At 46.9% G+C, this 60,643-nt stretch overlaps 7 protein-coding genes, 1 long non-coding RNA gene and 1 pseudogene across 8 annotated transcripts; 4 read left to right on the forward strand and 5 right to left on the reverse strand.

Annotated features, from left to right (window-relative positions):
* The first annotated feature begins 5,660 nt into the window (after positions 1 to 5,660).
* Positions 5,661 to 13,981, forward strand: SV2A (synaptic vesicle glycoprotein 2A). The gene is made up of 12 exons (XM_052637356.1): positions 5,661 to 6,282; positions 7,792 to 7,972; positions 8,766 to 8,917; positions 9,030 to 9,163; positions 9,706 to 9,795; positions 10,019 to 10,129; positions 10,296 to 10,384; positions 11,040 to 11,204; positions 11,419 to 11,552; positions 12,403 to 12,609; positions 13,212 to 13,371; positions 13,798 to 13,981. Exons 1-12 carry the CDS (start codon positions 5,661 to 5,663, stop codon positions 13,979 to 13,981), a joined length of 2,229 nt encoding a protein of 742 aa, XP_052493316.1.
* A 4,311-nt stretch (positions 13,982 to 18,292) lies between these two features.
* Positions 18,293 to 19,604, reverse strand: BOLA1 (bolA family member 1). Its single transcript, XM_052637509.1, has 2 exons — positions 19,345 to 19,604; positions 18,293 to 19,011 (listed from the first exon to the last, which is right to left on the reverse strand). The coding sequence occupies exon 2, from the start codon at positions 19,006 to 19,008 to the stop codon at positions 18,601 to 18,603; it is 408 nt and encodes a 135-aa protein (XP_052493469.1). The 5' UTR covers positions 19,009 to 19,011; positions 19,345 to 19,604; the 3' UTR covers positions 18,293 to 18,600.
* A 1-nt stretch (position 19,605) lies between these two features.
* On the reverse strand, positions 19,606 to 22,746 carry LOC128045054 (uncharacterized). The gene is made up of 3 exons (XR_008199133.1): positions 22,622 to 22,746; positions 21,362 to 21,451; positions 19,606 to 20,012 (listed from the first exon to the last, which is right to left on the reverse strand). It is a non-coding gene; the product is annotated as an uncharacterized LOC128045054 (long non-coding RNA).
* Positions 22,747 to 28,486: 5,740 nt separating this feature from the next.
* Positions 28,487 to 28,957, forward strand: LOC128045052 (histone H2A type 2-B). The gene has a single exon (XM_052637510.1). The coding sequence runs from the start codon at positions 28,487 to 28,489 to the stop codon at positions 28,877 to 28,879; it is 393 nt and encodes a 130-aa protein (XP_052493470.1). The 3' UTR covers positions 28,880 to 28,957.
* On the reverse strand, positions 28,918 to 29,498 carry LOC128045053 (histone H2A type 2-C). Its single transcript, XM_052637512.1, has one exon. The coding sequence runs from the start codon at positions 29,432 to 29,434 to the stop codon at positions 29,045 to 29,047; it is 390 nt and encodes a 129-aa protein (XP_052493472.1). The 5' UTR covers positions 29,435 to 29,498; the 3' UTR covers positions 28,918 to 29,044.
* Positions 29,499 to 29,740: 242 nt separating this feature from the next.
* On the forward strand, positions 29,741 to 32,059 carry LOC128044336 (histone H2B type 2-E). Its single transcript, XM_052636491.1, has one exon. The coding sequence runs from the start codon at positions 29,761 to 29,763 to the stop codon at positions 30,139 to 30,141; it is 381 nt and encodes a 126-aa protein (XP_052492451.1). The 5' UTR covers positions 29,741 to 29,760; the 3' UTR covers positions 30,142 to 32,059.
* Positions 32,060 to 49,730: 17,671 nt separating this feature from the next.
* Positions 49,731 to 50,150, reverse strand: LOC128045092 (histone H3). Its single transcript, XM_052637557.1, has one exon. The coding sequence runs from the start codon at positions 50,139 to 50,141 to the stop codon at positions 49,731 to 49,733; it is 411 nt and encodes a 136-aa protein (XP_052493517.1). The 5' UTR covers positions 50,142 to 50,150.
* Positions 50,151 to 51,105: 955 nt separating this feature from the next.
* LOC128045090 (histone H2A type 2-A) lies at positions 51,106 to 51,650 on the reverse strand. Its single transcript, XM_052637556.1, has one exon. The coding sequence runs from the start codon at positions 51,607 to 51,609 to the stop codon at positions 51,217 to 51,219; it is 393 nt and encodes a 130-aa protein (XP_052493516.1). The 5' UTR covers positions 51,610 to 51,650; the 3' UTR covers positions 51,106 to 51,216.
* Positions 51,651 to 51,854: 204 nt separating this feature from the next.
* On the forward strand, positions 51,855 to 52,671 carry LOC128045091 (histone H2B type 2-E-like; annotated as a pseudogene).
* Positions 52,672 to 60,643: the final 7,972 nt, after the last annotated feature.

The raw sequence follows: 60,643 nt of genomic DNA on the forward strand, positions 1-60,643 counted from the left end.
TTATGGCTTTCTGTTTTAGTAAATTGTAAACCTTGTTGGCACAAAACAATATTCCAAGATGTAGCTCTGTGAAACTCCAGAGACCCATATCTTTGTCAGTGATAAATTCAGTACCACAAATGCAACCTGTGAGGTTGGGGACACCCAGCTGCCAGCCCTCTCCATGTAACGTATCCCAACATTTTGAAACCTCTGTGCTTAACAGAACAGAATCACACATTATTAAATATGAGATCAATGCAGCATCTACTCTAAGCCCCTCATTTTCCAGATGAGAAAACTGGGGTTCAGAAAGACAGAGAACTTGACCAAGGGCCCACAGCTTATTGAAAGTGAGAACCCTGGTCAGTGCTCTGTCCAAATAACCCCAGTCCTTACCTCGAATAGGTAGACTTACATTCAGTATGAGCATCTCCAAAGTACCTTGCTTCCCTCATCTCTGAAGCAAATATGTTCACCAAGTGGTATGTCTTGGATCTCTAAGCCCAGGTTACTGATACTGAGGCAAAGGAAAGATAAAGGAAAGAAGTGAAACCAGTTCACTTTGTTCTTGCCCTGGAAGCAGAAGTGTGTGTGTGTGTGTGTGTGTGTGTGTGTGTGTGTGGTAAGAGAAAGTGGGGAAGAGTACTGCGGGAGATTGTTGTTGTTGTTGTTGTTGTTGTTTTTTGTAACAAATACCTAGGGCTTCCCTGGTGGCTCAGTGGTAAAGAATCCATCTGCCAATGAAGGACAGGAGATGAGTGTTGATCCCTGGGGTCAGGAAGATCTTCTGGAAAAGGAAATGGCAACCCACTCCAGTCTTGCCTGGGAAATCCCATGGACAGAGGAGCCTGGCTAGTTAGTCTATGGGGTAGAAAAACAGTAGGATATGACTTAGGGACTAAACAACAGCAAGAAGGAAATAATTGGCAGGGGAGGTGCCCAATTGGTCATGCCCGTCAAACCCCTGCAGCTTCTCCAACCTCTGCTGTCACCAGCAGAACGGAGGACAAGGAGGTCTGATTGGAAATAAATAGTCTGGACTATGTCTGGAAAGAGATAACAAGGATCCAGGAGTTTCCTTCTCTGGCAGTTTAGGATAAAAACCACATTTTGTTATTCTTGCTTCCTGTGAAACAGCCAGGTAAACTTGGAGTGTGAGCAGTCCAGATTTGGGAGTTTGGCTGGGAACAGTGAGGAAGGGAAAGGGAGGCGATTTGAAGGCAGAGCGAGTCCCTAACATTTGTGGGTCTTGCCATTCTGGGACTGAGGCTCTGAGGAAGGGGCTGCCTCGTTCACTCTCTCCCTTTCTGTCTTCCCACTTGCCTTCTTGACATCAGTATTACTTTCCTTAGATCCTTTAGTCTTTAACTAGGAGGGGCTGGTGTCATCTCCAGCTGCCCCTGTGACAGCCCCTCCAGCTCCCTCACCGCCTCTCCCCAGCCCCGAGTCCCTCCCCATCCTCTTTTTTCTTCCACCCCCCACCCCCCAACAATGGTCTCTCCCGATGCTCACTGGTGCGGGGGGGCGGGGGAGGGCGGGGGGAGGGCGGAGGCGGGGCCGGAGCCCGTGGGGGCGCAGGTCTGCATTGCTGCTTCCCTTGGTACCCAGAGCAGACGCCGCTGCCGCCTGCCCCACCGCCGGGACCCCCGCCCTCACCCGGACTCCCTTATCTGGGGGACTCAGCCCAGGTGAGACCCCTCTCTCAGTTTCTCAGCTCCACCCCGCCCCGGGGCAGAAGCATCCTCGCCTTGTCTTGCAGCCATTTTATCCTCCGATGCTTTGCTTGTGGGGAGGGTGACCGTCCCTCATCAGGGGTGACGGGATTGCTGGTGGTTTGAATGGACATTTATGGCGGTTGCTGTGTTGATCAGAGAAGGAAATATATATATTTATACATATATAAATGTGTGGAGGAGGGGTGTTTTTCTCTACCTTAACCAAGCTCTTACTACTCTCCTCAGATGTTAACGGGGGTGGGGGCTTGTAAGGTGGAATACGGTTCCCTCAAACTCCAATTCCCAACTCATCTTGCACCCCCCCTCCACCTCCCCCCCTCGCCGCGCGTGATAGATGACCTTGGCTGGGGCGGGAGAATATATGCTGCCTCAGTCTGTGCACCTGGACTTGGGTTGCGGGTCGGGGGGAGCGGTTGGGTTTGTGGGGTGTGTGTGGGGGGAGGGGGTTGGTGGAGGAAGGGCAGATGAAGGAGGGAAGAAAGGGAATGGTGAACGGAAATGTTGGGTAGATAGAAGTGGTGAACAACCAGGCTTGGGGGTATGATTGGGGGTGGGGCTGGAGGCAGGGGTCGGGGGAAGGGGTGTTGAGTGCTGATGGGCACTAGTCCAGCAGCAGAATCAAGGGTGAGGGGAGGCGCTCGGAGAATGGGTTCAGTCAGTTCTAGGGGCTCCGCTCTTATACCAGAGTAGGGCAGGACAGGGAGGATCGCCGCGGATGCTGGCAGGGGCGGTCTCTATGCCTGCGCTCGTGAAGATCTCCCCTTGCATTCTGGTCCCTGCCTCTCCGAATTCCTCCTTGGACATTCTCAGCTGACACCTTGATCTTTTCCCCATCAGAACTGTGGAGACTCCATCTTCCAGACCGTAGGGTAGTATGTAGGCAGGAGTGGTGCAGCCTTGGCTGTCCTGGGGTTGGGATCGAGGCTCAGTTACCCAGCAGTGGTGGGGAGGGGTGCTCCAGCACCTCTCTCCCCCGCAACCATGAATGTTTTGATAAGTGATTGCTTCTTAACGACCTTGTCACCTGGGCTAGGGTGGGTTGGGAAATCCAGGTGGCTTCCAAAGTCAGGGGCTTTGATGGAGGTGAGGGGTTCTGGACCTTCCCACCCCAGAACCAATCTTGGGCTGACTGAGTTATCCTGAGAGGAAGCCTTTGCTCAGAGTCTCCTGCCTCCCCTCATCCTCTGCAGAAAATCTCTTGGGCATGTTTTCCCATCAGGTGAAGCCAACCGACCTTAAAGAGCCCTGTAACCCTGAATCTTGTCTCCTTTAACCTCTACGTCTCTGAGTCTGTCTCCCTCCCACAAGCTTAGCCACCCTGTGCTGCTTTGGGGGCTAAAAATAGCACCACTTTCTCACCAGCTTGAAGAATTTGTCTTCTTTCTCTCCCTCCTGAGCTCCTGGGCTTGTTGGCCCTGGGGGAGCTGGCCGCTGAGCCATCACGTCCTGCTGTGGCTCCGGGGCCCTCTGTGCCCTTCCGGTTCCTCTCAGGGGTGGAGAGTGTAAACAAACACCGAGAGTGGCTCCTGCTGGGCCCATCTGCCTGTGCCAGGGTTTGGGGGGAGAGCCTAACTGGGAAGGAAAGGTGAGGCAAGCAAATTGCATGCGAAAAGGGGATTCCACTGTTCCCTCTCTCCAATGGGGGATGGTTTGGGCCTTGAACCACAAGGAAAGAAGGTGACATAGGGGTCACTGGTTCTGGTCATCGTGGTCCACTGCTCACATCTGACCTGAGGGGGTAGGGCTCTGCTTTGCTAGTGCTTCTTTCTAAACTACATAGCATTACTTACCCCTTCTGCCTGGGCCAGTGTGTGTGTGTGTGTGTGTGTGTGTGTGTGTGTGTGTAAGTGTATGTGTGACATTTAATGAAGGCCCTGGATGGGTTGGAACAGAATGAAGCAGGATATTTTTAGGGGAATGATCTCTGATCAGAATCTAGTCCTGGTTCCTCTGCTTCTATGAAGGAAGAGGGGCTTCTCCCATGCTTGCCTCTGGAGGATGTCTTTTGTGGGGGAGGGGAGGTCCAAGCCCCCTTCATTCTATATGAGCTCCTACGCAATGCGGTATTTATGGACTCCCTTTTCCTTGACTCTTGGAGGAGGAGCAGAAAGGATTAAGGGGGATTAGAAAGGGAGGCCATGGAGGAAGGAGGTACAACCATAGACCTTAGATGCCCATGTTGGAAATGTATGTGTTTGATTTTCCACCCCTACCCCCACCGGTGAAAGGGGGCCCATTTATGACATCCTGAAGGAAGGTGGCAAGCCAGTCGTCACCTCTTTTTTAGATTTTGGTCTGCCCCTTTTTCCCCATGACCTCAGATTCCAGGTCTCCCTTTTTGTGAGTCTTCCATTGTTTGTATGGAGCAGACAATATGGGTCCAGCTGCTGGCATTTGTTTGAACACAGAGGGGTTTTGGGATTCTGTATTGGGAGGTTACAACAGCATCCAAATATGACCCACCCCCCCCCCCCCCCCCGGTTTGCCCTTGCTGCTTCTTTCACAGTTTTCAATCTAGTAGGAAGGAAAGAAACTAATAGAAGGTCTGCTGTGAGATTAAATTATCACATCCACTTGGAGAAATAGAGATTATTATCCCCAGTTTAAATATAAGGACTCTGAGGTTTAGAGATGTTCAGGAACCTGCTCAAGATCAGTTAGTAAATGGCAGAGCTGGAATTTCAACTTATGTCATCTGATTGTCATGCGCTGTGCACTGAACCAGCTCTCTCCTTGCCAGTATCCCTTTCTGCCATTCACCCTAAAGAGCATCCACAGGTGGCTTTCGTTCTAACGTCTTGTGAGGGAGTGGAGGTCATCTTACCACATTACTATCACCACAAAGAGTAATAACTAATATTTATTCATCAGTTGTTATGTGCCAGGCACTATGGTAAAGAGCTTATACTCATTATGTCATTTAATCCTTACTTCCCCCTCTTTAATGAGAGGGAACTAAGGCTTTGAGGATCAGAGACATGCTCATGCTCACTTACTAAGCTGTTGAAGCAGGAAGTCAAATCTAAGTCTGTCTGATTCTGGAAGCTGAGCTTTCACCCACTGAGCTATGTTGGGAGAAGACTCTTGTGAAGCCTACAAACATGGAACCTGAGGAAGGACCGTAAAGCCCCATCTTCAGATGCCATCAGTGGTCTGAAGGCAACAAGTTGAAGGATTCAGTTGTCCTTCTATACGTTCCCCCCAAGCTCTGCTCCCAGTAAGAAACCCAGACCAGACTAGAGAAGGGAGTTTTGGTTTCTCTGTTTCCTGTTTTATCCTTGGCAGGTGGGTGGTAAAGCAAAGGGTCTGTTCTTGAAGTGGGGCCAGGGACAGGAGATGGGCTCTGGGTAGGTGATCGTGACTTTGGAGCAAATCCCATGGGTCTAGTCTCCAGGGTCAAAGTAAGGGACGTATACTGAATGGCCCATAGCAGGCCCAGAAAGTCATCCTTTTTTCCTGAGTCGGGTTTGAGGCCAGCAGGCCATCTCTGTAACACAAGGCCCAGGTGGGGCTCTGGGTCGGCAGGAGCGCTTTATTGGCCTTCTTCAGTGTCTTAGGCCTCACAACCTCCTTTTTTCTCCCTCTTATCTTTTTCTAGATCTCCAGAGGCTCCTGGAAGAGAAGTAGCAGCCTTTTCTGAGTTATCCTGGCTCCCCAGCTTAGCCTCCCCAACCTGGCTCCCCCTCCCCTTCCGGTCCCCCCTCTCCCCTTCTTCCTTCCCAATGCACCCAACTGAACTGGGTGTGGGCCAAAGTTCTTCCCTCCCTTCCCCTCCTAGACACTCACTGGCCAGATCCTATATTCTATTCTGTGCCCAGAATTACTCAAACACACTTCATCTAATTAACTCCAGGAAGCGGTCTTTCTGACTCCAAGAGCCCTTGTGCAAAATCAGAATAAGGAAGGGGGGAAGATTCGGTGAAGTAGTCCCCAAGCCCCATCATGGAAGAGGGCTTCAGAGACCGGGCAGCTTTCATCCGTGGGGCCAAAGACATTGCCAAGGAAGTCAAGAAGCATGCAGCCAAGAAGGTGGTGAAGGGCCTGGACAGAGTCCAGGACGAATATTCCCGGAGATCCTACTCCCGCTTTGAGGAGGAGGACGATGATGACGACTTCCCCGCCCCTGCTGATGGCTATTACCGCGGGGAAGGGGCCCAGGATGAGGAGGAAGGCGGCGCATCTAGCGATGCTACCGAGGGCCACGACGAGGATGATGAGATCTACGAGGGGGAATATCAGGGCATCCCCCGGGCAGAGTCTGGGGGCAAAGGCGAGCGGATGGCAGATGGGGCGCCCCTGGCTGGAGTGAGGGGGGGCTTGGGTGATGGGGAGGGTCCCCCGGGGGTGCGGGGAGAAGCACAGCGGCGGAAAGAACGGGAAGAACTAGCCCAGCAGTATGAAGCCATCCTACGGGAGTGCGGCCACGGCCGCTTCCAGTGGACACTCTATTTCGTACTTGGTCTGGCACTGATGGCCGATGGCGTTGAGGTCTTCGTGGTGGGCTTCGTGCTGCCCAGTGCTGAGAAAGACATGTGCCTGTCTGACTCCAACAAAGGCATGCTGGGTAAGATATGTTTCGCTCCAGCCCCATCCCGCCCCAAATTCTGGAAAACAGTTCTCTGTGCCTGAGAACTGCTCCTGACCTTACCACTGCATTCCTGAGGATCCTGGTCCCAAGATATCCCCAGGAGAGCTCAGAGCTCCTCTGTCATGCTCTCCACCTCCATTCCCCCAGCCCTGACACCCTCCTCTAGAGGCTGGGTCAGGGTGAGAGGTTGCCTGTGCAAGAGAAAAGGCACATGGGCTGGGGCTTGGGCTTGTAGTTGTGGGGTGGTCTGCTTAGTTCTGTAGGAGACTGCTGTGGTGGGATGGACCCCCCATTTAATGTTTCTTCAAAGCCTTTCCTCTTGTTACCCTGATTATTTCCCCTTTTGGGGGGAACAAGAAGGCAGTATCCAAACTCCTTGATTTAAATGCGGAGAGTCAGTTTGGGGTGGTGAGGGGCTGGGAAGAATCCAGCCAGAGAAGCTGGTCACACTTGCTCTCAGTTAGCATTGGGAATGTTCAGGGGCCAGCGAGTGGTCTTTAATGGCCCTTCCTGATGGAGATCCCAAGGGAGGAAATCCCCTAGAAGGGGATCCCTCAGAAGGGATCAGGTCTTGCTCTGTCACCAAGTTGCCACGAGATCCTGGGCAGTTTCCTTCTCCCTTGGGCTGGACTTGGGCCTGGGTAAAATGCAGAGTTTGGAGTAGATAACTTTAAAGACCAATTCCAACTCTGATTTTATGAAGGAAGAAGGGAACAGGGGAGTTTTGGGACCAAAACTGGGGAAGTATTGGAACTGGAAGGAATAAAAAATGGATTTATATGTGGGCTTCCATGGTGGCTCTAAAGAATCTGCCTGTAATGCAGGAAACGGGTTTGATCCCTGGGTTGGGAAGTTACCCTGGAGAAGGAAATGGCAACCCACTCTGGTATTCTTTCCTGGAAAATTCCAGGGACAGAAGAGCCTGTGGGCTACAGTCCATGGGGTCACAAAGAGTTGGACACAACTGAGCGATTTTCACTTTCACTTTTGTGTGTGTGTGATTTCCTGGGAGGATTGAAGGAATGGAGCCTCTTTCCCAGGGAACATGAGAGACACCTCCTGCCGCTTGGAGGGCATCAAGTTAGAGAGGCTAGAGGGGATCCTGGGAAGGTCTGGGAATGTAGGCAGATCCATTTCTCATTCCAGGCAAGCTAGAGATGGGGGTATTGTGTATGTGTGTGTGTGTGTGTGTGTGTGTGTGTGAGAGACAGCAAGAGAGTGAGAGCGAGCAGGAAGGAATGAGAGGGAAAGAAAGGAGAAGTCTAGGGCTGGCTCATGTCTCCATCTCTGCCTTTGACCCTCCATCTTGGCTCATGTAATGCATCCTCTCTCACTTGATCTCATCTCTGGGTAGACTTAGCTCCTACAAGTCCTTCAGATCTTCTGTCCATGCTGCTGCAGTTTCAGCTCATTTAAATGTCTGGCGAGTGGGAGAACCTTAGTGTGTCTGCTCATACCCCCTCTGCCTCTGTTCTCCTCCTTCAGGCCTCATTGTCTACCTGGGCATGATGGTGGGAGCCTTCCTCTGGGGAGGGCTGGCTGATCGGCTGGGTCGAAGACAGTGTCTGCTCATCTCACTCTCAGTCAACAGTGTCTTCGCCTTTTTCTCATCTTTCGTCCAGGGTTATGGCACTTTCCTTTTCTGCCGTCTCCTTTCTGGGGTCGGGTGAGTGTTTCCCTTGTGAGCCCCTGGGAGGCAGGGCTGCACCTTGGTTGCTGTTATACTTCTAGGGCCCTGCATAGTGCCAGGCACACCAGCTATACCTCAAATATGTGTGAGCTGAATGAATGAAATCCTCTCCCTTCAGGCCAGTTTCTCCCTGTCCAGGACCTGTCTACTGTCTGTCCAGACTGCCATTCCATATCTGGTTCACTCCCGAGTCCTCCACCCTACCTTTTAGTCCCATTCTGAGCCTGGTTCCCTCAAGAGACCCAGTGGGGCTCAACTTCACTCCTGGTTGGTTATCTGTGGTTATCCCTTTCTCAGAGCATAAATATTTCCTGCATTCAACAACAAACCTTGTTCATACCCACACCTGCCAGAACTCTGCAGCCCTGAGCCACCCAACTACTACACTTCCTCTGCCACCTGCATGTCCCCTCCGCATTGCCTGCCAGCTCTCTTCTGGCCTGCTTCCTCAGATTCCTCTTGCTCTTCTCCCTTTGGGGATTTCTCCTCTTTTCTGTGAGTATCGGCTCTCCCTTCCAACTCTGTAGTCATCTTCAAGATTCAACGTTTGTTCCTTCCCATCCCCTGAGACCTGCCTGCCTGTCTCCTAGGGTCCCAAGGATGGGTGCCTGATGGCTGGTGGTGAGGGAGCTTATAGGGCATGGTGATGAGAAGAAGTTTCTCTTTAAAAGGTTCAGAAGATGAAAGGGACTTGGGAATCCAGAGCGCTAGGGTATGGGATCAGGAATATAGCCATTTTCCAACGCTGAATTCTTGCACTGCCCCCCAGGATCGGAGGGTCCATCCCCATCGTCTTCTCCTATTTCTCGGAGTTTCTGGCACAGGAGAAACGTGGGGAGCATCTGAGCTGGCTCTGCATGTTTTGGATGATCGGTGGAGTGTACGCAGCTGCTATGGCCTGGGCCATCATCCCTCACTACGGTGAGCAGCCCCCAGAACACGTACCCGAGACTCTCTCCTCTCCTGTGCTCCCTATGGTAGGACCCTACAGTCTCTGGCCTCTCTGCTGACGCTGTGACTCTGTCCTTGCCAGGGTGGAGCTTTCAGATGGGGTCTGCTTACCAGTTCCACAGCTGGAGGGTCTTTGTCCTCGTCTGCGCTTTCCCTTCTGTGTTTGCCATTGGGGCTCTGACCACACAGCCTGAAAGCCCCCGTTTCTTCCTGGAGGTGAATGGGGCTGGGGCTGGGCTCGGGGGAGGGCAGCAGGGGCTCCTGCAGTCCAACCCCCACCATGGGCTGGGTCTGGGCCACGTGGCAGCCTTCCTTTCCCAGGGTCCAAGGTCTGGGGGGCCTTGATCTTACTTCCTTTGTCTTAGAATGTATTTCCAGAGGAGTTCCGTGGGTGTTAAAACCAGAGGACCTGCTTCACCATGGGTGGCTTAGGGTTTTGCAGACAGGGGTCCTGACCCTGGCCCTCCTACAGCCCACCCTCCCCCTACTTTATCCTGACCCAGCAGGGTGAGGATGCTCCTGCTCTGACTACATACTCGCCCATCACCTTCATTTCCCTCCTTTTCAGTTTCTCTCTCCATTGTGCCGAGGGATCCTGACTCTTGCCCAAGCCTGGTTACCTCTTTCTGTGCTCCCCCTTGGGCTCTTTGGGAGTGGTTGGTGGTTGTGCCTCTAGGTCAGGTTGAGAGAGGGGGGATCTGTAGCCCCGGGTCAGGGAGGGGCTGACCCAGATGTGGGGATTGTTTCCGTGGCTCTAGAATGGGAAGCATGATGAGGCCTGGATGGTACTGAAGCAGGTCCATGACACCAACATGCGAGCCAAGGGGCATCCTGAGCGAGTCTTCTCGGTAAGCCACAGTCCTCCCCTCAGTCCTCCGAGTGCCCACACCTGGCCCCTCCCTGGACTTCTCACCCCCACCTTCCTAGGCCGCACTGAGATCTCAGTGGGATCTCTCAGGGTATCACGTCTCCCTCCCATTTCCCACTCTGCTACCACAGGAGAAACTGGGGTACTTGGAAGGGCTGGAAAGTACAGACTAAGTGACTGCTCACTCCTTATTTTGACCCCAGGTAACCCACATTAAGACAATTCATCAGGAGGATGAGTTGATTGAGATCCAGTCCGACACGGGGGCTTGGTACCAGCGCTGGGGGGTCCGGGCCTTGAGCCTGGGAGGGCAGGTAATGGGGGCGGGGATGGTGGAGAGGTGGAGAGGAGGGCAGGGCTGGAGCTTGGGCGTGGGGGTGATTGTGAACTGGAGGGAGCTGGTAGGGCAGAAAACCTGGGATCTGGAGGTGCTAGAACTATTGGCTGGCAGCCGCTGTATGACTGTCCTATTCTGCCTAGGTCTGGGGGAATTTCCTCTCTTGTTTTGGTCCAGAATACCGCCGCATCACTCTGATGATGATGGGTGTGTGGTTCACCATGTCATTCAGGTGAGGAGCTGGGTGGGCTTGGTCGGAAGTGCTGGATGTGATGGTCTGTGGGTTGGGAGAGAGGTGGAGAAAATGGAAATGAAGGGGATGAATAATGAGGGAAGGTGCTGTTTGGATCCCCTCTGATAGTCCACCCGGCTCCTCTACCTCATTCCTTAATCCAACAAACTTATATTATAGGCAGAACAGTATTAAGCTTCTATTCTGTGCCAGGTACTCTGCTGGGATGGAATGGATGTGGTCTCAGTCCTCATGGAGTTTACATCTTGGTCTAGGAGCTAGACAAACTAGCTGTAATGAGGAGTGCCATGGTGGGGGATGTGCACTGGGAACAGGCTTCCCAGCCCAGATTGCTGGTAGGCTGGAGAGGGGATGTAAGTCCTAAAGGATGAATAGGAGTTAGGCTGAGGGTGGGATGGGGAGACTGTTTTAAATAGGAGGTAGAGCAAATGCCTGGGAGGTAAGAAGTAATAGGCAGGAGGGTTAGAAGAACCTGAAGTCCCTCAGAACCACAGCAGTTGGTGAAAGATGAGATGAGATGAGGCTGGGGAGGTGAGCACGGTCCTAACATGGGCTGACTCCTCTGTTTCTTTCTCCTTCTGGACTGTGTGGTTCTAATCCATGAGCCCTGATTCCATTGCCCTTGACGCTTCAGCTACTATGGCCTGACTGTCTGGTTTCCCGACATGATCCGCCATCTCCAAGCGGTGGACTATGCAGCCCGCACCAAAGTGTTTCCTGGGGAACGTGTGGAGCATGTAACTTTTAACTTCACCTTGGAGAATCAGATCCACCGAGGGGGACAGTACTTCAATGACAAGTATGTGGGGATCTTTGAGCTTCACCCCTTCCATCCCTCCTACCCTTTGCCTTTTTTGTGAGTCTGGGGGTTCAGAGACTAGGTGTTTGGGGGCAAAGACCCGTGGTTCTTCTCAATCCTGCAGCTTCCTGTCTTACTTCACTGTTACTTCATGAGTGTTGGAGGAGGGTATAAGAATGAGGGGAAGGTGGCTTTCATCATCCTGGCTTTACAGGTTCATTGGGCTACGTCTGAAGTCAGTGTCCTTTGAGGACTCCCTGTTTGAGGAGTGTTATTTTGAGGATGTCACATCCAGCAACACATTTTTCCGCAACTGCACGTTCATCAACACCGTGTTCTATAACACTGGTAAGGTGGGATGGCTAGAGGCTGACAGACCAAAGGATTGGGTGGACCCTGAGCTGGAGAATGGGAACCTTCTTCATTCTCTAACTCAGGGTTCTCAAGCTGAGCTCTTCAGAGCCTTGGAGGTGATAGGGGGGTCTGTTAGTTACTACCAGCAATTACAACAATCTAATGGTAATTGATCATTTTTCTGTAGTTAAGTAGAACGTCTGACAAAAATATCGTTTGTTTGCTTTTGGCTAGAATTGAAGCAACTCAATATTGTGATATTAATGCACTTTTGAAGAGGGCAAAATCATTCAAAAGAGCAGCCTTGGGGAAAAAAACAATAAAAGGGATATTTGGTGGAGAAAAGGGAGTCAGGGCCTTAATCCTTTTCTTTAACAGGGATTCTCAAACTAAATGCACATGAAATGCTGGTTTTGTGAGCTAGACTGAGGTTTCCCACCTCTGAATGGAGTGCTGAGTTTTCCTATCTTGCAGGGAAAAAAAAAATGGATAGGATACTTTTTAATATTTGCTCAGTAATTTGTCCTAAACTTCTGGCTCTGCTACTGCTTATAGTTAGCTAGAGCAGACAAAAAGAATGAATAAGAAAGTAGTAGACATCATTAGGAGAAAACATAGAAACAGCCAAGTGCATTGTTTCATTTGGTAAACTATGGTCACTTTATGACATAAAAGGATCCTAGCTCCTACCGTGATGTTATCTGATGTTTTACCATAGTGTCCTGACTGATTCTGAGAGCCCCGCCTGCTAAACCCCTCAAAGGCAGAGCCCTGAGCATAAGCAATAGCAGCCTCCCTCTCACATGTGCCATGATTGTCTGCCTGTCTTGGCCTTCGCCCCCAGACCTGTTTGAGTACAAGTTTGTGAACAGCCGTCTGGTGAATAGCACATTCCTGCACAACAAGGAGGGCTGCCCCCTGGACGTGACGGGGACGGGTGAAGGCGCCTACATGGTGTATTTTGTCAGCTTCTTGGGGACACTGGCTGTTCTTCCTGGGAACATTGTGTCTGCTCTGCTCATGGACAAGATTGGCAGGCTCCGAATGCTTGGTAAGAGGGAGAGGCTGGGTGGTGGTGTGTCAGAACTGACTAGGAGGCCGGGGGGAGGGCATGGCCGTCACTGGGCTTCTAACCTTAGTCTGTGGAAAGCTTAGCCAGAGAAGGGTCTGTCTCTTATGTCTTCTGGTTGGAGGGAGTGGGGGGAGGTGGGGGCTGCATGACCAGGTGGGGTCTGGTGAGGAAGCTCCTCTGGGGATAGGAGGTGGGCAGAATAGCAAGTCTAGGATATAGGCTTTGGGGTCATGGGTTTTGAATCTCAGCTCCACTGCCTTCTTAGGTAAGTTACTCACCTCTGTGAAGCCAGCTGTCTCATCTGCAACATGGCAGTGATGACAGTACCTCTTAGGAGGCTGACTTATTAGCAATGTGTGTAAACCATCCAACTGTCTGGTGCATAGCTTGCACCAAGGAATGGTTGGTACTGATACTGTTAATAAAAAGACTATGTAAGTGAGGTTGGAGATGAGGGAGAAGACTTCCTTTTGGGTACCCTGGCAAAGAAAGTGTCTCATCCTGGTAGAAGGGACAGAGTGGGCTGTGGGTGGCTTTCATCATGGCCACGCTCACACTGCTTTCTTCCTCCCTGGCTCCAGCTGGCTCCAGCGTGATGTCCTGTGTCTCCTGCTTCTTCCTGTCTTTTGGGAACAGTGAGTCTGCCATGATCGCTCTGCTCTGCCTTTTTGGGGGGGTCAGCATCGCATCCTGGAACGCGCTGGACGTGCTGACTGTTGAACTCTACCCCTCGGACAAGAGGTAACAGGCGTGTGGTAGGGGCAGGGCAGCAGGTTTAGGGCTCAGAGGGCAGGACAGAAATGGGGTGAAGAAGGGGGCTGATGGGGAAAGGCATCTTCAGGGGTAAAAGGGTACATATTCCCCTTGAGTTTCTCTTCTAAAAGCTGGTAGCATTTTTTTTTTAAGCTAGTAGCTTTTATATTCACTCCTTGAAGTCTTAACTATTAACCTAATTTTTTGGTGTCCCTTCCCCCTTGCCGCCCAATTTATCTGTATTCCCTGGTGTGCACCCCTCCTCTCTAACTGCTCCATTCTTTCTCTCCCTCTTGGACACTGCCGGCCCTCTCCACCTGCCCCTCTTCCCCCACAAATCCTCCCATGACCCTTCCTTTGTCTCCCTCTCCGGCCCCTCCATCCTGTTTGCTGCGCTGGGGGACTCCTGAACAGGACCACAGCCTTCGGCTTCCTGAATGCCCTGTGTAAGCTGGCAGCTGTGCTGGGGATCAGCATCTTCACGTCATTTGTGGGAATCACCAAGGCTGCCCCCATCCTCTTTGCCTCTGCTGCCCTTGCCCTCGGGAGTTCTCTGGCCCTGAAGCTGCCCGAGACTCGGGGGCAGGTGCTGCAGTGAGGGAATCTCTGGGGCTTTGCGGGTGGCAGGCACACTGTGAGACCAACAATTTCCTCTTCCCGTTCCCTGCCCTGCTATCCTGGCTGCCAGAGCCCTCGTTCCCCGCCTCCTGTTTAGTGTCTTAGCCATGTATGCGTGAGTGTGTGTGTGTATGTATGTGTGTGCATGTGTGAGACCCCGTGGGCAGGGACTACAGGGAAGGCTCCTCCATCCCAGATTTGGGGTGCAGCTCTATTTCCCACCTCCTACCACCCCTGACTTTGCACAAGAGAAGGCTTGGCCCCACCCTTCTCCCCCAGTGTTAGTGAGAGGCCCTTGCTCTTCCCAGCTCCTGGGGCTTTAGAACAGGCTTCCTGCCTTCCCCCTTATTCCCTCTGCCTGGGCTCTGGCAAAACCACAAGCAGGTGGTTATGCCAAGGGCTAGGGCTTGATGTAGACCATGGACCAAAAGAACTTAGAGTTGGAAGGGCCTAGAGTGCCCTCTCATGCCTCTTGTTGGATGCTGGGGAAGTAGCAATAAACCTCAGCCCCCTGGCCTCCAGTTCCCCCTCAATTTGGGCTACAAGAAGCCTGAATTTTTTGAAATTAGCTTTCTGATTCTTATTTATTTATATATTAAGTTCTGAGGCAGCTCAGCAGGACTGTGTATGTGTGAATGCTTGTGTACACTTATGTATGTGTGTGTGTGTATGCTATGGGGTGGGGGTGTCATTATACTGTCCTAAAATACAAGCCAAGGGTAATTTCAGTGGACACACACACAAGTACCTGACCCCCACAGTACCTCCCCTAATCTTGTTTCTGAGCCTGGCCTGGGTGGCAGGAGCCTCGGCAGGCTGGGAGAAGAGTCTCACAGTCTAGGGACAGCCAAGGGCACCTGACAAGGTTCATCTCCTCCCCGTCTCTCAAGAAGCACAGGCCTCCTCTGGAGTGAGAGGCTCTCCCCACTACACAGCACAGATAGGAAGAGCACAGCTGCCCTCCCACCTTGACTGTCCCCACAGGCAGAGCAGCAGGGGAGGGGAAGAAACCAGTATGTGGTCAAACCAGCAGATCCAAAGCACAAGGCGCTGGGGCGGGGCAGGCACCGGCCTTTCCCAGCAACTCCTGCAAAGTGGGAAGAGTTTCAGCAGTAAGCCAGGGACCCCCTAATGCAGGGACCAGAAGCCTCAGTTTCCCCATCTCACCCTCTCCACAGGATAGCCCATGTAGGTTAAGCTGCCCCTGCCCCCCGCCCCCGCCCCATGTGGTTGCTTTCTTGGGTGCCCCCGTCCTCCACCCCCAACACTGTAGCTGTGATGTGTTGTAGTTTTTAGCTGTTTGTAAATGTTAAAAAGTTAAAAGGAAAAAGTGAAAACAAAAAAAGAAAATCCAAATTCAGCCTCCTCCTGCTGCGTCTGGTGCCCCTACCCTATGGTCACTCCCATTTTGTAAAAGTGAACCAGGTGGTGACTGTTTAACTCTCTGATGTCTGTGCTCAAAGAACTGCCTTCTCCAGTGCCCAGTGTATGAGTGTGCGCCCTCTCTCTTCACCCTTCACTTGCTGGACGCAGCCCTCTCCCCTGCACCTCCCTGGAGGGACCCATCCATCTCCCCTTACTCTCCTGGGGAACCCTAAATCCAACTCTGTTGATGTAAAAAAATTAAATGAAAAATACTGATGAAAAATAAAAAGGAAACAAATCCTTAAAACCTAAAATGGCTATGTCTGCTTCTTCGCCTCTACCTACATCCAACTTTGTTCTGCCTCCTGAGGCAGAAGATGGTGAGCTGGAAAAACAACTCCTTTCTCCAAACTGAAGGCCAGAGTGACATGATGCATTTACTTCCTGAGTTGGCCTCTATGCTGACCTTCCCACTTTTATAGATAGAGGGCCCTCATAGTCTCCTAGTTTTGAAAACTTGGGGTAATGTCCTACAACTTAATAGCAAAAAATGGGCTAAAGACTTGAGTAGCCATTTTTCCAAACACATAAGATGACCAATAGGTACTGTTCAGTCGTGTCTGATTTCTTTGCAACCCCGCGCAGTGCAGCATGCCAGGCGTCCTTCATTATCGCCCAGTTTGCTCAAACTCATGTCCATTGAGTTGATGCCATCCAACCCTCTCATTCTCTGTTGCCCTCTTCTCCTGCCCTCCATCTTTCCCAGCAACAGGGTCTTTTCCAGTGAGTCAGCTTTTCACATCAGGTGGCCAGTAATATATATGTATATAAAAAATGCTCAATGTCACTAATCATCAGGGAAGTGCAATCAAAACCTTAATGAAATACCACCTCATACCTGTCAGGATAGATATTTTATATATATATATATAATATATATATTTTATAAATATATAAAAAATATATAAAATATATAGTGAGTTAAGTTGCTCAGTTGTGTCTGACTCTTTGCGACCACATGGACTGTAGCCTACCAGGCTTCTCCGTCCATGGAATTTTCCAGGCAAAAGTACTGGAGTGGGTTGCCACTTCCTTCTCCAGGGGATCTTCCCGACCCAGGGATCAAACCCAGGTCTCCGGGATTGCAGGCAGATGCTTTACCCTCTGAGCCACCAGGGAAGCCCCCAAATAATATATATATATATTATATAAAGTATTGATGAAGATGGGGAGATATTGGAACCCCTGCACACTGTTGGTGGGAATACAAAATGGTACAACCACTCTGGAAAATATGGAAGTTTCTCAAAATTAAAAATAGAACTACCATATGATCCAGCAATCCCACTTCTGGGTATTTACCCAAAAGAACTGAAATCAGGATCCTGGAGAAGTGTTAGCATTCTCATGTTCATTGCAGCATTATCACAATAGCTAAGATGTGGAAACAACCTGAACGTTCATTGACAAATGCCTGGATAAGGAAAAATTAATATATACATACAATGGAATACTCGCCAGCCTTAAAGGAAATTCCGCTGCGATAAATCATGAGGACGTTATGCTAAGTGAAATAAGCCAGCCACAGAAAGATAAATATGCTCGATTCTACTTACAGAATTATCTATAATAGCTGAATAGAATCAGTGGGATGTTGGCTGCTAGGGGCAGGGAAGGGTGGCGGGGAGAGGGAAGTAGGGAATTATCAATCAACAGGCCTTAAGTTTCAGCTAAGCAAGATGATTAAACTCTAGAGATCTGCTGTATGACATTGTACTTGTAGTCAGTGATAATGTATCATACACTTAAACACGTTAAGAAGGTAGATCTCATATGAAGTTTTTGCCATAATAAAATAATATTTACAAAAAGAAATTAAAAAAATCTAAAAACTCCACAAATGAAAACAAATAAAAACTTGGGAGTGACATTTCTTGAGAACAGAACCAACTTCACTCGAAATGCTTTTGTGTGTGTTTTTTTAAAATATAGATTCCAGATTCCATTCTTGATTTGTGGATTCAGAATCCTCTTTTTGGAAAAGAGGTGACCTAGAATCCATATTTTAAACAAGCTCCCTTGGGAATTCTTATCTGTGAAGAAATCTAAAAACCCTGCCTGAGGGTTACCATTGATTCCCTTCTCACTGTAGTCCATTTCAGTTCTAATCAAATCTTGACTTAAAAATGATAGCTCTCAGATCAACTCCTTCCTTTCCATTTCAACAGCTTACCTCTCGGCCAAAGTTCTGCCTTCACCACTGGTTACTCTCCATGCCTCCAATTCCCTATGACAACCCACTAACATCACTGCCCCAAAATGTTCTTTGCCATCCTTTTCTCAAAACTCTTCAATGATGACTCCCTACTGCCCAACCAGATGCAGTCTAAATTCTTTAGCTGGAAATGGTGGATAAATGTTAACCAAGCCTTTTCTTTACTAAGTTCAATCTCCACACAGAGATCATCAGAAAATTGCTTATCTAGACATTACTTTTTCCCCTCAGAATTATGACAACGTTTGGAAGGCTCATAAGAAAAAGGGCTATGTAAAGTTTTCTCCATCTTCTATATTCATTTCCTAGGTTCTAATCTTTTCACTGCTTTAGCGTTTGTTTTTTTAAAGATTTTTTTTCCTCATGAGAAATGCAAATCCTTTTGGAAATGGACAGGTTGTTAGCAAGCCAAACATCCCCCAAGTTTGAAGTTCAAATGCAACCGTAATTGCTGTTTTGTCCAATAACTCTGCCCAGTCCAGTTTCTTTGCCCTTGCTTGGGCTCTTTCCCCTGTTGGCAGCAACTTTCCTCTCTTATCTGGCTTAACGAAGCACTTTCTGACTATGCTTAGGCTTCAAGTATCTTTCTTTTCCGAAGAACATTTGTAGCACTGACAGCAGGCCATTAACACCACTGCAATTCACCTCATATGATAATTTATCTTTTAATGTACAGGATTACCAGTAACTTATATCAAGTCTGGCGATTCCTTAGTCACAATTTAAAATGAAACAACTGGGCAGCTTTTCCTGAATAGTAGGGATTGTCCCCTCTCCTTAGGTTAACCTTAATGTGAAATGAATTACTCTCTCCTGAGAATACGCATATGCCGGTTAAATGGGCATATTACATTACTCGTTTCTAACAAATACGACTGTATTAAATGCAAGAAAGCCCCAGTAGTTTATTCTCACGAAACCCGCTTGAATCCTGGTCCTCCCTCTCTCCAGGTCCAGGGTTAGTTTCGACTTTTCTTGCTCCCACCTAGGCAGGGGGGGCTTGTGTCCAGTTGAGGGTTCTCCTTCCATTGGGCAGGGGTCCGCGCCTGTATGGCCAGGGCGTGGACTGGCCCAGCCAGCTCTTCTGACAGCGCCGCATGGACCAGCCTATGCCTTTGTAGGGGGCTCAGTCCCTCAAAGCGAGAGCTCACCACCGCCACGCGGAAATGGGTCTCACTGCCCGGTGGGACCGCGTGGCCGCCGCTCTCATTACGCAGCTCCAGCACGTCGGGGTTCAGGGCCTGCTCCAACTTCGTGCGAATGGCAGCCTCGACGGGGCCGATGACCCCTGATCCCGCGCTGCCCCGGGACATACAGATGCGGCTGGCCATGGAGAACAGGCGTACGACCAGCTGCCCACTCAGCATCGGCTACGGCAGAGACAAAGACGGGAGCAGTGAGGGTCAGGGCCTCGCTCTTGGTACCAGCGTCTCAACCACCCCAGCCCCCGCCTCAGGCCAACGTCCACCCTGGGAGCGCGTCTAGACACCAGACAGTGTGATGCGAGGCACCGCCCCTTTCCTCTGTGTGACGTCGGGGGATTGTGGCCTTCGCCGAGAGCAGCAGAGAGAGCCCGCGCTTCTAAGGGGATTCGCAAAGAATGAGCTGGAGGTTCCAAGAGTAGGGTATGTGCAACTCCGAGCTTTTGGTTGAGCCACGGTCCCTGTGCCCCCTCCCTGAACCCCACACTGTACCCTTTCTACCTCGCACTCAGGCTTGGCTAACCGCAGTTCCCCCTCTGGGACGGAACTCCTGACAAGCCGGGTGAATGCAGATCTCGCGTCCAGAGGCACTCTGGGAAATGGAGTCCTCGCTACGCGATAGACCAGGCAGGTGAGGGCTCACGGGAACTGTAGTCTCTGTTTGTCTCGAGGTCGTGCGTGCGTGCGTGCATGCTCAGTCACTTGAGTGGTGTCTTTTCGACTCTCTTCGTCCCTAAGGACTGCAGCCCGCCAAGTTCCTCTGTCCATGGGATTCTCCAGGCTAAATTATTGGAGCGGGTTGCTCTGCCCTTCTCCAGGGGATCTTCCCCTCCCAGGGATGGAACCCAGGTCTCCTGCAGCAGTAGCAGTGTTTGTCGCTCAGTCGTGTCCCACTCTTGGCGACCCCATGAACTGTAGCTCGCCAGGTTCCTCTATCCATGGGATTCTCCAAGCAAGAATACTGTAGTGGATTGCCATTCCCTTCCCCAGAGGATCTTCCTGACCCAGGAATCGAATCCAGGTCTCCTACATTGCAGGCAGATTATTTACCATCTGAGCTATAGGGAAGATCCAGGTATGCTGAGTCTTACGCATCGCAGCGCAGGCAGATTCTTTTACCGCTGAGTAGCCGGGGAAGCCCCTCTTGGGGGTCGTAGGAAGTTCTGAACCTGAGGAGTTGCGAAGAAAACGAGAATTCCTGAACAATGGGGATTGATCCATTTTATTGCCAATAGATCTTGTAGATCTAGCCCAACACTTTTATATACAAGAAAATGGAAGTCCCTTTCCTTTATCGAATACATAATTATTGTGCGCTAGACCAGTCCTGGAGACTGGGGAGGTAAGACAGGCCCTGTCCTCAGGCAGCTTACAGAACACTGGAGAAGATGGACAAGTGATCAGACCATTGCAATACTGCATGCTAAGATCTGTGATGGCACTAAGCAGGATACTAAGGAGGCATGTCATCGAGCTTGAGGAGAACAGAGAAAACAGGGGAGCAGCTTAGAAGGGACACTAAAACCCCTTTCTCAGTCCCTCATAAGTGTGGTAGCTGCACGTGCAAAGGCCAGGAGGAGACACTTTGGGGGAGTGGTTCCTTGAGTGTAGTTAGTTATGATTGGAGATCCCAGGGCAGAGATGATGGGGATGGGAAGTGAGTGAGCCAGTGCCCTAGGCTGTGGGGAGAAGAGGCATCATGCTGGGCTTTGTGGGTCTTTAGGCAGTTTTGTTTTTATCCTAGGAGAGGTAGGAAGCTAGGGAAGGTTTTCAGCAGGGATATAACAGGCCGAGATTTTACCAAAGATATATAACTCATCAATTCAATCAGTATTTTACTGTGTTTCCTAATATTTTATAGATTTCTCCATATATGTATTCTCCCCAACTTCAGTATTGAAAATTTTAAAACGTGCATAAAAATTGAATAATACAAAACAACATCCTCTACCTTTCACTGTTTTTTACATTTGTTATATATATATATATATATAGGGGCTTTCCCGGTGGCCCAGTGGTAAAGAATCCACCTGCTAATGAAGGAAATGCAAGAGACTCGGGGGTCGATCCCTGGCTGGGGAAGCTACCCTGAAGTAGGAAGTGGCAACCCACTCCAGTATTCTTACCAGGATAATCCCGTGGACAGAGGAGCCTGGTGGTCTACAGTCCATAGGGTAACAAAGAGTTGGACATGGCTGAGTGACTGAACACGTACTTTATGTATACCTGTATACTTTAAAAATGTATTTGTATACTTTTTCAGAAAATAAATTGCAGATAGCATGACATTTCATCCCTAGGTACTGTAATACATATCTCCTCCTAATAAGAGGGATATTCTCTTATAGAACAATACCCTTATAACACTAAAAAAATTTTTTTAACATAATGTCAATTACAAGGTTGCAATTGCAATTGAACACCCCATTTATCCTTCATCTATTTTAACTAACATTTTTCCATATTTGCTTTTTAATCTCTTTGAATATGTGTATACATAATAAAAATAAAAACTTACCATTTTTGTTGAATCATTTGACAGTTGAAAAATGTTTATACTTCACTGCTGTATACTTCAGCATATATCTTCTAAGACAAGGACATTTTCCTATATAACCACAATACCATTACCACACCTAAGACATTTAACATTTGTTCAATACTGTTATCTAATAGTTGATACAGTTGATATTCAAATTTCCCCAGTTGTCTCATTAGTGCCTTTATTTTTTGAAAGTCAATCAAGGATCATGCATTGCATTTAGCCATCTTTAAATCTTCAAATACTGGAGTGGCAACCCACTCCAGTATTCTTGCCTGGAGAATCCCATGGACAGAGGAGCCTGGTGGGCCACAGTCCATGGGGTCGCAAAGAGTCGGACATGACTGAGCGACTTCACCTCATCTTTAAATCTGTATTTTGCAAAGTTCCTTGGCTTCAGTGTGAGAACTGTAAAGGAGGTAATGGCACAAGCAGGAAGACCAGTTTGGAGGTTAGTGGAGCAGTCTAGGTGAGAATGTTGATGTCTTGGATCATGGTGGTAGTGGATGTGGAGATGGAAAGAAATTGTGGGTACAAGGTATACATTAGGAGGGTAAAACCCATAGCGTGTGGTGATGGGCTAATTATGGGAGGGAAAGTATGAAGGATAATTATCAGCTTTGTGCATCAGGGTGGATGGCATTTGTTCCCTAAGATACAGAATTTTGGAAGAAGGGTTGGAAGGGTGGGGAAGGGGGAGACTAGGTGTCCAATTCTTTTTGGATTTGAGTTCATAGTGTCTTTAGGATATCTAAGAAGAGATGTCATATTGGATATATGGTTCTGTGTGTGTATGCATTTTATTTTTAACTTTTTCTTAAGTGCTTTCAGAGCTACAGAAATTACAAATAACTACAAATAGTACAAATAATTCTGTATACTGCTCACCCTGATACCCACATTATCCAAATATTAACATTTTATCATGATTGCTTTATTTCTTATGTATCTACACATATCTAATTTTTTCTGAACCATCTGAGAGTAAGCTTCAGAGATAGAGCCCATTTACCTCTAACTACTTGCAATGGTTAATTTTAAGTGTCAACTTGACTGGGCCACAGGGGGCCCAGATATTTGGGCAAATGTTATTCTGGATGGTTTTGGATGAGATTTAAATTGGTAGACTGAGTAAACCCGATTGCCCTCCCTGTTGTGGCTGGGTCTCATCCAATCAGGGAAAGACCTGAACAGAACAAAAAGGCTAACCCTCTCTGAAAAAGAGTTCTTTCCTACCTGATGGCCTTTGAACTGGAACATTGGCTTTTTACCTATCTTCAGACTTGAACTGAAACACTGGCACTTCCTGGGTCTCCAGCCTGTTCGCTTTTGACTGGCACTGTAGAACTGCTTCTCTTGGTTCTCAGACCTTCAGGCTTGAACTGTAACTACACAATCAGCTCTCCTGGGTTTCCAGCTTGCTGACTCACCCTGCAGATCTAGGGACTTGTCAGCCTCGATTATCATGTGAGCCAACTGCTTATAATAAATCTCTCTCTCTCTTTTACTTGTTTGCTATTACTCTCTGCATATATATCTTTTTTGTTCTGTTTCTCTGAGGAGCTCTAATATATATTTGCTAATACATTCTTAGTAAAATTTTTTTTTCTCACATAGCTACAGTATAATTGTCAAATTTGGGAAATTAACATTGACACAGTACTACAGATTTTACTGAAAATTTGTCATTGTCTCATATGTCCTTTATATAGAATTAAAAAAAAAAAAAAACTGGGCCAGGATCCAGTCTAGGATCACATGCTGTATTCAGTTGTTATGTCTCTATGGCCTCCATTTAATCTGGACTAGTTCCTTAGTCTTTGTCTTTCATGACTTTGGCATTTTTGAGGAGTACAGACCATCTGCGCTTTTCAGGTGGTGCTAGTGGTAAAGAACCCACCTGCCAATGCAGGAAATGCAGGGTTTGATTCCTGGGCTGGGAAAAATCCCCTGGAGGAGGGCATGGCAACCCACTCCAGTATTCTTGCCTGGAGAATTCCATGGACAGAGGAGCCTGGTGGCTACAGTCCATAGCATCGCAGAGTCTGACACAACTGAAGTGACTTAGCACCCACACACAGACCATTTATTTTGTTGAATATCCCTCAACTTAGGTTTCTCTAATGTTTCTTTCTGATTCAGATTTAGGATATACACTTTTGGCAGGGAAACTGCAGAAGTGATATTGAATCCTTCTCACTGAACTATATAGGAGGCATATAATTCGCTTTGTCCTATTGTTAATGATAATTCTGATCAGTTGATTAACGTGGTATCTCTCAGAAAAAAAATGTAAAATTTTTATTTTCCATTGGTAATTGTAGGAGATGTTTGAGTCTATGTAATATTCTGTTTCTTGTTAAGATTTTGTTTATTAATTTTGGCATCTGAGATGCAAGAGTTGTTGAAGATGAAATGAGATCATGCGTGGTGGGGGGAAGGTGGGAAAGTGGGAAGGAGGGGAGTGAAATCACCTGGGAAAAGGTATAAAGAGAAAATAATAAGATTTTCTTTAGAAGATCACTTTGGCTAGTGTGTGAATATATTAGGGGAATGAAAAGAATGCAAGCGAAGAATAGAAGAGCCTTTAGCAGTAGTCTGGTGAAAGATATAATCTGAGTGAAGACAAGAAATGAGCTAGAGAGAGAAGTAAAACAATTAGAATGATGTTAAAGAGATGGAATCTTTAGCACTTGTTTTTGATGAGTGCCTTGTAATTTGCTAATCCAGTGACAGCGGGGGGGAATGGTGGGAGGATGCTTTGTTGGTGACAGGTACTATTCTAAATGAACTCTTAATTCTTGCAACAAGTCCATGAAGTAGCTACTGTTATTACTCTCGGTTTACCATTTTGAGGAAGCAGACACCCTTACAGGTTAGATAATAAATTAATTAATTTGTCTACGGTCATAGATCTAGTAAGCAAACTCAGGAGTCAGGCTGCAGAATTTGAGCTCTTGACCATTAAGTTATTCTGCCTCCTAAGCCAGCATTTTGGACTCTCAGGTTCCAGCTGTGTACTAGGCTCCTTATATTTAATTCTCATTTATTCTAACAACTCTGTTATGGTAGGGTATATTATTTTTCTTCAATTGATGAACTTCTATTTTATCTTCTATCACTCTGGCTACCACAGTCTACTGTTGATAGCTAGCATCTGGAGAGTGGTTTGTTGACCGAAGGCCAACTATAATTGTTTCACGAATAAGTAAACCAAGGCTCAGAGGAATTTAAGCACTTGCTGCTGAAGGTCACACAGCCACTTACAAAAACATGATTAGAACCAAGGTCTGCCTCACTCAAAGTCTGTGCTCTTTACCCCTCCAAGCACACTACTTCACTAACTAAATGATGGGCTTCATGAAGCAAGCCTTGCTTCCTCCCTGTTATAGAGGGAGGGAGAGTTGGAGAGTTAGAGAGCTACAGAGCATGTAAGAGGAGTGGAATTAGATTTAACACTTTAGATTTCATCTAGCTATAAATCCTTATTAGATAAGTCCAGATAGGCCAATACCCTACAAATTACATCAGCCTCAATTACTATCTATTGCTCCCTGGCGTTCCTTTCCCAGCATTCTTACTAGAGCCATTAAAATATGTAACAGAGTAGGCCATTTGTAAAAGCCAAACACCTTCACAAATAGACTGGATCTTATCCCCTTGAACAGCTCTGGGATTTTTAACCAAAAGCAACTGAATTCCTAACCAGGCAATCTAGTTAATCAAACATTTAGTGCATTTGAGCTCCAATATATCATTCCAACCTTACTCCTTTCCACTTTTCCCCAACTCCACCCTCAGCCCCCTCCATACTGAGCTGCACGTCATTCATGACATGAACCAGGCTGTACCACAGCTCCTTGCATTGCACATAAAGTTGCTTTTGGCTAGAATGCTTTCAGTCTCCTCTTGACCCACAAAGTCCTCCTCATGGTTCCGTGAGATATCACCTCCTCTTTCATGAAGCCTCCCTACTCCCACATATATAGCCTCAGTGTACCCACATCTCTTTGTTCATGTCCTGCTGATAGACTTGAAGCACTCTGTCCTGTGCTTTGACCTCGGTCTCACTTCCTTTCTGTGACCACATCAAGGGTGAGACCATGTCTTCGTCACCTTTAAATCAGGAGTCCTTTATTCCTTCCACCTGGCTCTTCAGTTCAGTTCAGTCGCTCAGTCGTATCCGACTCTTTGCAACCCCACAAATTGCAGCACGTCGGGCCTCCCTGTCCATCACCAACTCCTGGAGTTCACTCGAGTGAGTGAGTGAGTGAAGTTGCTCAGTCATGTCCGACTGTTTGCAACCCCATGGACTGTAGCCTATCAGGCTCCTCCGTCCATGGGATTTACCAGGCATGAGTGCTGGAGTGGATTGCCATTTCCTTCTCCAGGGGATCCTCCCGACCCAGGAATCGAACTGGCAGATGCTTTACTGTCTGAGCCACCAAACTCATGTCCATCTAGTCGGTGATGCCATCCAGCCATCTCATCCTCTGTCGTCCCCTTCTCCTCCTGCCCCCAATCCCTCCCAGCAGCAGAGTCTTTTCCAATGAGTCAACTCTTCGCATGAGGTGGCCAAAGTACTGGACTTTCAGCTTTAGCATCATTCCTTCCAAAGAAATCCCAGGACCAATCTCCTTTAGAATGGACTGGTTGGATCTCCTTGCAGTCCAAGGGACTCTCAAGAGTCTTCTCCAACACCACAGTTCAAAAGCATCAATTCTTTGGCGCTCAGCTTTCTTCACAGTCCAACTCTCACATCCATACATGACCACAGGAAAAACCATAGCCTTGACTAGACGGACCTTTGTTGGCAAAGTAATGTCTCTGCTTTTCAATATGCTGTCTAGGTTGGTCATAACTTTCCTTCCAAGGAGTAAGCATCTTTTAATTTCATGGCTGCAGTCACCATCTGCAGTGATTTTGGAGCCCCCAAAATTAAAGTCTGACACTGTTTCCACTGTTTCCCCATCTGCTAATAAAATTTTTTTTTCATAAACAAATAAAACTATACTCTTAGAGAATTAGCATCTTCTTTTCTATAACTATTTCTCCAGCTCTCCCTCCCTCTGTAACAGAGGGAAGAAGCAAGGCTGGGCACAATGACTTCATAAAGCCCGTAATCTCCTTAGTGAAGCAATGGGCTTGGAGGGATGAAGAGCACAGACTTTGAGCGAGGCTGACCTTGGTTCTAATCATGTCTTTGTAAGTGGCTGTGTGACCTTCAGCAAGTGCTTAAATTCCTCTGAGCCTTGGTTTCCTTATTTGTGAAACAATTTCAGTTGGCCTTCGGTATCCACGGGTTCTGAATCTGAGGATTCAACCAACTGTGGGTGGAAGATATTTGAAAAAAAAAAAAAAATCCAGAAAGTTTCAAAAAGCAAAACTAGAATTTGCCCTGCCTTGGCAACTATGTACATAGTTTTACATTTTATTTACAACTATTTACATAACATTTACATTGTATTAGGTATTAAAAGTAATCTGCTGCCCCTGCTAAATCGACCCCATAGACAGCAGCCCACCAGGCGCCCTCGTCCCTGGGATTCTCCAGGCAAGAATACTAGAGTGGGTTGCCATTTCCTTCTCCAATGCATGAAAGTGAAAAGTGAAAGTGAAGTCGCTCAGTCGTGTCCGACTCTTCGCGACCCCATGGACTGTAGCATGCCAGGCCTCCCTGTCCATCACCAGCTCCCGGAGTTTACTCAAACTCATGTCCATTGAGTCGGTGATACCATCCAACCATCTCATCCTCTGCAGTCCCTTTCTCCTCCCGCCTTCAACCTTTCCCAGCATCAGGGTCTTTTCCAATGAGTCAGTTCTTCGCATCAGGTGGCCAAAGTATTAGAGTTTCAGCTTCAACATCAGTCCCTCCAATGAATATTCAGGAATATTCATGAATATATGCTGTAAGATGCAGGAAACTGGAGATGTTAGCTCAGGTACCGGGCAGACTGTTGGAGCAATTCAGGGAAAGAACAAAGAGAAGGGAGCTGGTGGGGGGTGGGGAGGTGGTGGTTGAGGGGGAGTGGGGGTGGTGGTGGTGGTGGCAGGTGACTGGATGAGTTTGCTTTTGGATAGGTCGAGTTATAGGGACAGACAGGTTGAAGTATCCAGTTAACAGGTATACAGGCCTGAGCTTCTGCAGCAAATACTAGATGAAAGCACTGAATTGGGTACGACTTCGGGAAGAGTGAAGAATGAAGTGTGCGTAAAGGGCGAATAGGGAGGCAGAGCCGAGCTTAACACTGGGATTTAAACACGGACAGGCGGAAAAGCAGCAGAATGAGGAAAGACGGAGGGCGACATTTTGAATGCCAAGGGAAAGACGCCTTCAAGTTGAAGGCGGTTTGGGACGCCTCCTAGAGGTCAAGAGGAGGATGACATACTATTCTGGGCTTCCCTGGTGGCTCAGACCGTAAGGAATCCACCTGCCTGCAATGCTGGAGACCCGGATTCGATCTCTGGGTCGGGAAGATCCTCTGAGAAGGAAATGCCCTCGATTAAACCGGAGTCTAAGGAACAGACGGGTGGGGATGGGGCGAAGCCACACCGCAGGCAACAACTAAATTGAAAGAAAAGAAGAGGCCTCAGTAGTTTTGTATTTTTTAAGGTAGTCTGGCTTTGACGAGCCAGAAAAGGAGGAACTTAGTAATTTAAGGTTCCAAGGCCCTTGAGTGGGAGTAACTGCATCTGCTAAAGGCTCTCTGCAGCCCTTTAAAATCCTTTTTGGGAAACCGGAAAAAACCCTACCACCCGTAACCTAGAAAAAAATTGCCACTCAGTAAATAAAGCAAAACAGAAGAGCGTTTTGTTTGAAAGCCTTCACTTTAAAAATCCTGGCATGCAAATAAAGGGCTTTAATATGGCTCACCACGATTGGTAGGTACTTATAGAAGCCGTCATTTCCTCGTAGCGCAAGATGCAAACGAAGAGTCTGCTTTTCGCTTTCCTATTGGCTGTTCGATCGGACTCCGCTTTTAGCCAATCAAACCACTTCCCTTCACCCCTCCCGGTAGCTCTTATAAATTACATCAAATTGGTTACCCTTGCCATATCCTTCTCCTTGAAAAAGAAGCTGTAACTGCAGTTTTAGCAGTAATGTCAGGCCGCGGAAAGCAGGGAGGCAAAGCTCGGGCCAAGGCCAAGTCGCGCTCATCCCGCGCTGGCCTTCAGTTCCCCGTAGGGCGAGTGCACCGCCTGCTGCGCAAAGGGAACTACGCCGAAAGGGTGGGGGCCGGCGCACCGGTGTACTTGGCGGCAGTGCTGGAGTACCTGACCGCGGAAATCCTGGAGCTGGCGGGCAACGCCGCCCGAGACAACAAGAAGACGCGCATCATCCCTCGCCATTTGCAACTGGCCGTGAGAAACGATGAAGAGCTCAACAAGTTACTCGGGGGTGTCACTATTGCCCAGGGCGGTGTCTTACCCAATATCCAGGCAGTCTTATTGCCCAAAAAAACGGAGAGTCACAAGCCTGGCAAGAATAAGTAATTAAGAGGCTTGATACCATCCCCACTCACCCCAAAGGCTCTTTTAAGAGCCACCACCAAAGTGTCAAAATAAAGGGCTGATCACAAAATAGCGCATTAGCTCTTTTTTTGAAAACTTGGGTGGCTCTAAAAAGAGCCTTTGTTCTTTGGTTTACTTTGTAAGGCTTTATTTGCTTTTGGCTTTATGGCTTTCGGTTTTCTTTGGTAATAGAACGGCTTGGATGTTGGGCAAAACGCCGCCTTGCGCGATGGTAACCTTGCCTAACAGCTTGTTCAGCTCTTCGTCATTGCGGATGGCCAGCTGCAGGTGACGAGGAATGATTCGCGTCTTTTTGTTGTCTCGCGCCGCGTTGCCGGCAAGCTCCAGGATCTCGGCCGTCAGATACTCCAGAACCGCCGCCATGTAGACGGGCGCGCCGGCCCCCACCCGCTCAGCGTAGTTGCCTTTGCGCAGCAGGCGATGCACTCGCCCTACCGGGAACTGCAAGCCTGCACGGGACGAACGCGACTTGGCCTTTGCGCGGGCCTTGCCTCCCTGCTTTCCGCGACCAGACATGACTGAAGGTAAGAGTAGCACACTTAAAGATCAAAGCTCCTCGGCAAATGTTTAAGAAAAATCAGCAATTGGAAAGCCTTTATAAGTTTTCCGAGGGGTGGAGTCAGGAACGAGCTTTTCATTGGTCCTAAATTGGCTCCTGAAACAGCCAATAAGGTTAAGAGTCGGTGTTATTCTGTAGCTATTACTGATAACGTAAGGTCTCTCCACGGACCAATGGGAATGTAAGACTTTTGGAGCCTTAATTTGCATACGGTGGTTATAAATGGATCAGGCCCGCCCATTCTCATACCTCTTTTTTTTTTGCCAAACGGCGTTGTTTCACAATGCCTGAGCCGGCAAAATCCGCTCCTGCGCCCAAGAAGGGCTCCAAGAAAGCCGTTACCAAAGCCCAAAAGAAAGACGGCAAGAAGCGCAAGCGCAGCCGTAAGGAGAGCTATTCCATCTACGTGTACAAGGTGCTGAAGCAGGTGCACCCAGACACCGGTATTTCGTCCAAGGCCATGGGCATCATGAACTCATTTGTCAACGACATCTTCGAGCGCATCGCGGGCGAAGCGTCGCGCTTGGCGCATTACAACAAGCGCTCAACCATCACGTCTCGGGAGATCCAGACGGCCGTGCGCCTGCTGCTGCCTGGCGAGCTGGCCAAGCATGCCGTGTCCGAGGGCACCAAGGCGGTCACCAAGTACACCAGCTCCAAGTGAGTCCCTGCTGGGACGCGGCCCTCGCCCGAGTCGCAAAGCCGCTTGATTTTCCAAAGGCTCTTTTCAGAGCCACCCACCTAATCACCAGAAAAGAGCCTTGTTCACTTGTTTTTCCTCAGTTCCTCACAAAGTAAGTTACTCTAGTTGGCTAAAAGTAATGGAAGATGACACACGTAGCTTTTTAAGCCCTTATGACTTGAGATTTCTGGCGCGTGACTGGCTTTGCTTTTGAATCTAGGGCGCGTCTTAACCCTCACTGCTGCTTAGCTTTCGTATGAGTCAGTTCTAAATTAGGATACTGAGACTGCTCCTAGACTTGTGTCCTGGTGGCTCTGTTGGGTACGTGTCACCGGTGTTCCAAAATGAAGTGAGTGATTTCAGCTATCCACATTTAAGAAGGGACCCCAGGACACGACCAAGCCCGGGTCTTTCGAACACTGCATCACAGCCCTGAAGAATTGCGAGTTTGGCAGCTGCGTGGGTGCTGGATCACGAGTTAGGCCCTTGCGATGTGGCTTCCTGTGGACACCAGCGGTTCGGGATACTTCGTACTGAGCCCGCGCTGCCCCTGGTCTCAGCCTTTCCCTGATTGGACATGAATATTCAAACTCTCCCGCCGCTCCGGAATTCATAGGTTCTGGTTTGCGCCGCTCACTTTGGCGCTGTGAAATTCCTGTTATTTCTTGGTTTGTGGATCATTTTTGCTTTTAATTCTCTTTTCTCGGAATATTTCGGCGTCAAGTCACTGGAAGGCACTAGTCATTTTAGTCTGGTCTCAAACGTCACCTCTCAGACACCTTCGGGAAGTTGTGTCTCTCCTTCCTGCCTCTGGTCCCTCACTATTTTATTTTCTTCCTAGCAGCTGTCAGAAATTGTTTTGCTATTAATAGTTTTTTTTTTTTTTCTTGTTTACCATTTTCCTCAAGACTTTAACAGAAACTTCATTGGTTTGGTTTTCCTCTATATCGTCCCCGCCAACCAGTGCTTGGCACACAGTGGACACTTAAGTACTTACTGAATTAGTATTTGTTGAATTAATTTTTCTGTCCCTCTTCTTTTAAAAATAGCCTTCATGGATGGATGGATGGGTGCGGTTCATTTCCATTAGATGTATGTGAAGACATGAAAATGGAAATGTTTTGGAGCTCCTGTCCCATGTTGGCTATGGTCACCTCAGGGCAACAGCTGGGAGGAGGGCTGTATTTGTGTGTGTGTGTGTGCTAAGGAGGAGGTGGCAGTTTTAAGTCCTTCCTTTATGCTTTTCAGTTTGGTCTAATCTTTTGGATTTTCATTAAATTCAGAACGTTGCTCACTGGAAGATCCTTTTCCTTTCTTCATTTATGACACCCTCCTTCCATCCTGATCTTTTGTTCCCCATTGAGATGAACTTTTCATTTACATTCACAGTTTCATTTGCTTTTCAGGAGACCCTATAAAATAGACAAGGTTGGGGCTTCCCTGGTGGCTCTGGTAAAGAACCCGCCTGCCAGTGCAGAAAACACAGGTTCGATCCCTGATCCAGGAAAATCCCAGAGAGAGAAAAAAAAGTAGAGAATGTTAATATTTCTTTAAAAATGAGGTTGAGAGTAAGTGGTCCACTGGGCATGCAGCTAACATTGTCCACCTCTGTACCCTCAAATGCAAGGACGATTGCATTTCAGTTTTATTTCATTGTAATTATGGAATGTTGTGTTTTTCTGTCCAAGCCTTGATTCTGCTGATAATGGTACTGATGTTTCTGAACCGTTATTCAACTCTGCTTTTGGATAAGGGGTCCTGGAGTTGATTGCAGGGGTTTCATGAATCCAAATGGACTCCAGACATTATCAGAGACTGAATAAATCTTAATGTTTCTTACATATATGTTTTCAAATGTGTGTATATGCTATTGTTATTAATAAATTTACCAGTTAATTTAAAAGCTTGACTGCATTCTTTTATCTGTAATGTATTTTCTAACTAAATGAAGTAGATAAAATCACTACTGGGTCTCAGCAAATGTATAGAGATGTTTGAGTGCCTCTGACCTGGAAGGTGAATATTTATAAACCATTAACCAAATCTGCTTCTACTCCAGAAGGGTAGTGGGGCTGAAATAGTCTGTTAGGAGGACACTATTAATGCTTAGTAATTGAAAAGTGCATGAGCACAAAATGAAACCAAACAAGAAGCACTATAAATAAAATAGAAAAAATAAAGTTATTAACAAAGTTTAGAAAATACCTGTAGAGTACTTAGTATGTGTCTGTCGGATGTTGTTCTAGATCCTTCACACGTATTGACTCATTTAATCCTCACAAGAACTTTATGAAATAGTTGCCATTATTGTCTCCCACTTTACAGGTGAGGAAACTGAGGCATAGAAAGGCTTCTCCTCAGAAACTCTCAAAGAATAAACTCTTAGTTCAATGTTTAAGGGACTTGAGAAAGTGAGATCCCTACACCAAAAACCTGTATTTGGGGGGAAATACTTATACTTTAAAATTAAAATAAAGAGAAATATCACCTACTTTAATTTCAGGATGCACCGTGGGTATATGTCTGTGGTGGAGGTGGTGGCTGAAAGGCTTGAGGTGGTGGTAGTGGTGGCTGAAAGTGTGTGTGTGGAGCAATCTCATTTTGCAGAGGCCATGGCTCAACTCTGTTTAGTTTGGCCCCATAGTCATAGGACTCACCAGCTGAAATACTTTTACTAAGATAAGAGAGCTTTGGTTACTGGTTGTGGGCTCCTCCTGGGCATGGTGTTTACTAGGAAGGAAGTTATAAAGTGAGGAAGGGGAAAGAAGTGTTAGAGTTGATATTTTAACTCTGGAGGGGAGGTGATTATTGACAGCGAGATTTATTCTCCTAAAGAACCTCTTTGATCTCTTCTTTCTCCTTCTCAAACATCTCTCTACATTTGCTTAGTGAAGTGAAAGTTGCTTAGTCGTGTCTGACTCTGCGACACCGTGGACTATACAGTCGGTGGAATTCTCCAGGCCAGAATACCGGAGTGGGTTGCCATTTCCTTCTCCAGAGGATCTTCCCAACTCAGGGATCAAACCAGGTCTTCCGATTGCAGATAGATTCTTTACCAGCTGAGCCACGAGGGAAGCCCAAGTTAGAGTTAATAACAATACTTGTTATAATAATACTTGCTTCTACTTACTGAGCACTTAACTGTTTACCTTGTCCTCTGCTGAGTGGTTTACATGCATTGCCTCATTTAATCTTCACAGCCACCACTTAAGATAGGTTCTGTCCTTACTTTATAAGTAAAGGAAATTGAATCTCAGAGAAGTTAAATAACTTGTCCAGGATCATTTTGGAAGTAAGTGGTAGAACTACAACCCAATGTACACTTTAAAAAAGTTTGATCTTCAAGGCCCTCAATAATCTGCCTCTTCCTTCTTTCACAGCTCTATCTCCTACTGCTGTACATACAGGTTTTCTGCTCTAGTCGCCTTCCCCTAAACCCCTTTGCTGTTTCCCAGGACCATACTGTACTGCTCTTTCTTTCTGGCTTGGCCAGAGCTTGCTTTCAAGCCAAGGCCGAAATCTTTCACCCCAAGTGACACCTCTCAATTAATTTCTCTACCTTTATCTCTTCTTTAAAAATAGTAACAGAAAGAAACGGTTTACTGCGGTCATTGGCATACAATAAACTGTACATATTTAAAATACAATTTGTTAAGTTTAGACATATGCATATACCCATGAAAACATGACTGCAATCAACATAAGGGACATATCCATCCCCCTCCCCCCACCTCCACAAAAGGTTTCTTCATGCTCCTTTCATAATTCTGCCCTCCTGCCCACTTCATCAGTGTCCTCCTTTGGCTCTCTTCCTGCCCTCAGGGAACTGCCAGTTTGCTTTACATCATTATAGACAGTTTGTATCATACAATGGGTATCATTTGTATCTGGCTGCTTTCACTCAGCGTAAGATTCATTCATATTTAGGTGCATGTTCATTCCTTTGTATTGGTGAGTTGTATTCCATTTTATGGCCACAACTGATAATTTCAGTCACTTGATGGATAGTTGTGTTGTTTCCAGTCCTTTCTCCACCTTTTTTGTTTTTCCCCCCTTGGCTTCTCTGCATGGCAAGTGAGATCTTAGTTCCCCAATTAGGGATGGAACTTGTGCCCACTCCAGTGAAAGCATGGAGTCTTAACCACCAGACTGCCAGGGAAGCCACCTTCCTCTGCTTTTTAATGCATTCCAACTTTGTGTCATGATGGTTCCACAGTAAAATTTCTGCTTTCAAATGGGAAGGAATTCAGAAGGGGGATAAGACATATACACAAATACCCATTCTATTCGAGTAGGACACAGCATTAGGGTTTCACTTGTGTTATCCTAGGCTCAAAACCTCTCTAATCCATTTTATGTCCTGTGACTAGAGTAGTAGTCTATAGCACAGACCTGACCTTATCACCTACCTGCTCACAAACCTCCAGTGGCCTGCCTTACTGCCATAGTTTGGCCTTCAAAAGAAAAAAAAAAATTAAAGTAAAAAATTTAAAACTCTATCAGCAATTTTTAGTCATATTTGGTTGCACAATATGGTCTGGATAATTTTGGTCCTTTAAAAGGGAGGCTAACATTGATCACAATATGGCTAATCAGTGATTGTGGCATAGAGAGTAAGCCTGAGGGGCAGCCCTGTTCGGGTTGCAAAATTGACCTCTAGCTGAAAGACTATCCCTGTGACTAGGGAGACTAGGTTTAATCATTCATTTAATATGGGTGATTGAAAATCTGTATCTACTTATTTTATAAATAATTATTATCTAGTCCCTGATGGCTCAGTGGTGAGGAATCTGCCTGCCAATGCAGGAGGCACAAGAGACTTGGGTTCAATCCCTGGGTGGAGAAGGAAATGGCAACTCCTTCCAGTATTATTGCCTGAGAAATCCCATGGACAGAGGAGTCTGGCAGGCTATGGGGTCACAAAAGAGCCGACACAACTTAGCGCAAGTAAACAACCTGGGTTGAAAACCAAGGCTGCTTCTCTGCGTCAGAGTGATTTAGGTCCTCTGGACAGGAAGAGGATATTTCATTCTTCCTGATAAGATTTCACACAGAAAAAGTTTTTAAGAGACCATGGTTTCTCAGTGAATAAGAAAGCTGTGGTCACACAAAGAAGGGGATTCTGATTCTTTGTAGCTACAGTTATATGTCCTTGGGACTTGTGTTTCCTCTCATTCTGTGACTAGATTATCCCAGCCTGATGAATGGCAAAACAGATTTTTTACTTTCTCAGTCCTAGCGAATGTCTACTTTCTCAGAATGCATGTAAGTGGCATTGTGTTTTATATTTTATTCTATTTTTTATCTTCTCCCTTTCTAACCTATATTTTAAACATTGACCTTTGCTTCTCTACTCCCACCAAACATCTGCATCTCTCTTTGCTATACATGTTGTGATATAAATGTGCACTCTCTTGGCTGAAGTACTGCATTAAATTTCAAGAAGTACGAACAGCACACTTTATCCCCCTCTCTCCCAGTGAAAAGCACCCACATTTGCTCCAATTCCCCATCATCACAAAAATGCTGTTATAAACATCATTGTTCATTTCCTTATGTAAACCTAGCCTATCCCTAATTTGGCATTTGAGGTCCCTGAAACTGGTCCTTAATGTCTCCAGCATGAAAAGCTCACTTCTCCTTATTGCCCTTTGTCTGTGCTACATGTTCGTTTGTTTTCACTGTCCCTTCTGCCTGGATTACACCACCTTCCTTAGCCCCCAATCTGAACATGTCTCAAATCCTAAATATTCTTGAGAACCCACCTCAAATATCACCTCTTACAGGATGGGTTCCCTTGTTTGTTCACCTGGAATTGACCTTTCCCTCTCAGCTCCCACGAAGCTCAATCTGCATTTCTCTTTGTCATCCACCACAATAGGCCTTCCACTCTTGCTGTTCACATGGGTATCACTTCCCCACAAAGACAGGCATCAGGTTGTGTGTACAAGAATAGAGAAATTCAGAAGGCATGTTTCAGAAAAATATTGACTTTAAAACATAAGTAAGATGAGTTTTACTTTATCCTTCGTAGTGTCCTCTAGCCACTGTTTTTCTAGCTATGAGTTGTAACTTATTAGTGGGTTATGAAATTGTTTTTTGACAGAGATCACCTTTTCCCTCCCCCTTTTTAAGAAGACAAGAGAAAAATATCAGAGTATATCACAAATAGTAAATATCATTTTGTGAAACCTATTATAATTTATATTCTTTGGTGAATGTGACTAAGAAGCAATGTAAAAGTGTTTCTTACTGGGGGTTGAGGTTAGGAGAGGTCCCTTCTACTGTCCTGAAAGATCATAGAAAATGCCACTCCAGAATATGCTACTTTGGCATATTGATAATTTTGAGCTGTAGTCACTTGCAAAACAGGATACGTAGAGGCCGACTTTCTCTGAACTCCCATTAGCTACCTAAGAACAGATTTTCCAAAAGAAACTTGATTGTCGTAAATGCCCTCCCCCAGGAATTACACTGAATAGGAAAGATTGACTCATCACAGGAGAGGAGACTAGAAGTCGAGACCATACCCAGACCAACTTTGTCACAAACTATCACATCTCCCTGGTGGCTCAGATGATAAAGAATCTGCCCCCAATGTGGGAGATCTGGGTTTGATCCCTGTGTCAGGAAGATCCCCTGGAGAAGGAAATGGCCACCCACTCCAATATTCTTGCCTGGAGAATTCCATCAACACAGGAGCCTGACGGGCTACAATCTATGGGGTCGCAAAGAATATGACACAGTTGTGTGACTTTCACTTTCATTATACCTCCCACCTATCATTCTATGGCCTATTCCTTTCCCCTCAAAGGCATTTATTCTCCTTTAAGAGACCTACATCTCCCATCCCCTTTCCCTATTAAGAATGATATTTAAGTCTGAATTCTAAGTCATCTTGGGATGTTACTCAATTTTTTTGTTTTCCTGTGTACTTACTGTGTATACATGAGGTATGCTGCTAAGTCAATTCAGTCATGTCCGACTCTGTGTGACCCCATAGACGGCAGCCCATCAGGCTCCCCCGTCCCTGGGATTCTCCAGGCAAGAACACTGGAGTGGGTTGCCATTTCCTTCTCCAATGCAGGAAAGTGAAAAGTGAAAGTGAAGTCGCTCCGTCGTATCTGACTCTTAGCGACCCCATGGACTCCAGCCTACCGGGCTCCTCCATCCATAGGATTTTCCAGGCAAGAGTACTGGAGTGGGGTGCTATACATGTTAGCAAACTTCTGTTTGCTTTTTTCTTGTTAATCTCTCTTTTATTATGGGGTCGCACCTAAAAATTGAAAAGGGCAAATTAGCTTTCCTCCCCTACAGTACAGGTTTTGATGTTATTTGTACCTATTGTGTGTATTACTTTTCCCTGAAACATTGACTCTAATACAAAAACTAAGAAAAAGGTAAAATACAAAACTTAGATTCAAATTCCATCTTGGCCGTTTTTTAGCTGGGTGACTCACATTCCTAGCTATCTCATCTTCACCAGAAATTTTCTTTTCTGTAAGAAAAACAAACAAACAAACCCTCTTCTTCCTTTCCTGGGTTGTTGTGGAATCAAATGAAAGGACATAAGTGAATGGCTTTTGTGATTCATAAGGCACCCAGGAACCCAAATATTCCTAATGTTGGCCACAGTCTAGCAGAATCTCAAGATGCTAATCATCTAGAGATGAGATAGTGTACTAATTGTTTCCCATATATTAATTAGTCTTTTTACAACATGATTGTACTGTTGCCAAAGGGAATATTTAGGACTTGTATCAATTAGTGTTCATCATAATGTTGAGTAATAATTATTAATTCATTGCCATGTTGAAACTGCTGTATTTCTCATTAACTGTATTTATCTCATTTTATTCCTATGGTAATTCTATGAAGTGTATATATTTATTGTCACTATTTTACAGATATTGAAACTGAGACCCTGAACTCTTATTCTAGCTCTATGTCTTTTCTCTTCTAGCTTTCCCCAGACAAATGAGTATGGGGAACAATCTACTGTTGCCCAGACAGTTCAGGCCATCTCCTGGTTAGCAGAGGCCTTTAGCCAAGGGCCAAAGACATCTCCCTGTAATGCCCCTCAAGCCTGGGCTTCCCCAAGTGGAGATGCAGCCTTCTCTCTAGCCTCCACAATCATGGACACAGGGAGCATTAGTAAAAATGCAGACTCTCACTCTTAGCTTTAATACTCAGGTGTAAGTGACTGACTAAGGGCCTTTTGGAGGTGAAAGCTTCATGGGCACCTAGAAAAGGAAACCAAGGGAAGTATGGGTCTGCTTCCAGACGTCCATAGAGCTCAGAACTCAGCATCAATAGTGGGTTGAATTGCGTCCCCCCCAAAATGTTCAAGTCCACCCAGAAACTCAGAATGTGACTTTATCTGGAAATTCAGTCTTTGCAGACATAACTAAGGGTCTTGAGATGAAATCATCCTGGATTGAGGATGTGATAAGTGAAAGGAAGAGGCAGAGTTGGACACAGAGATTCAGGGAAGAGGGTCATGGGAAGACAAAGGCAGAAACTGGAGTTATACTGCCAGAGGTCAAGGAACAGAAAACTGGAAGCTGAAAGAGGCAAGAAAGCAAGAAAGCGTTCTCCCCTAGAAGCTCTGGAGAGAGGCTGGCTCTGCTGATACTTTGTTTTCAGACTCCTGATTTCCAGAACTGTGAGAATATCAACTTCTATTGTTTTAAGACACCAGCTCTCTAGTAATTCTCTACAGCAGCCTTAAGGGAACAAGTACAGCACTCTGGCCGCAGTCTGGGTGTGAGCTGTCCTGAAGCGCAAGAAGAGCTCGCCACTGCTGCAGACCACAGCAGAGTCAACCTGGGCCCTTTCTGCCCTGGCGTGGCCTCAGGGAGCTCTCTAGATGTCCATGGCTAGGAGAGGTCAACCACTGTCTAGGGGCCTTTGGTAACACTTGTGCAGATAGAGATGCCCTGTGGAACTCTGGGTTAAGCTGGTCAAGGGGTTCATGAAGAGGACAATCTGTTTGCTGTGGAACACCAAGTCTCCCATTCCAGAAGCTTTTTTTTTTCTCCTCTGCTATCTTCCTTCCCTCCCTCCCACCTTTCTTCCAAGTGTATTGTACACTCTGTTCCTAATCACACTCAGATCTCCCTTCCCGTAAATTAAAAAAAAACTAGTGTCTTATTATTTTCCCATTCAAACTAACAAATTACCACAGATTTAGTGGCTTAAAACAACACAGATTTATTCTCTTGTAGTTTTGGAGGCCAGAAGCCAAAAATGCGTCCTAAGGGGCCCAAAATCAAGTGTCAGAAAGACTGATTTCTTCTGGAGGCTCTGTGGAAAGAGTCCATTCCTTGTCTCTTCTACCTTCTAGAGGCTGCTGACATTTCTTGGTTCCTGGCCTCATCACCCCATCTTGGCTTCGGTCAATACATCAGCTCCTCCTCACTTAGCCTCCTGCCTCCCTCTAATAAGGTCTGTTATGGTTACATTTAGGGCCCACAGCGATAAATGCAAAGAAATAGAGGAAAACAATAGAATGGGAAAGACTAGAGATCTCTTCAAGAAAATTAGAGATACCAAGGGAACATTTCTTGCAAAGATGGGCTCAATAAAGGACAGAAATGGTATGGACCTAACAGAAGCAGAGGATATTAAGAAGAGGTGACAAGAATACACAGAAGAACTATACAAAAAAGATCTTCACGACCCAGATAACCACGATGGTGTGATCACTCACCTAGAGCCAGACATCCTGGAATGTGAAGTCAAGTGGGCCTTAGGAAGCATCACTAGGAACAAAGCTAGTGGGGGTGACGGAATTCCAGTTGGGCCATTTCAAATCCTAAAAGATGATGCTGTGAAAGTGTTGCACTCAATATGCCATCAAATTTGGAAAACTCAGCAGTGGCCGCAGGACTGGAAAAGGTCAATTTTCATTCCAATCCCAAAGAAAGGCAATGCCAAAGAATGCTCAAACTACCGCACAATTGCACTCATCTCACACACTAGTAAAGTAATGCTCAAAATTCTCCAAGCCATACGTGAACCGTGAACTTCCAGATGTTCAAGCTGGTTTTAGAAAAGGCAGAGGAGCCAAGAGATCAAATTGCCAACATCTGCTGGATCATGGAAAAAGCAAGAGAGTTCCAGAAAAAACATCTATTTCTGCTTTATTGACTATGCCAAAGCCTTTGACTGTGTGGATCACGATAAACTGTGGAAAATTCTGAAAGAGATGGGAATACCAGACCACCTGACCTGCTTCTTGAGAAACCTATATTCAGGTCAGGAAGCAGCAGTTAGAACTGGACATGGAACAACAGACTGGCTGTATGTTGTCACCCTGCTTATTTAACTTATATGCAGAGTACATCATGAGAAACACTGGGCTGGATGAAGTACAAGCTGGAAACACGATTGCCGGGATAAATATCAATAACATCAGATACCCAGATGACATCACCCTTATGACAGAAAGTGAAGAAGAACTAAAGAGCCTCTTGATGAAAGTGAAAGAGGAGAGTGAAAAAGTTGGCTTAAAGCTCAACATTCAGAAAACGAAGATCATGGCATCTGGTCCCATCACTTCATGGCAAATAGATGGGAAAACAGTGGAAACAGTAGCTGACTTTATTTTTTTGGGCTGCAAGATCACTGCAGGTTGTGACTGCAGCCATGAAATTAAAAGATGCTTACTCCTTGGAAGGAAAGTTATGACCAACCTAGAGAGCATATTAAAAAGCAGAGACATTACTTTGCCAACAAAGGTCCATCTAGTCAAAGCTGTGGTTCTTCCAGTGGTCATGTATGGATGTGAGAGTTGGACTATAAAGAAAGCTGAGTGCAGAAGAATTGATGCTTTTGAACTGTGGTGTTGGAGAAGACTCTTGGGAGTCCCTTGGACTGCAAGGAGATCCAACCAGTCCATTCTAAAGAAGATCAGTCTTGAGTGTTCATTGGAAGGACTGATGTTGGAGCCGAAACTCCAATACTTTGGCCACTTGATTCGAAGAGCTGACTCATTTTAAAAGACCTTGATGCTGGGAAAGATTGAGGGCAGGAGGAGAAGGGGATGGCAGAGGATGAGATTGTTGGATGGCATCACCGACTCAATAGACATGGGTTTGGGTGGACTCCGGGAGTTGGTGATGGACAGGGAGGTCTGGTATGCTGCGGTTCATGGGGTCGCAAAGAGTCAGACATGACTGAGTGAACTTAACTGAACTGAACTGATAATCCAAGATAATCTCCCTGCCTCAAGGTCCTTAATCACATTGGCCAAGTCCCTTTGCCGTATAAGGTAACATTATGTTCAGAAATTCCAGGGATTAGGATACAAGCATGCTAATGGAGGGAGGAGCTATTATTCAGTCTACTACAAATATGGTAAAGAATCCACCTGTAATGTGGGAGACCTGGGTTGGATCCCTGGGTTGGGACGATCCCCTGGAGAAGGGAAAGGCTATCCACTCCAGTATTCTGGCCTGGAGAATCCCATGGACTGTATAGTCCATGCATTGCAAACAGTCGGACACAACTGAGTGACTTGCACTGCACTGCAGTACAAATATGAACCCCTCCCTAAAGCATCTGCCTTCAAGCACTGATCCCGTTAAGTGGGTTGGGTGTGTGGGCTCAGTCCTTTCAGTTGTGTCTGACTCTTTGTGACGCTATGGACTGTAGCTTTCCAGATTCCTCTGTCCATGGGATTCTCCAGGCAAGAATAATGGAGTGGGTTGCCATGCCCTCTTCCAGGGGATCTTCCTGATCGAGGGATTGAACCCTCATCTCCTGCATTGCAGGCAGATTCTTTACTGCTAAGCCACCAGTACAGCCCATTGAGTGGGTTAGTAGTGGTGAACTCTGCCCTCAGAGAAGGTCACTGGATATAGGCTCACAGTTGGCTTTAGCCATTTGTGGGCAAGGGTTAGAGCCCAGGCAAGCTACCTTCTACCCTCTTCTAGGGCAACCAGCAGGAAATTTCTTCGAGACTTGCTGTTGGCCTGCAAATTCCTGAGAGTTCCCTAAGAGCTGGAAGGAGCCTGGATCAGTTCAGTTCAGTTCAGTCGCTCAGTTGTGTCCTACTCTTTGTGACCCCATGGACTGAGGCATGCCAGGCCTCCCTGTCCATCACCAACTCCTGGAGTTTACTCAAACTCATGTCCATTGAGTCGATGATGCCATCCAACAATCTCATACTCTGCTGTCCCCTTGTCCTCCTGCCCTCAACCTTTCCCAGCATCAAGGTCTTTTAAAATGAGTCAGTTCTTTGCATCAGGTGGCCAAGGTATTGGAGTTTCAGCTCCAACATCAGTCCTTCCAATGAACACCCAGGACTGGTCTCCTTTAGGATGGACTGGTTGGATCTCCTTGCAGTCCAAGGGACTCTCAAGAGTCTTCTCCAACATCATAGTTCAAAAGCATCAGTTCTTCTGCACTCAGCTTTCTTTATAGTCCAACTCTCACATCCATACACGACTACTGGAAAAACCATAGCTTTGACTAGATGGACCTTTGTTGGCAAAGTAATGTCTCTGCTTTTTAATATGCTATCTAGGTTGATCATAACTTTCCTTCCAAAGGGCAAGCATCTTTTAATTTCATGGCTGCAGTCACCATCTGCAGTGATTTTGGAGCTCAAGAAAATAAAGTCTGTCATTGTTTCCACTGTTTCCCCACCTATTTCCCATGAAGTGATGGGACCAGATGCCATGATCTTAGTTTTCTGAATGTTGAGCTTAAAGCCAACTTTTTCTCTCTCCTCTTTCACTTTCATCAAGAGGCTCTTTAGTCCTTTTTTGCTTTCTGCCATAAGGGTGATGTTATCTGGGTATCTGAGGTTATTGATATTTCTTGCAGCAGCTTGATTCCAGCTTGTGCTTCATCCAGCCCAGCATTTCTCATGATGTACTCTGCATAGAAGTTAAATAAGCAGGGTGACAATATACAGTTTGATGTACTCCTTTCCCTATTTGGAACCAGTCTGTTGTTCCATGTCCAGTTCTAACTGTTGCTTCCTGACCTGCATACAGATTTCTCAAGAGGCAGGTCAGGTGATCTGGTATTCCCGTCTCTGGTATTCCCAATTTTCCACATTTTGTTGTGATCCACATAGTCAAAGGCTTTGGCATAGTCAATAAAGCAGAAATAGATGTTTTTCTGGAACTCTCCTGCTTTTTCCATGATCCAGCAGATGTTGGCAATTTGATCTCTGGTTCCTCTGCCTTTTCTAAATCCATCTTGAACATCTGGAAGTTCACGGTTCACATACTATTGAAAGCCTGTCTTGGAGAATTTTGAGCATTACTTTGCTAGCATGTGAGATGAGTGCAATTGTTTGGTAGTTTGAACATTCAAAAGGATACTAGGTCCTTTTGAGTGTGGATTCAGAAGCCAAGGTTTTAGATCCCTTATGAAACAAACATTTCTTGACCATGTAGGCACTGTCAGGATTTTGACCTACAGAGACGAAAAGGATCAATGCCCACTCTGAAGGAACTCAGAATCTAGTGAGGAACTAGAATGATAAACTAATCCTAGAGGAATTGCTAAAATGGAGGACCTGTATGCTTGTTGCTTCCCTGGTGGCTCAGCTGGTAAAGAACCCATCTGCAATGCGGGAGACCTGGGTTTGATCTCTGGGTTGGGGAAATCCCCTGGAGAAGGGAACAGGTCCCCACTCCAGTATTCTGGCCTAGAGAATTCCATGGACTGTATAGTCCATGGGGTGGCAAAGAGTCAGACACAACTGAGTGACTTTCATTACATGCTTTGGAACCCGAGAAGAATGCTGCCTTTTGGCCTGAGGAGTGAGAGGGTGGTTGTTGCTGGGGGTGGTGGTGGCGGGGCGCAGAAGGGAAACGTCACAGGGCTGAAGTCTACAGACTAAACAATAGGCTTGCACAGGAGGCGCACGTATCTGGACAGAAGAAAGGGTTTTGCCAAGTCATGGAAGTGGCTGGGAATTGAAGACACTGGGCAGGGCCAGAATAAACTTGTGCAACTTCTTCTTACTGAACCATGGAAAACTGTTTTATGGGACTCAGGGAAAGCCTTGGAGGCTAAAGCCTTCCTACAAACAAGAGGTTGAGGGGCACACGAGGGGGTGGCCAGCTCAGGAAAGCCCTACAGGGTCCTGCTTGGTTTCACTAGTGAAATAGCTAGTTAACATCTAATTAAACCCAAGGAAGATGTATAACTTTGGATGTATAACGACATTTACCTTTATAATTTTGTTCAATTTTCTAAATTGCTAATAATAGCATTATAGTCTTTTCTAGGGTTTATTTTGAATCACACACTGCTTGTCCCTTTACAGGAACTGTTTCTTTAAATATTTCCAAACACCACCACCAGGCTAGTCCCATTATCTCCATTTTACAGATGAGGAACTGAGGCCTGGTGAGATGAAGCATCTTGCCACAGTCATGCAGGTAGTAAAAGGGAGAACCAGGACTCAAAGTCACGTCTGGGGCCTTGCACTTAGCCTCTGCCTCTCTGTACTGACTCCGACGTGTGGGCTCCATTCTGAAGGTACTGGGGTGGAGGGCATGGAAAGACTGTACAGCGCATGAGGGACAAGCTCAGCTCTGGCATCGGGTGATGTTTCTCCACATGATGTTAGGAGACAGGTGGAGACTGGGTAAGCAGGTGGAGAAGATTCCACTGAAGCAGTGGGGCCATCACCTGGTGTTCAATCGTGCACCCTCTGGCATTTCCCCTTCCAGCTTCCAGTATGTGCCCTTTACTTGGTGTTTCCTGCTTCACGCGAACTTTGGAGCCCCAGGGCTTTGGTCAGAATCCCTTGCCCTAGCTGTGAGAGCTTGGGCAAAATACTCAAAGCTTCCTAGTCTAAAATGAGAATAAACTGTTTCCTCCCTTGCAGGGTTGTCTTGGTGATTAAAAGAGATACAAAACATAAAGCACTGTCAGAGTCCCTGTGATGGCCGTTTTTGCCTCTTTGGGACACTCTCTTCCGGTGGCCCTCCTGTCATTCTGGCTGTTCTGTCCTTGATGTCCTCTTCATCTACGAGCCCCATCACTGTTGCTCCTTGCCTGTCTTCTCTTCTGACTCCTGGATGCATGAATGCTAAGTTTCTTCAGTCTGACTCTTTACAACCCTATGGACTGTAGCCCACTAGGCTCCTCTGTCCATGTAGATCTCATCTAATTCTCTACCTTCTATTATCCTTATTTATCTTCTAAGGACTTCCCCCAGAGTAGCTCCAGCTGAGCCCCTTTGCTGACTAAATTAATATTCCTAACTCCTGGTGAATGTATTATAGGTGGATAACTGGAATCTCAGCTATAATTTTGCAAAGGACTTATTGCAACTTTATGGTTCCAAAAGCAATTTCTTCTCCCTAAATTCTCCACCTTAGTGAAATCTACCATTATCTCCTGGCTTCTCAAGCCAAGGAGAGGCTCCTTCCTCTCTTGTATTCTCCAAATACCTATATCACCAAATATTATCAAATTTACTTTCTATAATTCTCTCAAGTCCATCATTTTATCTCTGTCCACTCTTAGCCACTACCTCAGCTGAGGCCATCATCAGCTCTGATTAAAGGACCCAAAGTCCAACAAACAAGCCAATTCCATGGCCAACTTTTTCTGGAAACAGGCTGGACATGATGAAACTTTAAAAAAGAATGTGAATTGATTTTTGCTTGAGTTTCTTTTTTTGTCATCTGAAACTGGGAAATTATTTAAGTACCTAAAATAATCATTTTTTGATATTGCCATTAAAAATACTGGGTACTACTTCACCCTAGTTTTGCAAACAATGAAGACATTCCAAAAGTTTTCTATTAGGCTTAGGAAGTTTGACCTTCACAGAACAGTGGTAGGAATGTCAACTTTGTCCTATTGGCCAAAAGGTATCAATGTTTGCTGAGTGGCTCAGTTGTGTCCTGCAACCCCAAGCTCCCCTGTCCATGCAACTTTCCAGGAAAGAATACTAGAGCGGGTTGCCATTTCCTACTCCAGAGGATCTTCCTCACCCAGGGATGGAACCTGTGTCCCTTGCATCTCCTGCATGGTAAGTGGATTCTTTACTACTGAGCCAAAGCTGTCATTAAAATGTCTGTGGCAGTTTTGGAAGCCCTGAAGGCACTGGAGAATTCCTCAGTCCTTCTAGAACATGCTCACAGTGAGAACCAGATTCTGTTGTCATAAGCTTGTGGAGCAAATCCCCAAGATGACGGCTGATTGGTGAGGCTGTAGTGTCTTGTAGAGGCCTGACCCTCCACTGGCAGAGAAGGATTGGGTCACACAGGTCCCACTTTCTCAGAAAGTGAGTGTGCAGACACCAGTTTGCACTGCCTGTTGTTTCTTGGTCTTATGTGAGGACAGGGGGCTTAAAGAGCTGAACAGAGTACACTTCCACAGTCGAGGCCCAGAGCCCTGTTATGTGGTGGCCCTGGAAGAGAGATCAATTACACAGCCAAGGCCCTGCCCTTAAGGAGTTCACGTTTGACAAGAAACCAGGAAAGACCAACCAGGGAGGGCCTCCTCTTTTCCACCAGCAAGAGCCCAGTGCTCCTCCCTCTCTTTCTTTCACCATTCTCTTTTCACACCCTGTAAGTGTTGAGTTTGGTGAATGAGCACTCCACTGTTGTGGCAGAAGTAACAGAGGTTGTTAGAAAAGTGAGGAAGGCAGGACAGACATTTCTGAGAAGCTAGGAACCCCTGCCTTAGCCATGAGAGATGCCCCCAGGCTGACCCCAAATTTCAGGACCATGGGGAGATCTTAGATACCTGCTTTTAAATCTGATATATTAACAGTATTACTTCAGGAAATACGATCCTTGGGAGGAAAAGCCGTGACGTGGACATCTATACACTCAGGGGTCTGCTCATCCACTAATGGCTCAGACATGCTGGAAAGTCACTCACTGAGAAATTCAGGCTGCAGCTTTGCAAACAAATGTCAGTGGATGAGATGCTGGGTGCACACGGGCCACCCCTGCACAGCCCTGAGTCACTGCTGCTTCTGTTTATATCTCATAGAACACAGATCCTGTGGAACCCATCTTGCAGCATTGGTCTGAGCAGGGAATGAGACCCTGTGTCTGTATTCATTTCCTAGGGCAGCCATAACAAAATACCACAGCCTGGGTGGCTTAAACATCTTAACTTTATTTTCTCACAGTTCAAGAGGTTAGAAGTCCAAGATCAAAATGTCAACAGGGGGACTTCCCTGGTGATCCAGTGGTTAAGAATCCACCTTGCTATGCAGGGGATACAGGTTCGATCCCTGTTTGGGGAACTAAGATCCCACATGCTTTGCCACAACTAAGACCCAATGTAGCCAAGAAAATAAAATAAATGAACAAATTAAAAAAAAAGATATCAGTTGGCTTGATTTCTTCTGAGGCCTGTCTCTTTGGCTTGCAGATGACTGCCTTCTCATTGTGTCCTCACAAGACTGTCCCTCTGCTGTCTGTGTCCTGATCCCCTTCTCTCATAAAGATACCAATCATATTGGATTAGGACCTATCTTAATGACACTATTTTAATCTTAATCGCCACGTTAGAGGTCCTGTCCCCAAGTAGAGTCACATCTGAGGTACTAGGAAAGGGCCTCGACATATGAATGGGTGGGTGGGGGGACACAATTCAGCCCATAACAGGGCCTTTTCTGAAAATCTTTGTGAGCCTGGGGCGAAAAACTGGGTACCTACTGTCAGAAGCTACAGTCCACACAGCTCTTCTTTGCCCTCCCCCACCAACTCCTTGCAAGGGGCAAAAGTTTTCAACAGTGTGTCTACTTCAATTTCTATTCCCCTCAGTGCATTTTCATTCATCTCTGGTAATGCTTTTTACCAACTGTACTAAGACACAAAACCCCAGAACTCTGACCTCTTCAGGTGCAACAGGCCGTACTCAAGGGTAGAAATATGTGGCTTCTGAGTCTCGTGTAACATGGACTCTGCTATCCACCCCCCGAGGTGAACAGCTTTGTTCCTAAAAAACAGAAAGAGACCTTAGACTTCCACTGTCATGTGGTGCAGGAATCCACTCCTCTGCTGCTTCTGCTAAGTCACTTCAGTCGTGTCCGACTCTGCAACCCCACAGACGGCAGCCCCACCAGGCTCCCCCCGTCCCTGGGATTCTCCAGGCAGCGTCAAATCTCTGCTCTCAAATCCTGAGGCTGGGGGATGTGTGCAAGGGAGAGGCTCTGTTGCAGGCTCTGTTCTGCCTTCCGTTGGTTCAGTGCCGCCCTCAGCTTCAATTCCGAGAGCCTTGAGCTGAATAACTTCTCAAATCACTAAACAGAGCTCAGGCCTGTGCACCTCAGGATGTCTCCTCCAGGAAGAATCCGTCTCCTGCTGTGGAGCGGAGAAAATACCGACAAGACCGAGTTGTCAGGCAGTGACCTAGATTATCGTGGCCCACGAACCCCGGTCCATTCATCCTCTTCCCCTTGCTGTTCCTTCGGGCAGGTCAAACCCACTCGACTGTCCGAACTGAATGCCCGGCCGGAGACACAAGATCCTTCTCCATCCCTTGGTCTATTCCAGCACAGAGCTAGTGGTACTTGTCTGAGTTGTGTTGGTATTTGAAAAGAGGAAGGTTGAGGAAAGTGAGAATGTCAAGGGCTTAAAATACCAGGCAAAATCGTTCAGGCTTGCGCGGGAATCTTGACAGAAAATAGGGTAAGGGGATGAATAACATCCGCTAAAGTTTTCCCTGAGGGAAGTCCTAGCATTACCGTCTTTCAACGTGCAGCCAGGGTCAGGAATGCCGCACTTTACCCGGCAGAAATGGTTCTGGACCGAGGAGGCGATTTCTCTCCCTCTCAAGCGGCAGATCCACGCCAGCGGGAGGGGCCCTTTCCGGCGCGGGTGAGGAAATCAGATCTGGGCCCGGCTCTCAGCCGCCAAAAAGCCAGCCCCGCCTGCTCTAGCCCGCGAATCCTGAGTCCCCTAATCGCTCCGCCTCCCCTGCCACCACCCACGCTCCCGAGACAAATTACAGCTCTGGGCTACAACCCAGCTCCAAGACTCCCCGGAAGAGCACGACGAGCCTACCGGACGTCTTGGCCGCGCCCAAGAGAGCAGCGGCAGCCTCGCCAGTTCAGATAAGCACTTGACACTCCGGAAGACGAGCAGCAAGCAGGGGCTTAGACCGGTTACATGGCCTTTAGCCTTTGTGTTGGGAGTCGTGTTTTGCGCACTAGGTGTCCTCGCGTCCCTAGCGCGCCTTCCCTTCCCGGAGCATGAAAGGGCCTGCCAAAAAATATGGCCACCTCTAAGCAGCGAACTTGGGCATTATAGGGCGTCCAAGGAAGCAGCGGTAACCCGCCAGTACAGAGAAGCACACTGACCCAATTCTTAAGTTACTTACATCTGGGAAGGCAGCAGCGAGCAAGGGTTTAGGACCGGATAACTGGCCTTTAGCCTATGTCTGTTAGGAGTCCAGTTTTTTGCGCGTTCTAAGGTCCTCCCGTCTCGAGCGCGCCCTACCCTCCCGGAGTATGCGAACGCCTGCCAAAAGAGAGTGGACAAGCGACACAGCTGCTTTCAAGTGTAGTCGTGGGTGGCTCTGAAAAGAGCCTTTGGATTTGATGGAACCTCGAGCAGAGCGCACACTTAAGCCCGCTCCCCGCGGATGCGACGAGCCAGCTGGATGTCTTTGGGCATGATGGTCACGCGCTTGGCGTGGATGGCGCACAGGTTCGTGTCTTCAAACAGCCCCACCAGGTAGGCCTCGCTCGCCTCCTGCAGCGCCATCACGGCCGAGCTCTGGAAGCGCAGGTCCGTCTTGAAGTCCTGCGCGATCTCGCGCACCAGCCGCTGGAACGGCAGCTTGCGGATCAGCAGCTCGGTCGACTTCTGGTAGCGCCGGATCTCCCGCAGGGCCACGGTGCCCGGCCGGTAGCGATGCGGCTTCTTGACGCCGCCCGTGGCCGGCGCGCTCTTGCGAGCCGCCTTGGTGGCCAGCTGCTTCCGCGGGGCCTTGCCACCGGTCGACTTGCGGGCAGTCTGCTTTGTACGAGCCATAGCGAACCAAGACGCGAACTTACGTGAGCAGCGCCGCGCAGGGAGAGTAACCAGGGGTGCGGCCGCTGCAGCAGTCTTTATAGGCAGTCTTTTCCCAGTTGGGCGGGACAATACTTGAAAGTCCCGCGCTGGCTATCCATTGGCTGGGACGTCATCCTCTTTAGCGCCACTGATTGGCTTGAGCCGACTCCTCCCTACCCCCGCCCCCTCGCCGCCCCGCCGCCCCGCCGCCCATCGGCCTCCCTTTCGACTTTCCAGTTTGCCTAGTTTTTCCCCTCCTCGGTTTTCATTTGTTTCAGGGTGAGAATCATATTTGAGAGCAGCTGTGACAATGTTCCTTCTCAGTCCCTTAGAACACACTACTTACGATACCCTCTTCCTTTCTACGCTAACTCCCAAACTGAACCTCGACCTTCTGTTTGCGCCACCCCCGCCCCCAGCACCCGGAACGCAGTTACCTTTCCAGAGGTCCCCTAGCCTACCTAGTTGGCTGGACGGATCTTGCTTTGCTTTCCGCCTTTCGGTGCTTTAAAGATCGTTATCTCTCCCCCGCAGCAGGGCGCGAGACCCCGTTTCCGAAAGCCGAACTGGGGACCTGTATCTCCACCGCTAAACCATTTTATCCCTTTAGGACAGTAGACTGAAATCAAAAACCCAGGTCCGCCATCCTCTTCAAATCTTGTCCGCTTCCTTAACAGACGGGGGTGTCCGAGATGTATGCGTGTGAGGGAACATCCCGCTGGTACTTAAGACCTCAAGTTGGGCAAAGGCCTGGGGAACAACTGGTGTTGAGCACTAGACATCCGACTCCCAAACATAAAACCATCGCGGAGCACTTAGAACTGAAGCGACTGTGGCGCGCTCAAGTTGGCTACCTTCACCTGGCTCAAGTCCTAGGTTTTACGATCCACCACAACCCAGGCTGGGCTCCCCCTTTACTACCGACAAGGTTGGAATCGAGAAGTTACTGTTAACAACTCTTTATTTGAAAGCGTGGGTGGCTCTGAAAAGAGCCTTTTGATTTTACAGATGCCCCTTCTACAGGAGAGCTGGGTAGGGCTGCCGGAGACCGGCCTCACTTGCCCTTTGCCTTGTGGTGGCTCTCAGTCTTCTTCGGGAGCAACACGGCCTGGATGTTGGGCAAAACGCCGCCCTGGGCGATGGTGACCTTGCCCAACAGCTTGTTCAGCTCCTCGTCGTTGCGGATGGCCAGCTGCAGGTGACGAGGGATGATGCGCGTCTTCTTGTTGTCTCGCGCCGCATTGCCCGCCAGCTCCAGGATTTCGGCGGTCAGGTACTCCAAGACCGCCGCCATGTAGACGGGCGCGCCGGCCCCCACCCGCTCAGCGTAGTTGCCTTTGCGCAGCAGGCGGTGCACCCGCCCTACCGGGAACTGCAAGCCTGCGCGAGACGAGCGCGACTTGGCCTTGGCGCGGGCCTTGCCGCCTTGCTTGCCACGACCAGACATGACAGCGACACCCACTAACAAACGCTCCCGCCAAACGCCCGACAAAGTCGCCCTCCATGGCCCCACTTCACCCTTTTATAGGCAGAACGGCGATTGCCTAGAAGGCACTTTGATTGGCTACAGCACATCTTCGGCTTCGTGACCAATAGGATAGCGCAGTCAGAATCCACTCATTTACATAACCTCGTCTCCCTCGCGAGAGAGCCACTGAAATCTCGCCAATCGCAACGGGGCGTGATCAGAACCTTAATTTGCCTATAGTCTCTGTAAGTACTGAGTCGTGGCGGCCAGCCCGGGTGCTGCCTGTTGTCGTCGGCGTTCCCGGTAGGCTCTATAGCTTGTGCTTGACGTTATGCCTGAGCCGGCAAAATCTGCTCCCGCGCCCAAGAAGGGCTCCAAGAAAGCCGTGACCAAAGCCCAGAAAAAGGACGGCAAGAAGCGCAAGCGCAGCCGCAAGGAGAGCTATTCCATCTACGTGTACAAAGTGTTGAAACAGGTGCACCCGGACACCGGCATCTCGTCCAAAGCCATGGGCATCATGAACTCATTTGTCAACGACATCTTCGAGCGCATCGCGGGGAAGCGTCGCGCTTAGCCCATTACAACAAACGCTCAACCATCACGTCCCGGGAGATCCAAACGGCCGTGCGACTGCTGTTGCCCGGCGAGCTAGCCAAGCACGCCGTGTCCGAGGGCACCAAGGCGGTCACCAAGTACACCAGCTCCAAGTGAGTCCCTGTGGGGACTCGGCGCTCGCACGAGTTGCCCAGCCACTTGACGTTCTAAAGGTTCTTTTCAGAGCCACCCACCTTCTCAGTGGAAGAAGCTGTCGTTTTGTTTTACACGGTCTTCTGCTGCCCAGCTTTTTGTATTGGTTTTCACTCGTTAAGAACAAATATCATTTCTTTAGATACAGTGGGGGAACAAGTATGTTTATCTAGTTACGTGTGGGAATATAACAGGGTATAGATGTGCTTAGTTTTCTCAAAAGAACTGCTGTTGAAACTGGCTGTTTCAATGATGTTGCTTTTTATGAATTTCATCATACAAGATTAAAAAGTTTGAATATCTATGGTGCGACTGTCTAGTGTTCCCAAACGATATAACGATGTGGTACTGAAGTTTTGTAGAGCGTGTTCTGTGTTGTGTACGAAATGGGATAATTTAGCTCACACTATGTACTACAAATTCGTTGAGTTTATATATCCTGCATTCACAAGCACATGGGTGCCCAGTTTATGTGTAGATTCCCCTGTTAGGGAAATTGGAGCTTGGTTATGATACCCAAGAACTAACCGTTTTGCTGCCGCTGCTCTGCTGCTGCTCTGCTGCTGCTAAGTCGCTTCAGTGGTCTGCCTCATGTCAAATCACAAAAAACGTGCCTAATTTTCAGCGATGGTGTTCTCCCCAGAGAATTACCACTCAGAAAATCTTGCCGTATATAAAGAACTTGTCCATACAATGGAAACAAAATATGCATTTTCCAAAGCAGTAAAAAGTTTGAAATCTTAAAGGAGCAGAAAGTTATAATATGGTTGGGTGTGCAAAGGAGACTAGCTGCAGTTTCATTTTAGTGCTTTGGGAACTGTTGGACTGCTTCCAGTAGGGATTAACCTTAATCACTTTGGTTGCTTTGTGAATCGTAGATCCTAGGTAGTTCACAATAGAAGCAAGGAAACCAACTAGGAGGCTGTTACAGTGTCACAGGTTAGAGCAGTGAGTCAAAATCTGGTCTAGAGACCAGCAGTATTAGCATTACCTGGAAATTCATTAAAAGTGGACACTAATAATTTATGTTAAAAAGCCCTCTGGGTGATTCTGATGCTGCTAAAATGTAAGAACCACTTGGTAGTCTAGACATGTTGGATTGGAATCAAAGTGAAAGTCCTGTCAGACTGCGACCCCATGACCTATATAGACTATACATGGAATTCTCCAGGCCAGAATACTTTAGTGGGTAGCCTTCTCCAGGGGGTCTTCCCAACGCAGGGATGGAATCCAGGACTCCTGCATTGCAGGCGGATTCTTTACCAGCTGAGCCACAAGGGAAGCCCAAGAATACTGGGAATTCGCTGAGGGTAGCCTATCCCTTCTCGGGGAGATCTTCCCCACCCAGGAATCAAAGCAGGGTCTCCTGTGTTGCAGGCGGATTCTTTACCCAACTGAGCGCTCAGGGAAGCCCAGTACAGTGGAAGTGCTGAGAGATGTTGGGATTGAGATTATATTTGGGAGGTAGTACTGACAGGTCTGTTTGAGGAATAGGATTTGGATAGGAGTAAAACCCCTAACTTTCTGACTTAAGCAACTGGGTGAACAGTGGTGCTGTTAATTTGGTAGATTGGGGCATTGAAGGGAGATCTAGAATTCTGGTTTAAGGTTGGGAAGGTTTTTGATATTCAATTGGATATATGGAGTTGGCAGTGTGAGAGATACATCTAGGGCTCAGTGAAGAAAACACAAACTTGCCTTTAAGGGTACCTATTTTTGACTGGGAAAAAAGTGCACAACTGAAAGTTGAGAATTATATTTTATTTGGTAGACTTAGCTGAGGACTTAAACCTCTCAGCTCTGAGAGACTGTTGTTCTAAAGCAGCAAGGGAGGAGTCAGGATATATAGGAGTTTTTGTTGAAGGAAAAGAAATATACCCTCAAAGCCAAATACATGGGTATACATGGGCATATATCCTTGGAGCTTCTCTGGTGGCTCTGATGGTAAAGAATCTGCCTGCAATGCAGGAGACCCCAGGTTCAATCCATGATTCACCAAGATCCCCCAGAAAAAGGAATGGCTAACCACCCCCATATACTTGCCTGGAGAATTCCATGGGCAGAGGAATTTGGCAGGCTACAGTCCATAGCGTTACAAAGTGTTGGACACAACTGAGTGACTAACGCTAATGCTTAACTATACAGGACCATTATCTTGTTTTGTTTTGCTCTGTCTTGAATTCCCTCAGGTTGCACTGAGGAGACAGCTGCTGAGGCTGATGACTTTTTGGCCACAACATCCTTTGTTTATTGAAATGGCAGGTTACAGTCTTTGTCCACACAGTAAACACAGCAATGGAGATGAAGGCTATCACCTCAAAGTATTCTTTTTTAAAAAATTATTTGGCTGCTAAGGGTCTTAGTTGCGGCATGCAGGATCTTTTGTTGTGGCACTCAAACTCTTAGTTGAAAGTATTCTTGTAGACTTTCATTTTTTCTTATGTGTTTCCTTAAAGTATTCTTCAAGACTTGATTTCTTATGTTATGAAGTATAACTTAGTCAATAATATACATTATAGGGCTGTCGACTACTATGTAGCATTTTTCTTCTGTTTCTCTAGTTGCATACTGATTTTCATTAAGGAACTCACCTAATCCCTTATGTATGTAGTTCTCAAATTTGACTGCTGTTAGAGAAATAAAATAGAAGTAGTCTTCTTCAAGCTTCAGAGGCAAAAGAGCAGAGCAGGCCTCTGATCTTGCTTCTAACCTGCCTGGACACTGCCGTGACTGGGAGTGACCAGGAGTGACTGCCTGCTATGAGTGCAAGACTTGCAGCACCTTAGATAAGATGGGGGAAGAATTTTGAGATTGTTGAGCCCATGGAGGGGGTCTGGCCAGTCAAGCCCCAGACTTAACAACATTCCAAGTTTTACAAGACAAAGTTTAGTTCAGGTCAGTTAAATCACTCAGCCATGTCCGACTCTTAGTGACCCCATGGATGGCAGCACGGCAACTCCTGGAGCTTGCTCAAATTCATGTCCATCCAACCATCTCATCCTCTGTCGTCCCCTTCTCCCACCTTCAATCTTTCCCAGCATCAGGGTCTTTTCAAATGAGTCAGTTCTTCACATCAGGTGGCCAAAGTATTGGAGTTTCAGCTTCAGCATCAGTCCTTCCAATGAGTAGTCAGGACTGATTTCCTTTAGGATGGACTGGTTGGATCTCCTTGCAGTCCAGGGGACTCTCAAGAGTCTTCTCCAACACCACAGTTCAAAAGCATCAGTTCTTTGGTGCTCAGCTTTCTTAATGGTCCAACTCTCACATCCATCATGACTACTGGAAAAACCATAGCTTTGACTAGATGGATGTTTGTTGGCAAAGTAATGTCTCTGCTTTTGAATATGCTGTCCAGGTTTGTCATAGCTTTTCTTCCAAGGAGCAAGCATCTTTTAATTTCATGGCTGCAGTCACCATCTGCAGTAATTTTGGAGCCCAAGAAAAGAAAGTCTGTCACTGTTTCCATTGTTTCCCCATCTATTTGCCATGAAGTGATGGGAGTGGATGCCATGATCATTGTTTTTTGAATGTTGAGTTTTAAACCAGCTTTTTCACTCCCCTCTCTTCACTTTCATCAAGAGGCTCTAGTTCTTTTTTGCTTTCTGTCATAAGGGTGGTGTCGTCTGGGTATCTGAGGTTATTGATGTTTCTCCCAGCAATCTTTTTTTAAAATTAATTTTAATTGGAGGCTAATTACAATATTGTGGTAGGTTTTGCCATACATTGACATGAATCAGCATGGGTGTATATGTGTCTCCCCATCCTGAACCCCCCTCCCAACTCCCTCCCCATCCCATCCCTCTGGGTTGGCCCAGTGAACCGACTTTGAGCGCCCTGCTTCATGCATCCAACTTGGACTGGTCATCTATTTCACATATGGTAATAACATGTTTCAGTGCTGTTCTCTCAAATCATCCCACCCTCACCTCCCACGGAGTCCAGAAGTCTGTTCTTTACATCTGTGTCTCTTTTGCATATAGGGTTGTCATTACCATCTTTCTAAATTCCACACATATGTGTTAATATGCTGTATTGCTGTTTTTCTTTCTGACTTCATTCTTTCTAATGGGCTCCAGTTTCATCCACCTCATTAGAACTGACTCAAATGCACTATTTTTTATAGCTGAGTAATATTCCATTGTGTGTATGTACCACAACTTTCTTAGCAATTTGTCTGTCTCCCGGCAATCTTGATTCCAGCTTGTGCTTCATCCAGCCTGGATGGATGGACCCATTCCAGCCTGGACCCATTTCACATGATGTACTCTGCATATAAGTTAAATAGCAAACAAATAGCATTAACATGAAACTAGGCTTGCAATGGAGAAGGCGATGGCACCCCACTCCAGCACTCTTGCCTGGAAAATCCCATGGATGGAGGAGCCTGGTAGGCTGCAGTCCATGGGATCGCTAAGAGTCGGACATGACTGAGTGACTTCACTTTCACTTTTCACTTTCATGCATTGGAGAAGGAAATGGCAACCCACTCCAGTGTTCTTGCCTGGAGAATCCCAGGGACGCAGGGGAGCCTGGTGGGCTGCCGTCTGTGGGGTCGCACAGAGTTGGACACGACTGAAGCGACTTAGCAGCAGCAGCAGCAGCAGGCTTGCAATTTGGTCACAGACTGATGATGATATCTGTCCTGGGGTTATAAGTGGGAACCCCAAACTGCAATCTCACCCACGGAGTGAACGCCCTGCCTGGGACCTTTTCCCAATCGGGACTCCAGATGTTCTGTGACACGGGACTTCCCAGCACTGATTAAGTCTGGATGTTGGCCAAAACCCGATTTGGTGGTGTATCCTCTGCTCTTTCTGTTTTTCTTTTCATTTAATGTTAGTGTATTTAAAGTAAGCTAGATAATTCTCTAATATTTGTATTATTTACTTGTATATAATAAGTGGCTTATTCTGTTAACAAATCCTTTGAACTTGAGACAAAAGTGAAAACTTTTGGCAAAAACAACAGCCCATTGTACCTGGAGGACTCTTAGAAATACTGATGTCTTGGTGCTATCCCCAGAAATTCTGATTTAAGTGATCTAGACTATAGCCACCCATTAGTTGGGAAGATCCCTTAGAGAAGGGAAAGGCTACCCACTCCAGTCTGGCCTGGAGAATTCCATGGACTGTATAGTCGCAAAGAGTCGCACACGACTGAGCAACTTTCACTTCACTTAGGGCTTCCCTTGTGGCTCAGCTGGTAAAGAATCTACTAGCATTGCGAGAGACCTGGGTTTGATCCCTGGGTTGGGATCTCTGGAAAAGGGAAAGGCTACCTACTCCAGTATTCTGGCCTAGAGAGCTCCATGGACTGGTTGCAAAAGTCAGACATGATTAAGCGACTTTCACGTTCATCCATTAGAATTTTTAAAAAGCTCCCCAGGTGACTTCAATGAGCAGTCAGGTTTGAGAATCCCTGCCACTGTGTGTTCCCCCCAAAAGAAATGTTATCTCAGTTCTTAACCTTGACCTGACTGGTTTAAACGTAGTCCCAACCACTTTCCACATTGATTAGCTCAAAAAATTTAGATCAATTTGATTAGCACAAACATTTCAGCAATTGGACTGAGTAGGGCAGGGGTTCCCCAACCTTTTTGGCACCAGAGACCAATTTTGTGGAAGACAAAAAATTTTTCCACAGACCAGTGGTGGATGGTCTGGGGATGATTCAAATGCATTACATTTATTTTGCACTGTATTTCTCATCTAATGCCACCACAGATAAGATAGCGGCCCAGAGGTACCCTGGAGTAGGGGAATGTAGATTGCTCTTTTGTTAAAGAAACTTCTTTGTTTTCAAGAGGCAGCAGCAAGATGGAGGGTCATGTGGGTATGAAGGCAAGAATAACTGTAGACTGCACTCAGGAGGGCAACTGCTGAGGGGGAGAATTGGAGAACTGAGCCGTTCATGGAGTTCAGCAACCCTCTGAGCCCTGCTGTACTTTTGGACATCCAGTGAAGCCAGTTTGTATGACATACTATTTAAACTAGCTGGGATCTTGAACTATTTGAGAAATAGTAATAAATAGTTCCCCAGAATAAAAGGAAAGACAACAGACATTTTATCTTGGAAGGTCTCAAAGAGGCCAAATAAGGCTGCTGCTGCTGCTGCTAAGTCGCTTCAGTTGTGTCCAACTCTGTGTGACCCCATAGACAGCAGCCCACCAGGCTCCCCCGTCCCTGGGATTCTCCAGGCCAGAACACTGGAGTGGGTTGCCATTTCCTTCTCCAATCCAAATAAGGCAGATAAGGAAAAACAGAACTATACATTTATACTAAATGTCCAAGTTTTAAAACCAGTATTTGACCAGGCCAGAGATTAACACTACCGTTAAGAAGGAAAGTCTAGGAATTTTTAAAAATCTAAAATTTTATTTAAAATAATATAATTCTATTATTAATATTTTTAGTTTGCATTGGTTTCTTAGGACTGCCATAACAAAGTCCCACAAAACTGAGTGGCTTAAAACAACAGAAATGTACTCAGTCATCATTCTGAAGTTTAAAGTCAACATGTTGGCGGGGCCCTGTCCCTCTTTGCCAGGATCCTTCCTTGTCTTTCAGCTCCTGGTAGCCCCAGGTATCTTTTGGTTTACAACAGCGTAACCCCATTTGTCTCAGTTTTCTTCTTGTGCATTTCTACATTTCAAGGACATCAGTCATATTGGATTAGACCTTATGGATTAGACCCTAATGACCTTATTAACTGATTACATCTACAAAGATCCCATTTTCAAATTAGGCCACATTTTAAGGCACCAGGGAGTTAGACTTCAGCATATCTTTTAGCGAGACACAGTTCAATCCATAACAACAGTCAACAGCTGGGGTAGGTGGAATAGGGCTCCCAAATACGTCCAAATTTTAGCGAAATACTAAGACCAAAGTTAGATATGAGGGGAAAAAATGTATCTAGACATGTTAAATTGATTCTAAAAGCTTCCAGAAAGAAGGGGTTCTCTGCTTAGTTGCTCAGTCATGTCTGACTCTGAGACCCCATGCACTATAGCCTGCCAGGCTCCTCTCCAAGGGGATTCTCCAGGCAAGAACACCATTTCCTACTCCAGAAAAGAAAGGGTAGAACACTATAAACGAGCAAGAAGTGGGCTTTTAGAATCTAACCCCTTTCTCTTCCCTGAACTCCAGATTCTCATATTTCATATTCCCAACTTGGGAATTTGGTATTTCTTATTTGATATTTCCACCTGGATGGCAACCAGGAATCTCAACATTTTGCCTAAGATATTACTCTAGGCTTTCCCCTTCCAAACCTACTTGCCTCTTTTATCAGTAAGTTGCAGCTCTTTCCAAGTGCAGAGTCCAAGAACCTGCAATTAATCTTTGACTCCTCTCTTTCAGTCATAACCTATGTACAATTCATCAATTTCATTTAAAATACATCTTGACTACTTCTCACTATCTCCATGGCTACCACCCATCTCTCTCCTGAGTGTTACTGTAGCTTCTTTTATATTGTTCCTACCTCTACTCTTGCTTTCTCCTACAGTCTATTTTTAACATAGTATCCTGGGTGAGCTTTCAGTTCAGTTCAATTCAGTTCAGTCGCTCAGTCGTGTCCAACTCTTTGCGACCCCATGAATTGCAGCACACCAGGCCTCCCTGTCCATCACCAACTCCCGGAGTTCACTCAGACTCACGTCCATCAGGTCAGTGATGCCATCCAGCCATCTCATCCTCTGTCGTCCCCTTCTCCTCCTGCCCCCAATCCCTCCCAGCAGCAGAGTCTTTTCCAATGAGTCAACTCTTCGCATGAGGTGGCCAAAGTACTGGAGTTTCAGCTTTAGCATCATTCCTTCCAAAGAAATCCCAGGGCTGATCTCCTTTAGAATGGACTGGTTGAATCTCCTTGCAGTCCAAGGAACTCTCAAGAGTCTTCTCCAACATCACAGTTCAAAAGCATCAATTCTTCGGCGCTCAGCTTTCTTCACAGTCCAATTCTCACATCCATACATGACCACTGGAAAAACCATAGCCTTGACTAGACAGACCTTTGTTGGCAAAGTAATGTCTTTGCTTTTCAATATGCTATCTAGGTTGGTCATAACTTTTCTTCAAAGGAGTAAGCGTCTTTTAATTTCATGGCTACAGTCACCATCTGCAGTGATTTTGGAGCCCCCCAAAATAAAGTCTGATTAGCATGAGTCAAATAATGTCATGGAACTCTCTCATGATGGAACTCTCCAAAGGCACTCCAACTTAATTTCAAATTAAAGAATAACTCTTTCCAATGGCCTAGGAGGTCC

Source organism: Budorcas taxicolor, chromosome 3 (genome assembly GCF_023091745.1).
Source record: "Budorcas taxicolor isolate Tak-1 chromosome 3, Takin1.1, whole genome shotgun sequence".
NCBI classification, from domain to species: domain Eukaryota; kingdom Metazoa; phylum Chordata; class Mammalia; order Artiodactyla; family Bovidae; genus Budorcas; species Budorcas taxicolor.

What these genes read in the sequence shown, in the direction of transcription:
- SV2A (XM_052637356.1), top strand. Translation starts at nt 5,661, where the DNA reads ATGGAAGAGGGCTTCAGAGACCGGGCAGCTTTCATCCGTGGGGCCAAA. An exon ending in CTCCAACAAAGGCATGCTGG is followed by an intron (nt 6,283 to 7,791) that starts GTAAGATATGTT and finishes CTCCTCCTTCAG; the next exon opens with GCCTCATTGTCTACCTGGGC. An exon ending in GGCCATCATCCCTCACTACG is followed by an intron (nt 8,918 to 9,029) that starts GTGAGCAGCCCC and finishes TGTCCTTGCCAG; the next exon opens with GGTGGAGCTTTCAGATGGGG.
- BOLA1 (XM_052637509.1), bottom strand. Translation starts at nt 19,008, where the DNA reads ATGCTGAGTGGGCAGCTGGTCGTACGCCTGTTCTCCATGGCCAGCCGC.
- LOC128045052 (XM_052637510.1), top strand. Translation starts at nt 28,487, where the DNA reads ATGTCAGGCCGCGGAAAGCAGGGAGGCAAAGCTCGGGCCAAGGCCAAG.
- LOC128045053 (XM_052637512.1), bottom strand. Translation starts at nt 29,434, where the DNA reads ATGTCTGGTCGCGGAAAGCAGGGAGGCAAGGCCCGCGCAAAGGCCAAG.
- LOC128044336 (XM_052636491.1), top strand. Translation starts at nt 29,761, where the DNA reads ATGCCTGAGCCGGCAAAATCCGCTCCTGCGCCCAAGAAGGGCTCCAAG.
- LOC128045092 (XM_052637557.1), bottom strand. Translation starts at nt 50,141, where the DNA reads ATGGCTCGTACAAAGCAGACTGCCCGCAAGTCGACCGGTGGCAAGGCC.
- LOC128045090 (XM_052637556.1), bottom strand. Translation starts at nt 51,609, where the DNA reads ATGTCTGGTCGTGGCAAGCAAGGCGGCAAGGCCCGCGCCAAGGCCAAG.